Source organism: Tribolium madens, unplaced genomic scaffold (assembly GCF_015345945.1).
Source record: "Tribolium madens isolate multiple individuals breed KSU strain unplaced genomic scaffold, Tmad_KSU_1.1 Scaffold_96;HRSCAF=242;Tcas5.2_LG5, whole genome shotgun sequence".
NCBI classification, from domain to species: domain Eukaryota; kingdom Metazoa; phylum Arthropoda; class Insecta; order Coleoptera; family Tenebrionidae; genus Tribolium; species Tribolium madens.
Genome location: NW_025401068.1, coordinates 8,753,317 through 8,825,405, shown reverse-complemented (window position 1 = coordinate 8,825,405; position 72,089 = coordinate 8,753,317). Strand labels below are relative to the sequence as shown.

Sequence of the window (72,089 nt, the reverse complement as noted above, 5' to 3'; positions counted from 1 at the left end):
TCCTGCACGGAGGATAGTAATAAGTTCGAAGAGGATTTTAGAAGTAGAAGCAAATCGTTAGATGCGGCGACGGGGAGAAGAGTCCTCAGCGATTGTGAAGCCACATATAGGATTTATGAATCTATTTTAAAAGAGGGTACGTTATAACAAAACGAGAAATTTAATTTTGTGTCATCAGAAGAAACTTGAATTTTTAAAGTGATCCTCCTGATTTTGTCTCTGCTTGAATCAGTTATTACGGTCTATTTACGTCCATAATTTTGTTATAGCTATTGTTGTATCAGACCGTGAATAGTTAATACAAATGTGTAAAAGGCTTTGTATGTGGGTCTGACATCTTTATCGTGCATAATGCACGGCACAGTGGTGACAGCTTGACAAATATTAGGGACGGCAGCGTAATGCTGGATATTTTCTTCTCGCAGGTTCTATAAACCAACAATTATTAATTTTTATTGAAATTATGYGCAAAAAATTAGTGAAATTACACGTTGATGCTATAAGGGGAGTTGATAAATGGTATATAATTTTTCTTTTGTACTCAATGTTAAAGAGTGCTTTTATCAACTAATTTCAGTAGATAAAGTAGTCTTTTATCGTCTAGTGAAATAAAGTAATTTTTATCTACTGTTTATATTCAAGAAATTCTGGTAGGTGAGTACAAAATAAAACAAAACATTATACACGGCAATAAAGATTGTTTATCTACTCGTGAAAAAAGTCCACTCGTGACTTCGTCACTCGTAAACTTAACCTTTTCACTCGTAGATAAACAATTTCTTTATCGTCTTGTTTAATAAATAACTATTTATTACATTGATCAATTAGCAGATGTCTGGGTTATTTTTTAAGCCGATTTTTTAATAATTTTGTGGTTGCACGAAGTTTTTAACATTTTTATATAATTTTGAATGTGGTTTCCGATTATAATCAAAAATATTAGTATTTAGAACTTTCCTTTTGTTGAGTGATTGTGTTTTATACATTTAAATAAACTTGTTTATGATTACAAAATGTAATAASAGTTCTATGAGCAACACTTTTTATAAAAGCGAGTGTGGGTAAACCTTTATAAATATCTGTCAAAATTATTAAAAACAATGTAATAATTCATATTAACAGTTAGGTAACACTGTTTATATATGGAGTATTTTTAACGTATTCTAAGTTGATCGTAAATTTCTTCACATAATACCAATCATATTTAACTGAATTTTATGTAAATCTTCAAGAGGAATTATGCGGTTTTATCGTTTTAAACATACTAATGCACTGATTTGAATAAATGCTACATTTAAATTTTTGTACATTTCTCTTAGGAAAACTGTAACTAAGAGTGATCTTGTGTAATTATTCAGATAAGTGCATTGCGATTATGTTTTTGGTGTTTTGACTGAAAGTGACCTCCCGATATTTTTAAAACATTTTTTTGCTGTTATACAACTTCTTAAGTATTTGTCAGTTTTCATAAAAGTGTTGCATTTACTCATTATCAATTATTTAATAACTAATTCACTATTACTCGATGTTATTTATTTTTGGCAATGTAATGTTGGTTGCCTACATGACTTATTGTAATAATTTATAGAAACAGGATGTTTTTGGATCTTAAATAAGTTAATAATTCTTGGCAGATAGTGTACATTTTCAGCAAAACAATAATAATAATAATAATAATAAATAACAAAATAATGAAAAAATGATGCTGTAAGAAATAGCAGGATCTTTATTTTTATTTATTCCGAACTGGATCAATGTCAGAACAATGAGCCTGCCCGCTTATTCCCAGTACTCTATTATATTACAGATACTAATAATAAATTCTAATCCTTTTACATTTGTTAAGCTTAGATTTCTATCGTTTGATGAGTGTTACGGCACAATCACACGTACATCAGTTTGTTGTATTGACTTCATTTTGCCACGAGGCTGTCATCATTCAATACATTATCCACATTTTACAAATACAGATACACACCTCATGAACATTGTATTCTTACCACACACAAAACACAGTTGAAGTTTTTGCATTTTTTTAAGGCCTAARATAAAAGAATTACGACGTCATGTCTGTAATGAAGTTTCTGTAAATTGCAGACATGCTACTCGTATGTGTTTAAATGTCGGAAACGAAASTTTACTACCCACTTTAATGATAGTTAACATTGTCTAAAACAGATAGAGGTTTCAAAGTAGGAACAGTTTGATGAAGATTTTGCAATTTTGTTCATTAGTTTTATAGTCGTTTGTGAATTTGACATTCCTGCTGTCGGAGTAAGGGTAAACATTTTTAATACTGACTATTTGCAGACTCTTGTTTAATTATTATAAACACCTTTTCAATAAGGTGCTGATTGAACGAAATTTATCTTTGAACCAGAACTGAGACCAGTAAAGGTTCCGTTTTGTGACATTGCAAATATTGTTATATCTATTAATTATTATGATGAGAAAATAAATTTGTGATAAATGATATCTTTTATCTGTTTGTTATCAATGTAGTGTTTGATTTACAATTAAACCAGACGTATCGTGAAATTTATCGGTGTGAGTGTGTTTTTCTCATGTAGATGCATTAAGATGAATATTCATCGTGGGTATTACTATCAAGGTACATAGAATCTCTCATTACCGACCCGAGTCTTAAAAATAAAACTCCACAATTTCATCGTTTATTTATTAAACTCATTATGGTTCAGTTACTTTTTCGTTGTTTACGTCTATTATTGCAGAATACGTTGTTTAGACATAATGTATGTATGTAATGCGGCATCATTGAAACTCCCACATCTTTGATAACAAGCTTAACATGTATTATTCATTATGATTGGATTACATTTCTAACACAACTGTTTTGTTTTTAGGGGCGCATTTGAGGCAGAGATCTTTAGATACTGAAAGACGGCGGCAATCTCTCGGAACTATCATTCCTCATAGGGCTTCAGATGCTTTCCTCGACCCTTATCATGCCGCGATTCTTTTCAGAGATGCGAGAGGGGTAAGTTGATTTGGTTTTGTTGTAGGAAAAAAACGATGGCCCGGTTTAAACCCAGATTATCAAAACTTACAGTTTCTAATTCGTACTCTGATACGTGGCGCCCTCTGTGAGTTTCACAGTGATGTAAGTTGCTTATAATATTTGGTTTTGAGATTCCTGTCGGTTTTCGACATAAAAGGGAATCGAAATGTGTTCACTTTCCTTTAAGGATCGCCTGTTAAAGCTCAATGTTTGCCTAGTTTTATGTGCATTTCTACCGGGAATAAMTGAGAGAGAGGTATTTAACTTTCAGCATTTTATGTTTTAAGATGACGGAGTATCTCAGTTAATTCGTTTGCGTATTTTTTATAATTAAAGCGATTTTTTTTTGCGTCAACACGACACATAATTATATTTTTAACACATTTTGTGAAATTTTATGTATTTGTATATTAGATATTTAAGCTTTAGATGCTCTTGGTGCAGACTGAAAAATGTAAACTCGAATGGAAATTCTCATTCATTAACACATTTTTTTATTAAGTTATATTAAGGACATTGCAGAAATGAAAGTATGCTGAATTATTGACTATGAAATGAGTTGCTGCATTTAGGCTTTTATAATGGGGCTGCCTGAAAGGTGATAATTTAACACTTTTATCATCCAGAGACGTTTGAAGGAGCTWTAACGTTTTTAAGTGTCTTTTCAGAAAAATGCTGTAAGCAGACATGATAAAGAAAATTTATTTGCATTTGTTTGATCTGATTTGCATAATAATGGTAAAGATTCATCTTGTACAGGTTATTCAAGTTTCTCATGATAATTTTTTACAACTGATTTTAGTTTAATTTAATTTAATTTGCCTACACAAACAAGCATTTATTTGAAATGTGACATACCGCTTTTTTCAGGGTAAAATATATAATAATTAATTAGTGTATTTTCTAAAAAGGAATATAAAACTGCTGCAACAACTGTGAATATTTAATATGCTTTTAAATGGTTTTCGACTACAACGTAGGTGGTATAAACAAATAAAAATGTGTGTACATATACATATGTTACTAGTAATTAAAGAATACATGTTTTTTGAGTTCTTTATGGCGAGACTTATTTATTTCAATTTCTTTTTACATTAAACTTTATAATTAGTATTTTGCATATTACACGAAATAAATAAAAGTGTTGACATAACATCGGTATTGTTTTTTCAAAGTGATAGTSATTTTTTATCTAATTTAAAGACGACAATGCTTTCGTGGTTTTAAGTCGAAAATTTTTAAAAATATTTTGAAATGTTTTACTAAAATCTTTCTCATTTGTTACCCGAATTATTCGATACATGTAATTTGTCTTCGGTAAATGCAGGCCATATTACAAATTATACCTATTTTTAGGTAGAGGTATATTTATTTCACTGTTTTACAACCGTAATAAATTTTCTTACTACATAAAATTGTTTGTGGCAATATAACGATTTTACCTTTCTTCGAGAAGAAAACAAATCAAACAACCGTCAAGAAATTTTCTTCTCTCACTTCTTAGAAGTATTTTTATGCTTTTACTTCGAAGTTTGTTGTAAGGCTAGTGAAGACAGCCAACCCTCTTATTTTTTCAAGCATCAAACTTCGATACATTGCTAATGAGTTGCTTAAACGAGTRATTTTATCTACACTGACCGGCAAAATCATCGCATCACATGAGAAAAGTAATTTTTTATTGAAATAATGATTAAAAAAAATAAATGTTAAAAAAGTTAAACTAAAATTACGATTTAKACTTCAACAATTAAACTACAATTTAATGATTGTCAAAAGAAAGAAAAAGCGAATTTCGTGCGGATCAGTTCTTTAGCTTAGATAAGCTTTTCTTACATTCGGAGGCAACCATTAATACCTAGTAGTATTGCCTCATCGAGCCTGGAAAGAAGCTCAGTTCTTTATTGTTGTCTCTCGGAAATTAGCAGTGATTTTAATAATTTGACATTTAATTAGTAAACAATGAATCTACTAATTGTTTTTGAAAAATCCATTGTCGACTGAGTTACTTAAAATTCATAGGGCTACTCGACAAACATTCGATTTATTCAAATACTTGTCTGTTATAACAAGAGTTCACTTGTTATAATTCTTACACATAATGCTTTTTAAAAAATTATTGATGACAAAAGCATACATTTTTTTAAGTTGTTTGATTTTTTTGTGATAACGATTTGAAAGCAGTTATACAAAGGGGCATATCGATTTATCTGGGTGAATGCAAATAGGAATTTGTAGTTAGTTTAGTTGTGAAACTGTGAGAATTCATAGAAAGTGCATCAATCAAAGTTGGTGCTGCAACTTTTGTTTGCTCAATTGAAGCGCAGAATATCCGTTTCAGTGAAATACGATAAAGCATTGCTCTGAAATACCTAATGTTTCAGTGTCTAGTGTGAGAAAATCGTGTTCAAAAAAGYCCGTTTTGATTTCTTCTTGCTCCGGAATCATTAGTGGTCGTCCTTGGCAATGATTTAAATGCGGTCGTGTGATGGCCTAGTCATTCCTTTGCATTTAATGCGACAGGACGAAAACAAGRCGGAAAACGTCTTTATTTTCCTCACGTAACTCTCAATCGCGTCTGATTCAGATTCCGGCTCAGTATAAATCGATTCCTTTCGGCCACAAACAAGGACGGAACGGTTTCATGTGAGAGGATCCTACACGTTTTGTGTTCCAATGTTTATCAATTCAATGGTCGACGCAGGCGTGGTGTCGTTGGGTTCTCTTCAATTTTTATTTGTATAATCGGTACTGGTGTACAGATGATTTGTCTTTGTTGTTGATTGTGAAGTGTATAGTCTCTTGGGCGAATTCCGGTTACCGGACGCGTTTTTTCGGAAAAGTTTCGGACGTCCGCTGCGGTGCAACAAGTGATTTGCGTAAGATATTTCGAGGCGGCAGTGTTTGTTATACGGCCTGTTTGAGCTTTTCACTAATTAAGTGAGGGTAAACGAYTGGTGGTTTATGATAAATGGAGAAATTCGATTTTACGCTGACGTAGGGTTTAATTATAGGTATCTGCGTCTTTGGCATATTTGGCTTAGATAACYCCAAAATTTCCGATTGTTTGGCCAATATTGACATAGGCTATCGAATAAAACGCTTTTCGGCTCGGAAAAATTTCCTGTGGGATTGTTATTGTTTGGAAAACGGCCTTGAGTGGAGCACAGTGTATWTGAAAAGTTTTTAAGATGAACGTCGCTGACATAATCATGTTGTTTACGGTTCCTTGAGCAAAGTTTTGGGACAGGTTGGACATCTTGAGTATTGTTATGTTAAGTGGAAAATATTGTGGGCGGTCGAGTTAATCGTATTGGTGTTAGTTGATTATTTGATTAAACTTGTTGTTCTTGTTAAATCCACAATTATTTTATTTTTTAAAGGATGGCGTGGAAGAGTTGGCATTTTTGTACTACATACGAGTATGTAGCAATCTAGATATTAATCTCTTCAACATATGAGTCAGTTTTTTAAAGGATTTAATAGTGGTGTCCATTAAACTCCCACTATTCAATAATTTAAACAGGTTAACGGGAATTGATTTAATGTTTATTTAATTTTTGTAGAGAAATAACTAACACGTGTTCTAAGATCGATAAAAATGGAAATTTTCTAATGATAGTGGTATAAATGCAACTATAAAAAATTATTATGGACATGATCGATTTACATATATGATAAACTCTCGTGTTTTTTTATTGAAGTAAACCAGTTGGTAATAWGTAATTTTGACACATGTCTGACGATACAAACATAATCGTACATTTCTCTTACAAGATAAATATAACTTTTATTGTTTGTCGATGGAAATGTTTTAAATATAATTATTGAATTATTAAAGCATTACAAAAAGTGAACAAGCAAACTAGATATATGAAGTTTGTATTGTTATTATTGCTATTAGCTTTTCAACATTTTCTTGATTACGGGTGATACGTAAACAAGAAACAGGTTATGATAGTTCAGAGGTCACATTAAAAATTTTTTTTTGATAATATAAAACTTATTTTTATATCAGAAACGGCACGATTTTTTTATTGTTAATTAATTGTTGATTTAAAATCAGAAGTGAATATCTTACAAAAAACTAAGACGTTTCTGTTGCAACATTTTTTTAGATAAACCGTATTTAAAAGTTCAGAAGTTGAAAAATCAGGTGTTTTTCTTTTAGGAAATCTCAATAAATATTGCAAACAATGTTTAGGTCTAAATCACTATCGATTTTTGTCGCTAAGTGAAGTGCTTGCTTTTGATTGATTGATGTCTGCTTTACAAAGTTTTGATAAAAAAAAATGTGAATTCTAGGTATTCTAGGTTTTTTTATACGAGATTAAGAATTTTTTCTTTGAGTTACGTATGTAATAAGCAATGTATGTATATCTATAATTTCGTTGCTAAAATGCAAACTCTTCTATTAAAAGTGAATTATTGATACATCACAAACAACGAATCGATGGGTRGAGACCTAGTCGACCTACCCCCATCCATCACTGTGAAACAATCAATCTCTTGGTTCACTTATAAAGTAAATTTAGATTTCAGTTTTTGAAGCATTTTAAGCTAACCACGGCGTTTCTACTTTAAACATTTCACGGTAAATTTATTGCTTTCATTGCTAACTAGTTATTTTAGACTTGACGCAACAAGTACCTTAAAAACCCGCACCGTAACCTATTATTTGTCGGGTTCTCCGCATCAAAAGCTCGAGGCCAAGGTCACACATTGTCACCTTGAAYCGAAAGCTCTCGGAATAAAGGCACACTTTCAGATAGATTCGTGAAATGTATTTGAAAAATTGGATTACTTTCGTATCGGAACCGTAAATTCGTAAGGAATTAACCGGAAGTATGTTCAGAGTAACGAACCAATGGGATTAATCCGGAGGCCACTATGTTCCGGAGGTTTTCTTCGCTTGAAAGTAACGCCAGCGCCAAAATATCACCGACACCTTCACCTCCGCTCACGCCTCCGGTTACCTCCGGAATTTGGAATTGGTATTCCAGGTTTAATAACGCAAAAAGGAAATCGCTTGTGTTGTCGCCAAAAGCGTTCATCAAACGAGCGCTGGTAATAACGAGGATTTTTTTACGCAAAAAAGATTTTGCAAGGAAGTAATGAATTTTCTTTGTTTCAGTTACCTGTCGTTGATCCGTTCCTAGAAAAAGTCAATATATCGGATTTAGGTGAGTTCGGTTTTATTTTATTAATTAATTTTATTCGGCTGTAATTATTTCGTTCTATATTGGTTTTGGCATGTTCTATCTGTCTAATTTGTTTGTGTTGCTGTATAATAAACAGTTTAACTGAAATAATTCAAATGAACTGTTTATTAAAAATGTAGTTTTTGGCACACTGGCGTGTTCATATAATAAACGTGTAATGTATTCCTCTGAGTTGGTCTCTTTGACAGAAAGAAAAGTTGAAAATTTTGACGATTTGTTTGGAACAAAAYTAATTTTAAATCWATTTGAAATTTGAATTTGGTTCRTGGAACGCACTAAAAATGGGAGTCCAAATTAAAGCAGGAAAATCTTTCCAAATTTTATGATTTATTACCTACTATTCTAAATTTAAAATGACATTAAGGTAAGATAATAATAATTTAAGAAAAATGTGAAAACGCGGTAAAATGTTGTTTTGATTTGTGGCTTATTTTTCTTTTCCGTGCCTCATTTATATTCAGCTTGTCTAACAGATTAGCATTTTCATGTCTTTCTTGGGACTAAATGCAATTATTATGTGCAATAACGTGAAATTGAACAAAATAAATCAATGTTATAACTACACTTAAGGATAGTTTACGAAAAACAGAAAAGCTTCAAATTTTTTATAACGAAGCGAGATAACGTCAATATTAAAATCATGATATAAATACAAATTGATGACATAATTGTTATGAAAATATCTTTGAAGAAGAAATCAGTGTTTGTTATTGCAGAGATTGTGATTGTTGATTTGAACGTTTTCAATAGTTTATTATATGTATGTAATCAACCTCATTTTTTATACATTCATTATTTGCAATTGTAATTGGATGAGCGTGATCAAACTGCATCAACTCAAATTTATTTTTTGTGATTAAAAACGTATAAAACTGAATATTTCATTATTATTCCGTTTCCGTGATATATTTTGTTAAAACGTGTTTACCTATTTACACCATTGAAGGCATGTGTTGTATAATTATTTATCGGCATACATAACAAAAATTAAGTAAATTTTTTGTTGTTATTTTTGCGTTATTTCCTTTGAATTTTAATGCACATTCAAGGTTACTTTAAAATTGATTTGTTTATTGTCCATCAACAAGACTTGAATGGAATAAATGACAGTTCCATTAAAACAACCAGTTTTTCATATTTATTCAGGATAATTGAATATTTATTATGAAAAAAATAAATTTTTATTATCGGATATGGAGTGGATGTATTAATAATTTTATGAGCGGATTTCGGCCGCCAGCCAGACCGCTAAGAAGTGGATCGGTTGCGGAAATTTTGCTCCACTTCTGGCAGCTGCATTCTGTTGATGCAATCCATCAGATAATGCAGACGAAGTATTTTTAGTTCACATCGAACTAATTTTAGATCGCTGTTTATTCCAGGTGTGGATTTATTTTAACATTTTTGGTTGGCAGGTTATTGCATTTTTATTTTAATTATGAGTAAGTTATACTTGGCACAGTACTATCAAATTTATGGGAAATGAGACATAAAACGAGGGCAGGAATTTTTATTTTCATCTCTGACACGACAATTAATAAAGCTTACCAGTTYTCGCTTTGTGCACCGTAAATATAGAAARAAAAAGGTTTTCAAAATGCTTGCGAGATTGAAATTCGAAACTTTACAGTGTAATAAACGACAATTAAACAAATTGTTTAAATTCTCATATCTCATATGAAATTGTTGAATTTACAAATTAATTTAATTAAATGTTAAATGCAGGATTAGTAAATACCATAAAACGACTGTTTGATTAAAATTTGATAAACAACTACTATGAATTAATTAAATCAACATCATCAACAAGAAAAAAAATAAAGTTTTGAGTAATAAATGTTAAAAAGTGGATTTTCTCCAGCATTAATAAATTGCATAACATTTTAAAATTTTTCTGAGCACTAGAAAGGAGTTCTAATGGTTTTAATACCCGCATTTCTTTGTTTTAAGCCACCGAAAAGGTGAGTAACAACGTTGAATTCATACATACCAATGAGTTGTTTAATTAGTTTTTATCCTTTAAAACTTGTTGATAAAGTAAGCGCTTTTGGTCGATCTTAAATTAAGTAACATATTGAATACAGAAATAAACTTTACTTTGGTAAAGATAAGTTATCTTGTTGCCATTACCTCACACGTCATTCAGTTTCTGTTGACCCTCTTCAACCTTCGTCTAATTTAACGTCCGATTCGATAATTACCAAAATATCAGAAGAAACTAGGAAAAAAGGATTAGAGCAAACGCGATGTTTAATTGCTAGAAGCCACCTTTTTAACATCACGGTCACAGAGATCAAATATTATGACCCTGTAGAAGGCTGTAATCCAATTACCAAATAAGGAAAGGGAGTTTTTCAACAAACGTGACTATTTTATGTTATTATTTGTGTTAAATGTCAAAAGACTACTTGCAAATACCAAATAACATCATTTTTCGTTAATGATATCGACGACTGGCGACGCTCGTTCAGTATTTTGGCAGCTGGTCTATTCGACGCCAATAATAGCTTGACGTTTATCCAGTCAGTGTTAGACGGGGCTCCTTGCGCGAAAGTTAATTTGAATTTGGTGTATGGATGTGGATGGGCGAACAGTGTTACCCCTTCCAAATAGACACAAAATTTCAGGCATAAAAAAGAAAATTTGAAGCTTAATGCTCTGTTGATATTTTTTGTTACGTTTTACTTGTTGTGATTGTAATTGTTATTATTTTTATTGTTATATAATGTTATTATTGATATTTTGTTCCGTMTGACGCGATTAAATTGGCGAAAGGGGAGATTTTGTTATGTCGAAACATTTTTAATCAACTGACCTCTTGAGCCGTCTCCGATAATCTTCTGTTTTGTATTAAATTAGTGATGTTGGGATTTATTTGTTGTCATATGGACGCGGAAYTTTGGCAGTAGTGTCCGTCTTTTGTTGTTAACCACAATTTTCGGCCATGCGGTGAGCTTTTTGACATTTTTCGGCGTGATTTTGCGGGTGCTTTGTGCGATGTGGGAGCGTGACGGGCATGTTACGTTTGCACATCTTCTCGAATCATGTGCGTTTGTTTTTGCCCACGATCGAAGAGGAGGAAGAATTTTACAGTATCGATCAAATCAAAGAGTTCGAGTATGTCTCGCCGGAATACAAAGAGTGGCTCGCGGACGTCCTCGAGCAAGGTATTTTGAGCGTCTTTGGTTGATGTTTGCGTGGGAGTAATTCGATCATTAATAGATTTAAACTGTTTTGACTTTTCGCCGGCAGTTTTTTTAATTAAAATTGAGAGCCGGTAATTTTGTTTCAGAAGAGGATGAATCTCAAATATTCGTCAAATTCTTCAAATTCCACAAGTGCTATGATCTCATTCCGACGTCCGCCAAGTTGGTCGTCTTTGACACGCAGCTGTTGGTCAAAAAGGCCTTCTTCGCTCTGGTGTACAACGGTAAGGACTCACTTTTTCATTTTTTTAAATATTAACCGTACTTGAACACAACTATAAATATATTCTTTTTCGTTTGTTTACTTCCCGAGCAGTGAACACCTTGAATTTTTGCCAATTATACGTCGGGAAAAATGCAGACTATGTCATGATGGATTTTCCAGGAGTTTTAATGGCAGACATCTTTTTTTTATTATTAAATTTTTCTCGATAGTCGGGGAAAGTTTTTGGCAAAGGAAAACTGCCAAAGAAACGRAAAATTTCGAAATAATGGGGTGAAATGAATGAAGTTTTGCTTTGTAATAAAATTCTTTGCAAAAGAAGGAAAACACTGAAAGTTGCGTTAAACTCCAACTGAACCTGATTCAGTTAGAATTTGGCAGCAAACTACTTTTATATATATATATATGTTTTATGTCTTTTGTCATCTAAATTTATAATGGAAATAATACTTTTAACATTAAATTTTTTTGTGTATTAATTTTCTAAATTTATAAACTGAAACATGCAGTATGTAGTAAAGGTTTTTATAATAATTACAGTAGAGTCTCGATAATTCGTACCTTGCGAAATTTTTTTCGGTCAACCTAGACGAAACGGACCGAGCTTAAAAAAACCTAAGACTATTGCAATAATAAAGTCACATATCGGCACATAACCTGTTTTTCGGAAAGTACTTATTATTCTTTAATGATTTATTAAATGCTTATTTACAGTGATTGTTTTGTGGTAATTAGGTTACCTACTTTGAAATTTATTGTAACAATATTTGCATTTAAGTCTGTCAGTTTTATAAACAGGATGATTATAATATACTCAGGAATAATATGTTATCTGTTGATTTTAGGTGAGTAAATAAATTGGTATTTCAAGTTACGAGTAACTTTTGCGGAAACCAATTAATTTTCAGTTTGTGTTTGCACAAATACTCATATAAACATTTTTTTTTGTATACGCTTCTAAAAATAGCTGTTTTGGGGACTCATTAGAGTCTCTAAAATGAGTCTTTTCGGAACTCAATAAAATAGTAGGTACGTGAAATTTTGGGTACTCAGTCTCCAAAAACAGTTTTTCTTTAGGAAAAAGTCATCAATTTCGTTACTATGGTAGCCAAATTTTTTTAATTAGTTATAGATGTGTATTTGTTTTTTGGGAGCTTTAATTTATATTTATTATTTTAATTTATTTAATTTAATTTTATATTTAATAATTGTATTACGTTAAAAGATGAAACTTTGCAATGAATTCAAATTGTATTTTCTAGGCCGTATGTAAAACTCCGAAAAAACTTAACAAAGTTACAACAAAAAATGCACTTTTGCGTTTAGTTGAACAAGTCTGTGAATTTCACTTAAAAATTGCGGTATTTGCCAAGCGGAAGAGTAAAATGTCAGTGTTTATTTTGAGTGATTTTAACTTTCATTTTGTTATTTTACATAAAAATGAATAAATGTATTTTCTGCTTCTGCCATTTTAAACGAAAACTTTTCCAAATAGACGCGAATGCAGTTGATACGTCTGACAGACTTATTTATTTGGACGGTAGAATAATATTTTACAATTTGCAATATTTTTAGTTTTATATTATTTAWTTTTTTTTTATAAATGAAGCATTTCTTTTTCACATTGTGTCACAACCGCGATGTTTATTATTTTTGAAAGTCTCGGATTTGACCAGTTGTGTACTTGTATCATTTTGATATCACATTTATAATTGTTAAATGTACCTAAAACGTTTAGCGGAACATAATTATGTTACTTCAAAGAAAATACTTTAAAACGTAAGAAAGCAAACATAATTTAAAGCCAGCCACCCAACGTGATAATTGCGTTGTTTAATTTTATACCACTTATTAGATAATGAGTAAAATAAAGATTATAATCTTTATTATCAGTGTAACATAACTAACATAATAAGAATTTTTTATCGCTTGATCTCTTGTAATAATTTTGTTCGGTAYCAATACTGCCTTTATTTTTAAAATTTTAATTCATTTTACAGAAATWATAAGGCACTAAAAGAAGTGTGGATTTATTTTTCTGTTTGTTAAAGGACAAATAGAAAAAAGTTGGTTTATACAGTGGACCAGAAACAACTATCGGAATTTCTAATTTTAAAAAATTGCAAMAGTTTACTTTTTATGTATCAAATTTTTATGGTTGCTCATATGTTTAGGTGTTCGAGCGGCACCGCTATGGGACAGCAACCAGCAAGAGTTCGTCGGTATGTTGACCATCACCGACTTCATAAAAATACTTCGAATGTACTACAAGTCACCGACGGTGGCGATGGACGAGCTTGAGGAGCACAAATTGGACACTTGGCGGCACGTGCTAAAGGATCAGCGCCCTCTTATCTACATCAGTCCTGACGCCTCATTGTACGATGCAATCCGAACTCTTATTCACAACAGAATCCATAGATTACCGGTGATCGATCCCGAAACGGGAAACGTTCTTTATATCCTAACCCACAAGAGGATACTCCGATTTTTGTTCTTATACGTAAGAAGTTTTGATTAAACCCCAATGATTCTATCTAATCACACTGCACTTTGTTATAGATTAACGAACTTCCTAAACCTAGTTATATGAACAAAACTRTGAGAGAAGTGAGYATCGGTAGTTACGAGAATATCGAAACAGCAACAGAAGACACTTCGATTATTTTAGCTTTGAAAAAGTTTGTCGAGAGGCGAGTCTCAGCGCTGCCCATTGTAGATAATGAAGGAAGGCTTGTTGACATCTACGCTAAATTTGACGTTATTGTAAGTTGCTTATGAAATTGGTAATTCACTATTATTTATGAATTTAATTTTGCAGAATTTAGCCGCCGAGAAGACTTATAATGATCTAGACGTTTCATTAAAGAAGGCCAATGAGCATAGGAACGAATGGTTTGAAGGTGTGCATAAATGTAAGCTCGACGAGACGTTGTTTACGATTATGGACAAGATTGTCAAAGCAGAGGTAAAAAAAAAATAGTTTTTTAAGTATAATTTTTTCCACAACGATGTGTTAAATCAAATCCATGATTTCGTTCGAGTTAAATTAACATGTTTATTTTATTTAAAATTTAAAGCAGCGAACACCAAAGGGATTTATTTGCTATGTGGGCGAATAACTTTTGATTGAATGGTTATTAGAACAGAAACTCATTTAATGGGAAAGATTGAAATTTACTTTAATAACAAGAGATTCACTTATATTCAGTCTTCTATCGTAAATATTTTTCTTAATTTTTATAACAGCATATTTACATAATTATCTTATAAACCAAATATTTATTGAATAATCATTTTAGATTCATGTCGGGATTAGAACAGCCTCAACTTGTTATTATTTTATGAAACGAATTTGAAGTTTATTGAAGTAAGGTGTCTCTTTTATCGTCAAGTAACAGTCTTCTTTTATTACAACAAGAAAATGTTTTATGTAGGTTGTAAAAACAGTTAGCAGTAATTTTGTAGCACAATCCTGAATATTTTTACTTTATTTTTTATAAAAACAATTTTATGTTAATAATTTTATTTACGACTGTTAAATAATGCAATTATATGCACATTCACAGACAAATCATTTAGTTCATTAGGCGAATGGCATATAAAGTCATATTTCACGACTCTTTTTTTTTGGCATTTTTATTAATTAATTGTAACGTCAACTTTGTCAATAACAAAAATCGAAAGTATTCATAGTTGTGGATAAGATATAGTTTTCTATTCGCATATCCATAATGCCTATCATTCACTCAGGTGATTGAATAATATACTATACAGGGTGCACCAGAACTCGCGCCCCAGAGAAAATTTTCATGTAAGGTAAGATACCAGGAACATGAAAAAAATGTTTAAAAAATTCTATCTCAAAAAATTTTGACATATTTTTTGACATTCGACATTTTTTTATATCTATTTAATGATACTGATGATCTTGTATATGTTTTTTTACAATTATTTAGTAAAGGGACAAAAATTTTGCCAATAAAAGCCACAAATAACWTTGAACAGAGTTACAATTTAGGATACAGCTTCCTTGTTTCCTCTTTTAATAGCCTATAGCAAAAAAACTTGGGAAATTATTTTTCCAGCAGAAATAAATACGAGTCAAAGTGCAAACTTTAAACCCTCATAACTTCGAAATTTTTATAGATAAAATTTTTTWAACATTTTTTCCTTGTTCCTGGTATCTTACCTTATATGGCATTTTTCTCTGGGGCGCGAGTTCTGGCGCACCCTGTATATCCAACTCTTCTTTATAATTGAACAATACCTATGCCGATTTTAAGTGGATAAAGTATTCTATACGTTACGAGTGAGCCACTCTTGGGTTAGCTTACTAACACTAAACACACTTGTACATAACTGTTGTACTTCTCAAGAAATATAAATTGTTACACATTTTGACGGTTGTTGCCAAAATTTTGTARCTAACACATGTTTAATTTTGCAGGTTCATAGGCTTGTGGTTGTTGACGACGACGACAAAGTCATAGGTATAATATCACTGTCCGATCTTTTCCTATACCTCGTGTTACGACCTTGCGGCGAAGACGGCTCTCCCGACGGCGTAGCCTCGGTCAGGGCGCAAGACATCAAACTCCAGGAAACCATTTCGCAGTTAGAGAGGACGTCTTCGACCGAAGAAGTATCTCAAACAATTCCCGAAGAAGAGGAAGACCCGACCATAGAAAAAAATACTCAAGAAGAAAAATCCGAAAACCATAAAGATGATTCCGATACGAGTCTGCCCGACTCTCCCGTCATCGAAAGTACAACGTTACCAAGTGAGAACAGCATGTTCAGGGAGGTGACGGTGACGGGCGGCGGAGAATAATTTTTTTGTTTTTTTATTTTCTGGGTGATTAGTATTTAAGATATCACGGTTCATATTGGTTTTGAGCCGGTCCTGGATTGTTTCTTTGTTACGGGACGTTGATCGCTTTTTAGTCGACAATGTCTGTTACTTTGTGATCGTGTGTCCTAAATTTACAAGGGACTTTAATATTTTTAAGAAATTTGTACTTAATAAGTTACATACCAAAGACTGCTTTACGTCATGCCGAGTGACGGGTGAAAGAAACAATTCAGATATCAACTAACTCATGGTGTGCTTTATTTATTTGTATAATACACTTATTTTTGTCAGATAATGTTGTAAAAAGAGACAAAATGGTTAACATGTTATTGTTACAACTATATAACTATAACGTAAAATTATTCTATTTAGCTGCACGGAAGGCTTTGATGACATTGAGGATGAAGTTTGGAAAGAATATAAATTGTTTATACTTACATAGTAACAAAAGAAGCCTTATATTTCGTACAATAGAGGATTCTGTGCTTAATGTTGTCAAAGCAGAAAGAACCTCAAATATTCTTTGGAGAATTAACACTTTCTTTTTGTAAATACTTGAAGAATAGTGGATTATATTCTTATCATTACGGATATTTTTTTTATTTCAGAGCAAAAGGAAAGGTATCTTGATGAGATCTACAATTTTTAAATTTTATATATAAAAATTAAGCTAATGTACAGTTCGAAATAAATGATATAAAAGCGAGGTTAACTCAAAGTTGGTATTTGCTAATTTATTGTTAAGGTAGTTTAAGATATACAACGATGTAGTTATTTAGTAGGTAGGCTGATGGCCTATACGATGCTTAGTAAACGTGTATCTACCATAAAATAAAGTGAAGTTTTTTTGACCTCTTAAACTTAAATTCCTTTTCCTATATTTATTATTTAATCAGTTTTAATATTTCTTGAAATGGATTTTCAAGAGACATCCTTGATCTTGTCATTCTTCCTAATCGTTTACATAAAAGTAATCTTTTATTAATAAATTATTCAGGAAATTATCTAAATGTATTTTGTGTATTTGAAATAAGTCATTAATTATTGTTTAAATCAATCTACATTAGTCACATTGCTATTGCTTCGTGATCTTGTTTCAGGGCCAGCAACTTAACTTCAGGTGCTTGATTCTAATTTACAAAAATTATAAGTGCGAAATCCAAGGAATTTCACAGAAAAATCAGCCTCTATCTCATTTGATGTAGTTTTGAATTGGAATTTATTAACTTTTTTTTTATCAGTGACTGCATTACCTCGTGCTCACTATAGTGAAAAATTGAACCGAATTAAAATTTACAATTTCAAATGAATTTTTACCTTTTTATCGGACTACTAATTATCATTTTTCATGCTGATTCTGGCAAAATCTAAATCAGATTTAGGCAAGTTTCTTTTTTTTAATAAATAATATTTTATTAACCAACTTGTTACTAATTATTAATTATAGGATGTTTTATCTTCACACTTCATGTGTTTCTGATAAGAATAGAATACTTTTCAAACACTAAATGAGGGAAGAAATTTTTTGTTCTCTTAATATTTTTATTTCAAAGTTACGTTCGCTAAAGTCCTATTGATTTAGAACTATAAAATTTACGAGGGATAGTAGTAAGAAGGCCCCTTCAACACACTGCCACTTTTTAAGGAAAACATCTCGATTTTTAAGGGTAAACTGAAAAGCAGAAAAAATCGTGAAAACACCCTCGTTTGAAGGTATATCTATTTTAAAATTAACATTTTTTAAGGAAAACACCCCGATTTTCAAGGGTAAACTGAAAAGCAGAAAAAATCGAGAAAACACCCACGTTTTTAAAGCCACCGTAAACCCATTTTTGGAACTCGATAATTAATGAATACAAACCCGGTTCGTTAATAAATACTGTTTTGACATCAATTTTCTTGACGTCCTGTATTAAGGCTTCTGGAAAATCTATCTTTTTAAGAAAAAACAACCTGATTTTCAAGGTAACTCAAAAAGCGTAAAATTTCAAGTTAAACACCCCGATTTTCAAGGGGTAACTAATAAGGTCTTCTAAACACACATCATTTTTTCAAGTGCAAGTTTAACTGATTGTAAATAAAATAATAAAAATAAAATAAATCTGGCAACAATGCACAAAGTTTGCTTTAGAAAATGACAACCTTGCGCCATGCGCAAAACGATGCTACATAGTATATCCACAGATTAGCAACTAATCTGTGGTATAGGTATCAAGTATATCATCAATATGATCATCATTCAATGGCTGTCATTTCTTCGGGTTACTTATGTTAAATAAATTTTTATAATATTGTGTTTTAAACTGTCTATTACAAGAATTGTTTAATATTGGTTAGTCTTGGTGTTTTGTTTTCGTACTTGGTTTTTGTTACATAATAAGGTAGGTATGCGTAAGTCTTAGTTGCTTTTTTTAATATAGGTTATGTTTTATAGCAAGTACAATCTAAAAGATCACCTAAGATATCAGTACTTTTTCTCAGCATGGCGATTGTGCCTTGCCCAAAAACATGGGAGCTACCGCTTGCAACAGGATGCTTTCCAAACGTAGAGGAGATGCATCACCAAGCTCAAGTGCTTTTTTTCCCCACTTATTGCCTGGAATAAGTATAAGACACGTTAAACCAATATATCGAAAGGAACACCCATGTTGCGCATGGGAAATTAGCTGCTACTACCAAGGCCCTGTGAACAATGGATTAGCAAACCATATATATCAGATAGTTCAAAGTAATAAATATATGAATGTTACAATTGGAGATATAAACATTAACAGTTACAATAACTTTTCTGTGATATATAATGTTAACTGTGAATGTAATGCTGCGGATTTTTAATTTGATGTGACGATATCATTATTTATGATGATGAATTATAAACTGACTGTACTGTTGATTGTAACCTAAGTGATAAATAATAGTAATTAAATATTTTTTCTATWTAATATCAACTAGCTCAAATTCAATTTTACCTTTCGTTTTATTAATCATATTATAATTATTTGACTTTAAAGCTTTTGGTAATAAGATATGTGATAAAAGAAGATGCAGTTGATAAAAACAACGTTGTTTTGAAAGTTATCTTGAAGACCTTGTTAATTTCTATGTTTATATTTTTGTTCTTCACAACTTTTTGTAATTAAAAGAATTGTAACTTTTTTATATTTCAAATTCTTCATCAAGAGTAATTTCAAAAGCTTGATCAATTATTGAATTGTGGAGATATAATGTTTTCCATTTACACAGTATAATAATTATCCATTACCTAGTAACAATAAAGAAGGATTATTTATTATTAACGAAATGGATTAATATCCAAATGGTATTGTATCAAAGTTTTTTAGAATAACTCTCTTGTCATAAACAAAACCTTTTGGTTTCTATTTTATTTAAAAGTTCTTTAGTTTTAGTATCTCTGGTAATTCGATTATATTGTGTACTGATTTTGCAGTCTTTGTTCGTTTTTGACTCTGGAGCGGCTCTGCTGGACTTTTCTAAAATATTATTCATGCTATCGGAATTAATCTTTTTGGACGTTTCATAGTTTAACGTAAATCCTTTAATTTTGCAAACAAGTTTACCTGTATTAGCCTTATAACAATAGCTTTTTGGACCTGTTGATATCCAGTCTATTATCCARACGCCTTTACCTAATTCGCCTGTCCAATCTCCCAATAGACAACCTGTTTTAATAGTGTTTTTTCCATAATCTACATATACAATACTATCTGTGTCATAATATGCTACGCTTTTTCCTAATTTATCTAACATTTCGTATAATCTTAGTCTTTGCAGTTGTAAAAGCGGCTATAAATATATTGGTATTGAAATCATTTTCAACATAACAATCTTTTAACTTATAATCAATTTGTAACATATTTTCATTTATATCGTTTATACGTATATTATCAAGTTTCTCGTCTAATAAAATGTCATAAAACCTTTTAACATCTGTAACATATTCTGTTGCACCCATATTTTGTCTTTGCCCCATAAGGAATTTAAGCATATTTTCGCAACAGCCCTCTTTCCAGGATTATTTTCTATTTTACCCAATTCAATACCTAGATTTTCTTTTACAGCTTTTCTATATTCTTCTTCTGATTCAAAATCATCCTGCCAAGGYCTTGTTTCTAATTTAATTTTCATAAACGCTTTCACATATCCTTTAAATAAATTTGATGATTTTTCGTAAAAATGKCAAACCTCATCAATAGTTATTATTTTGTAACCCTTTTCAATTGCTTTTTTTACTTCGTTGGTACACCAGGTTCCTCTGATAATTCTTTGAGATTCCGTATGAGAACATCTTTTTGATTATTTAATTTTGCGCACAATTGACATAATGGAAATGTTAGTTTTTCATCACCAGATTTGGTTTTATTCTTAACAGGTAAAACGAGGTGATACAAACCTTTTGTTGCACATTTTATTAAACCATACCAATCTGAATTATACGTACGAGGTTTGAATATTTTAGTAGGATGTCCAACTGGATAATCATCGTAACATTGTACTGTTGGATATAAACTGCAAATATCTATATATTTCATTTTCTTCCCCTTAACGCGCAATTTTGTTGCATTCGTTCCTCCTCCAAAGAATGCTTTTCTAGGATTAAGTTCTTCCTGTTCCTTAATTTCTTCTTCAATTTGTTTCATTTCTTTCTTATATTCTTTTGACTTCGTCCACTCACATTCCCACATTTCTATTAAGTTATAACCAGCTTTTTTTAATTCCTCGCTTCTTTCTATTGTTTTCTCATAAAGATCTTCCATAGTTGTTTTATTCTTATTATTAATAAAATCTGAACTATAACATTTAGTACAACCATGCCAAAAACACCCGTGATATTGGTAAACAGTATTGGATTTTTTATCAAATCCGTCAACTTTTGATCCACATATTTTCACTTCACCATTGTTTAATGCGTGTTTTATATTTTGATTATGAAAACTATTTAACCATGAAATTGATTGTTGAGAATATTGATCTTTTTTCGGATTATCAACAACAGCTATTGTATCTTTCTTAATATATTTTGATCTATATAAAAACTCTCCCCTTTCTTTTGGTTTCATAGTTTCATAGAATTAACACCATAGTATTTTGTATCAGGTATTTTTCCAATATAGTTCTGATTTTTTGTTGAATTGAAGAAATGTGGAAAATATCCTTTTTTAAGTTCTTTTAGACCGAATGTTTTAGGGAAGTTTTTTAAAGGTCCTTGAACAAAATTACTACTATCAATAATTCTTAAATTAATTGATTTTATTTCCATTAACATAATTTTAGATCCATTATATACGCAGAAAGGTTTAATACCGTTTTCAACGCAATATTTTAGAATAAAGTAAGAATCATAACCTTTAAAATAATGTGCAATAGCTGTGTGTCCTCGATGATCTTTAGAAATTAACCATTTACAGAAATCTTCGTTAGTCTTAAAAGAATTTACATTTCCGCTAAAATCGTGAGATATAACTAAATTAGCGATGTGTTTGCCTGTTTCTTGCATCGCTTCATAATCAAATAATAAATATTTTTCTGTATAAGAGCATTTAGTTGTATCAAATAAACACCCGCATTTATGACACTGAAAGCCGTCTTCGTTCTTTCTTGGTATTTTAACACAATTTTTACAATTTTTACATTGATATATGTGATATTTTACTCTCATGTTTGTTTTACCAGGAACCATTGTTGTACAACCTTTTCTATCACAATTTTTACAACCTTTTACTTTATATATTTTATCACCGTCTTTTATTGTTGTTTGACAGATTCCACCTTTTTGTCGTTTCCATTGCATATAACATTTATGTTTTAATATTTCAATTTCTTTATAACAATTTCGACATTTTTCCCATCCACATCTGTGTTCTTTGCTGCCCTCTTCTATCATTTTGTTACCTTTGTTAATGATTTGAWTACTCTTCTTGTTATTTCCTTCTTCAATCATTTTTGTACCTTCGTCAACCATTTTATCACCTCTTTTGAGTATTTTATTACACTTTAAGCATTTATGAAATCTTTCACAAACTTCTGAATGATTGTRTAAACATTCTTGATTAAAGCAATACCTATTACATTTTTCACAATATATTCTTTTTGAAGAGTCTTCTTTGTGACTAGACTTGAAACACATTACGCATATTTTATCCTTCATTTTGCATTTATGTCCGTCTTTATTTTGATATGGTTTATCACATTTTTRACAATAATAAGACTGACCGTACAAACCTGTCATACTATTGATTGTATCGAAATGATTTCCATTTTTATATAAATAAACTTTTACATCTATTTCAAGTCCTGAATATATTATAGAATTAAAACATTCGGCTGCTACGATTTTTATTTGAATATTTAATAATCTTTCTATATTCGCAATATCATCTAAAGTAAAATAATTTCTATTATATTCCCCAAGTTGATTACATAACTACTTCTGCATAAAATATACAACCGTATATATCTAAATCTTGATTTGAAGTTAAGATACTTTGAATTTTGTTTAATAAATTGTCAATATCAGAAGTTCTTGATGATCCTGTGGAAATAGGATTCCAAAGATCAGGATGATTAACCACTATATTCATTAAATCTCCTTCTTTGAAATTTGTTTTCTGTTTTACTATTTTAATCATTTCATTTAATCCCTCTCTAATYGCAGTAATTTTTTTCATAATTATGTCTGAAAGATCAGACTCGGATGWTTCTTCSTCTTRCAKTAATATAACRTTATAYTAAARTTTYTGTRTCRRCCATTTTTTACTGTATTCAGCTTTTGTTTCTTCTTCTATTATTTTAATTTTAGATTTTTTTGAAAACTCTGTAAAATAACTATCTTCGAAAGCGAARGGTTGGTCGTTAATTTTTTGTAATAATTCTGCCTTCTTCATTTTAGAGTAACCTTTGATATTCTTTTCTTTAGCAATTTTTCTTAATTCTTTTATCGTTGTATTCTGAGTCGATTCGTTTTTTGACATGGTTTCCTCTAATAATTCCTCTAAACTTTGCGACCCAATTTCTTTAAGAATAGTATTTAAATTTTCATTGTTTACATTATCTGAAATTCGATTCACTAGATCTGTTTTTTTACTATTTTGTTTTATCTTTAGGTCTATTTTTTCAGCAATAGATTTTAATTTTTTAATATTGAGTCTACTTAATTTATTAAACCAGTCGCCAGTATCGAGCTCTTCTTTTAGAATTAATTTTATGAGGTCTGATTTAGTCTTCGAGTTGTATTGTGAATAGTTTCTTAAGCCCAGTCTTTTTGCAATGGTTTTTATTTTTTTTTAATTTAGTTTATTTAGGACAATCTCATTATTTGTCCGTGGTGTTAAAAAATATTTATCCATCGAGGACGGCTCATGGTGAGGCTTCGGCTTCGCCTCTGGGCTGGCTTTACCAGGCTTCGCTGAACTCGATAGCGAAGCTAACTCGTGAGTCGAAGACGAACTGTCTTTATTAATTTGTTCAATTATGTCGCCCACTTTTTTTAAATCACCTTGAGTAAGTTTTATAATTTCCTCGAGGCTCATTTTACGAAGCTGATCTTTCGAGAGCCCCATTTATTAGGGAAAAAAATTATTCAAAAAAACATTTATGGATGAAATTCGCTTTGCTCATGAGGACTTTGTCCGAATTATCCTTTTAAGTCGTTAATATATGTTTCTAATTTTTCATGCCATATTTTTTTGAAATGTCTTTTCTTTGAAATGASTTATTTTGAAATTATATTAGTTTCTTAATATAAAAAGACCATAAATCCATTGCTAATTCAAATTTTTTTTCTTTGGTGTTGTTAACTGCTCTAAACGTATTTATACGCGGTAACTGTTTAATGCGTTCTTAGAAACCCATGGGACGGATTCATTTTTTTCATAAAAGAATGTTCAAAAGTTGTGTTCTGCGATATTAGCACGGAAAAATGAGTGATGACTTCTTACAAGCGAAATTATTTTATTGRTTATACAATTTTTTAAGTTTGCTTTTTATTGTTACAGAACAAATGTCTTTTTTGCATCAACAATACAAAACAAATTTTTTACTGATCAAGAGCTAAAGTAAATTTTTGCTAAAAACGGTGACAAAGTATTATTCTGTTCAAGAAATTGATAATTTTGATTATTACGTTTTATGAAAACAATTAGGGAGTATTTAAAAAACTTATGCGATGTAATAAGGTTTCTGTACTCTTAAAATATTGCACTGAATAAAACAAATTACCTTTACTCTAAATTTTACAAATACAGACCTGAAAATTTTTCTAAGAATTTGTGAATTTAGCAGTAAACTGCTCAAAACGTATTTCTACGCAATAAGATTTAACCGCTCTAACCGTATATACCACGCACCACCCAAAATATGTGCGCACACAGCGCAAGGATTATAAAACTAATTTAGCAGTTTAAGGGTTAAATAATTCAAAAATTAAAATATCTTTAGGTGATTTAGAAATATTATTTTTTACTGATTGACAAATTCTGCAAGCTGATATTCTTCTCCAGCGTTTATATTTTGCAATAAATTCTGGTTTTCCAGTAGATTTAGTTTTTGTTTTGCATATTTTACAATAATCCATTTAGTTAGCAATAAACTAAATTCCCTTCGGCTGCGGTGTATTGTGGAGTAATTCGCACGAATTGTCCAACTTGTCGAACACGATTGTTATTTTTAATTAATTAGACGAATTTTAAGAATTTATTCAGATGTTTATGCGCTTCTTCTGGCGGTAATTTTGTAAGCAAAATAACAGTAACCTTTCGTAACAATTCAACTTCTTCATCTCCTGTCAGAGTAAATTCAATTTTTTCACCGTTTACTGTACAACAAACAGTGGAGATACCATTTTCATTTAAATTGATTACTATATTGCTTTCCATTTATATATGTTTATTTTTGTAAATAATTATAAAGAAAACTTGACTAACATATAAAATCTGATTGGAGTTCTCCATCAAAAGTAAACTTAAGCATAGTTATAATCTTTTGATCATATGTTCCCTTTTCAAAATTAATTTTTCCTACAAATTGTAAAAATGAATAATGAGTTTTTTTCATGAATTCAGTTTCCAAGTTAATTAGCCTTTCTCCGTAAATATCTAGTTGTCCTTTATTGACAACATCATATTTATCAACTGCATCAGCAGTTTTAACTAATCTTCTATTACCAATATCGATATATCTTTTTGTAGCGGTTATATTCACCGAATCTAACGATTGCTTAACGGTTTTTAAAACGCTTTCTGAATCATCTTTTTTGATCATGTTATCGTTGACTTTGTCCATAGCAGCATGCAAAGCACTAGTCCATTTTGTGGACGCTGACGCTAAATATTGTAAATTAACAGCATCGCCAGGGTTTTCTGGTTGTTTTACATTAACTAATTTGWGTCCTGCGATATCATAATCGCCGTTTTCTGTTAGATTAAATCCTATACCAGGTGGTCCTCTTGTTGATTTTCCACCTTTTTTTCTATTTTTTCTAWGAGGTTGTTCTATGAAGAGGTATTGATAGAAGAAACAAATTATGTGGATGTTGCTACGCTAATTTCAAATCTGATTGAATTTTCAGGAGCTGTTCCTGATACTTCAGCATTACAATTGTGTTGGTACCCAGACACAGCAGATTCAGCAGATACGTCMCAATACAAATATGATGCGAAAAATAAGGCGGAAAAATTTAAAGATTTAGACGTTGATATAAAAACTATTGTTTCAAAAATCACAAATAATTCTGCATTCAATAAAGGATATTTAGAGAGATGGTTGTTAACAAAAGATAAAAAAACTATCACAATCACTATCTAAAATTTTCCGATTTGTACGAGACTGTAACAAAGTTTGAATGGAAAAATTCGCATTGAATGACGTAAAAATAGGGTGAAAAATATATTACACGCTAAAGTTGATGGAAATTATGATTATGAAATATCTGATAGTAGTTTGTGGATCCCAATAGTAAAACCCTCATAAGAAACTGAAAAAATATTATCTTCATTATTAGTTAGCAAATCTAACTTTCTTTGTGGATGGAATGCGCTTAACTGTTACCGTAGTAATTTGTGGTCTTCTGGAAGTGGAAACTGGCGCGTTGTAAATAATCAAAATAAAATAWCTAGAGTTTTTATAGTTTTTTCTAGAGCTGAACGAAATGATAATTTTACCAAGACAATGATGATTTTTGATAATATGAATTTAGAAAGAATAAATATTAAAATCAATGGTACCCAACATCCTACTTATGAATATCAGGGGTGAATAATGAGGATTTACAACGGTTTGTTTGCCGCATTCCGCTCTTGTAATTAAGAAAAAATATTTGGATGAAGGTACGTGCGTTAGCTATAAAGATTTTTGTAACCTRTATTTAGTTGTTGCTTTTGATGTAACAAAAGAAAATGATGAAAATTTATTTAGTAAAACAAAATCATCTAAACTAGAAGTTAATTGGACATTAAAAGATTATCAAAATGTTAATTACTATATATATGCTGTCGTTGAATCTCAAAGAATTGCAAGCATGAATATCAAAGATGAAAAGATTTATTTGGAAATGAAGTAGACGAGGTTTTACCGAGTTTTTAATTAAATAAATGAATGATTATAAAGTATATTTATCACCCAATCAAATAAAGAAACTCCAAAGTTGTAAAGAAAAAAGAATAGATTGTAATATAAGATTCGATTTAACAGAAAGACCTAATAATACTATTAAATTAAGAGAAAATCAGATTGATGAAATTAAAAAGTGTAAAAAAGAGAAGAAAAAATATTGTGATATCAAATTTTCTCCAACACAGATAGGTGGATTTTTACCTGCTTTAATTCCTGCGGCATTAGCTGTAGCCAAAGCATTGGGATTAGGTGCTGCTGGTTATGCTGGTACTAAATTAGCACAAAAAGGCTTTGGAGATGGTATAAAAAAGGATTAAAAAAAACACAAAAAAGACGAAGACATATGGACAAGGAATAAAATTGATAGGAAATCGGGTTTAAGTAATATAGAAATATCTGATATTATGAAAAATTCGGGTTTACCTCATGAAGCTACGCGAAATTTTCGAGGTGTTTTTGCAATTGACATGTTACCAAAAAAAATTAGAAAAGATGAATCAGGTATAATTAATTTTCAACCCTCTAATTGTTATGGCTCACACTGGGTATGTTACATAAACAAACCATATTTAAGAAATATTTTATATTTTGACAGTTTTGGAATATCTCCACCAGAAAAAATAAAAAAATATTTATTAAGTAGCGGAAAAAATATTTATTAAGTAGCGGAAAAAATATTGCATGGAATAGCACGCAGTTACAAATGAATTCTTCTGTTTTATGTGGTCATTACTGTATATATGTGATAATTAATGTCAACAGAGGCAAAGATTTTTATGATATATTATATTCTTTTAAACAGATACCGTGTAGTTTAAATGAGAAAAGATTCGCCTTTGCACACTCGTGATAATACCTACTATTTCAATATTTGAACGTAATTAAAAAAATATATATTATCTATATGTTATAAATGGAAAAATATTTACAAAAACGCTTGTATGTATACAGAAAAAGTTACATATATTTTTATAAAATTGGAATCGGATTATCTATTAGTAAATTATTATTTAGTGCATCGGGATTATCTTCGTTAGCCCTACCTCCACTAGTTTGTTTATCTCTTGGTGCGGGGGTAATAGAAATCTTAGATAAGAGATTAAAAATATCAGAAAGAATAGAAGAATATAAGTTCATTTATAAATTTTATAGACAGTTATTGCATTTATATAAGGCTGATAAAATAAATGAAAAAGAAGTAAATATACGTGAAGAGGAATTTGGCAGAGAAAAATACCTAGAAAAAGTTCACTTAAACGGTAATTGATGATTTCTTATTGTAATAAATGACTGGTAAGGCCAGCCCAGAGTCGAAGACGATGACAGAACCAAAAGAAATTAAATTATTTGATWTWAAGGTTGATAAGTGCTATGAAATTACTGCTATAAGTAAATCAGATGACGTTGGCCCAACTAATGGGTTATTATTTATTTTAGAGGGAAACTTGAAGTTATATTTATCCGATGTTGACTTATTTTCAGATTCATGAAAAATTAATAAGTTATATAAGTTATATGACGCTATATCGTATTTTCTTGATAAAAAACAAAGAGTGTCTCTGCAAAGAGATAATATGAACTTCAAGTCTAAAGATTATGGAGATTGTTTTTGTAATATTATTATTTTTGAAGATATTTCAATTGTTTAATTTGATATTTACTCTAATAAATGAAATATATTATTCTTTTCTTATTTCTCACTACTGTAAAAAATTCAGATGATATTAATATTACAAGTTATTTAGAACAATTTGGATATTTAGAGAGTAATGGATTATTATTAACAGAAACGTCTTTGACTAGTGCTTCGCATACCAATGAAGCATTAATAAGGTTTCAAGAATTCTATAATTTACCAACTGATGGAACATTAAATCAAGAAACACTTGCACTTATCAGTAAACCTAGATGTGGCGTTAAAGATAATCCAACAGCTTATAGAGTTCATTATCAAAAATGGAATAAAACAAATCTTAAATGGTATTTTTCGTTAGCTACAAACGAGATGAAAGAATTAGCACAAAAAGATTTTGATCAATGGGAATCTGTTTCAAATTTAAAGTTTAATTACAATAGTGTTAAACCGGACATACTTATTTCATTTTCTAATACGCTGTTTCAACATAATCATAATTCACGGTGTCAAAAAGGAATATGTTCTAGCAGTTTTGACGGAAAAGGTAATGTTTTAGCACATGGCTTCTTTCCAAATAATAATGAATGTTTAGGAATTCATTTTGATAAATCAGAAAATTGGTATTTTGGTGAATCACGCAATACACCTGATGATAAAGTTTTGTATATAAACGGCCTTATTTCAGAATTATTTGCTGGAATACCTCCAAATATAAGCAGAGCATTCAGATATAGAAATTTATATTTCTTTAAAGATGAATTTGATGATATTTCGAATACATTAGTTAAATCTGATAAATTTGACTTGACAGTTTTTGGATTTAAATGTGGTCTTATCGATCAAATAATAAAACTAATTAATCGTCTGTGATTCTTATAATCGCGTTTTTTATCCCATAAATTCGAGCAAATAATTTGTAACTTGGTCATTTTTATACCGTTTGGGCATACACCAAATATTCCAACTCATATGATTCTTTTGAATAAATTTTATCTATTTTTGACATAAGTAGTTCTATAATTATCCTAATCCTCTATTATTACCATAACAGAGTAAAATCTTTGAAAAATGTTAATTTTAAAATATACCTTCAAACGAGGGTGTTTTCACGATTTTTTCTGCTTTTCAGTTTACCCTTGAAAATCGGGGTGTTTTTCTTAAAAAATGTTAATTTCAAAATATACCTTCAAACAAGGGTGTTTTCACMATTTTTTGTGCTTTTCAGTTTACCCTTGAAAATCGGGTTGTTTTCCTTAAAAAATGTTAATTTTAAAATATACCTCCCAACGAGGGTGTTTTCACGATTTTTTCTGCTTTTCAGTTTACCCTTGAAAATCGGGGTGTTTTCCTTAAAAAGTGGCAGTGTGTTGAAGGGGCTTTCTTACTACTAGGGATGTTTGCAAAATGTAGGAAATACTTAGTCAAATGAAGTTGATTGCCTTCAGAATGCGTTCGCTGTAGCTCAGAGCTGAATCTTTTAATACATATCATCGCATAAAAACTCGTTGGTATGTACTCACGTCAAGAAATTCGTTTGTTATAATTACATCATTCAGCTCTTTCATATGCTAATTAATTAAATCCTGAATTTGTACTGATAGCTTTTTTTCGTCATTAATTATGATTCAGCGTCAAGTTAATTTTATAATTTTGAATGGAACAGACYTCATTTGAGAAAACATATAAGGAGAGTTATGAAGCTGTATTTTTTACAAAGAATGTCATTTTTAATTCAATTTATTCTTATTCGAATACCTGGGATATAGGTATTTCAGTTTATTAATTAAGAGTATTATATGCGTCAATGACGTACATCAAGTTTTGAAATAATGTTTATTTTTTTAGAGTGAATACCTACTCGGTGTAATTTATAGTAGATTTCATGAATCTTTTTACAGCATAATTATTCGTAATTTGCTGTCAATAACTATTAAATAAAGTGGTCGTTATTTATTAGTGGAAGCCGGTTTAATGTGCAGATTCTGTTTTAATTGCTTGAAAAATGTGTTCTGGAAGTTGGAAAGTACAAAAGAATCTTACTTCATAACTTTTATTAAATCAAATAAAATTGTTACAATATATTTCATATACCTAACAAAAAAAAAGGTAAAAGGCAATGATATGATAAATAAGTAAACTGTAAAAGGGTTAAATACATTATAATGATATATCTAAATCTGTGAAATAATTGTTGTAATAATTGTTCACTTAAGTTTATCATTATTTTTCGATAGAATCAGGTAAAAACTAACACATACGATTACACATAATCTACAGAGCTGTAGAATATAGGATTTGTTGGTAACTATATCTAACATAATTTAAAACTTAAAAAAATCTAATCTAGTCAATACAGCAAGTAAAAACTGGCATTTAATGGCAAGTTTCAATAATAAATTTATAAAACGTAGTTAACAAGTTGTGCTTTTAATTAAAATAGGTGGTAAACCTTTTAAAAAAAGAGAATTAATGCCTAGACCCTGGTAAAAAAGTTGTTTTTGGAAAATAATCCATCGATCGTCGATTAAGTACACATATTTTTTCCAAAACATACAAAACAGATAGAAATAAAGCAGGTACAAAATTCTAGAGATGACGAATATTGCAAGGTTCCCGTTTGCCCGAACCGTATGCTAAAAAAATAGCAATTATATCTCTATATTAGCATCTTATTTACAATAAATTATTTTCTTAAATTCCTTTGAACAAAGCCGTTAGTGCGAAAAGGACATCAACTAAAGCTCTTGTATATTTCTTTAACACTATAATATTATAAGCGGACGGTGTAAGTTTTATAAAGAATAAAGGTGCAGGTTAACACCTAAATATCGACCATTCCATCAGGTAACTCTCTTTTCAGTCCATCCGTTACAATCCAAGGCAGTTGTTGATATGAAATTATAGATATGAAATGGCACGTTTAATTCTTGAAGTCGACTGGTAACTAGCGCAAAATTAGTAAAAACCCCTCAAAAACTAGGAATCAATTCTACAATTTTGGTCAACATTTAAGGGGAAAGCTCTCGACTATTCTTTAGTTTCATATAAAAATACACAAATAAAGCGAATATAAAAATTAAATAGTTGCAGGTAACTCCCGACAGGTAATTTATTACATAACTATTAAAATATAGAATTCTTTTTGTGTAAATAAAATATTTTTTTAAGTATGTACAGTGCCTTGACTAGGTATATCGCATATATTAGTGGTTCCACACGATCTGTGTAGTGGTAACATTGAAAAAAATAATAAAAGCTTACAATATACTACTATAACCCTAATTATACTTTATCACGTAAAATTGTAACATAAGTTTCTGCTCTTTAGAGTATTATCTTCAGGTTCGTTCCTCTTGGTCGCGTATTCAAAATATATTTCGTCACAAATAAAAATTGTGATCATCAGAATCGAGTTCTGAGTATTCAGTGCCCGAGCACTAGAAACAGCAAACATCAATAGGTATAATAATTAAGCCTACGAGAGTAAGCAACAATAATTTTTACAAAAAACGTAAAAAACATCGYTTGTATACAGTGACGTGTTTCTTAAAGTGGAAAAGGTGTCTAGATTACCGTGCACAAGAACTGCAACATCAAAAGTTCTCAACATAATTCGGAATTTGGCGAAACTGCCCGAAATTCGACCAGCCCCATCATCATCGTCCCAAAAAAGCGTCTTTTTTAGGCCATGACCCCAGAATTTTCGGGCAGTTTCCTCACCCTCGGGAAAGACTACACGTAAGTACGACCTATATAACAAATCACATAGAAGAGTTTATCACGTTTCGAAATATATCAACTAAGAATTTAGAAAGGTAGGCTAGCCACGAACATCTTCTCGATGAGGGGAGGGGCCGGGACCAAATCTTCCAGTTTCAGGTAAAAAATCCTTTGCAGTCCTTGCACGCTCAAGGACCTCAATTCCGGCAGTTTGCCTAGTAACCGGCTGAAGTAGTGCGCCTTCCTCTGCGCCTCCGCGTTGTACGTCACATGATCCCTCAACGAGGAAATTATCTTCATTTGAAGTTGCTCCACGCGGTGGGGTTCCTTCAAACCGTGGCGCTCTGCAACAAGGAGTTCCGTGGTAACAACTTGTGATTTCGCAACCGATTTATTTCAAGCATTCAAAATCGGAAATAAAAATTTAAACTTGCACAACGGCTAACACTTGCCAAACTGAATATTTTTAAACGTCCATCTAAAAACACTCCTTCCCCGAAGATCAATTTCGTTACGAAATTTGCGCTCGTATTTTTAACCATAATCCTAAAAACCCGAGAATTTTAAATATTGGGGCCCCAGGGACGCATTGACTAACGTGCACGCTGAGTCAGCAGAATGACGATTTCTCTTATTACATGCTAAATTCTTTAATACAACATGCACAAAATTTGTTGATGAAGTCCAACAACCAATAAATTACGTTTTTTTCACTATTTTTTTTAAAACCAAGTCAATATTTTAATGAGAACTCCTTCAATGCTATTCAAATACATATAATTAATGAATGAAATATTTCCTAATTATAAAAACACGTCGAAATTGGACAAAAATTTGCAAGTTTAGTAGGTTATAAAAAGTGACTAATAAATTTGGCAACAGACTAAAAGAATTAAATCACGATTTTTATGACTACTCCTTCAGCGTTGTTTGTTATAAATTGACTTGTTAAAATATCAGTATTTTGTCTACGTTTTGTATTATATAACGTAAAAAAAGTTATCACGTTCAGGATATTCGATCGCTTAATTTAGCCTTGGCCAGAACGACCGTCTGGTTTAAAAATAGAAATGGTAATTTTGGACAAAAATCTAGTCAAATCCATTAAAAAATGACAATATATTTCGAAAAAACTGTATGAGACTTGAAGATTTAGTGCAAGAATTCCAAATGTTTTGATCGAAAAACATGAAGGATAACGGCCCTACAATTGTTTTACAAAAGTACCTAATTGCTGGGACATTTTTTTTAATCTGTATTAATAACAAAAAATACTTAATCGAATACTGAAGTGGCATTAAAAAATGCAATTCGACAGTCAAATTTACTTTAGCAATGCTCATTGCTCAGATGTGTAAGATTTCTTTATTCATAACTTTATCATAAGTTTCAAAAAATCTTCAAATTTTGATATATTATTCTTTCTGCTAAAAATCGAAATATTAGGTATGTACTATGTTGTCAATTATTATCACAAAAATTGCATAATTATGAAATTGCAATTCCGACTGTGATATGAAACGTTTTGAAGGGAGGAAAAGTAACAATTATTGAATTCACGTAATTTGTCTAATGTGAATAAAAATAAAGAAATAATTACTTGTAACAAGAGTCTATATTGTGTCTTGTTTCTGAAATACCCCACAGGTTTTCTCGCTAATGATTTATTTCTATTATTATTTAACCTTTGGTTTTCTTATAATCTATATCGTCGATATTTCCGACTGCATTCATTCCGTTCTCGGAATACTTATCGAATTTCAAAAATTGCAATCTGTCAATCTGCTGACCCTGGTTTGTCCTCAATCGCTCCATTCTCACTAATAACCGTTTAATAAAAAAATCCAACGTTATTAAACTGTACTTGCGTTTGCGGTGAGCTTAATTTATGTATAAAATCTTGTGTAGTCATGGTCTCTATATCTGAATAAATTATACCTCGGCGAGAGTATTAAATTAAAATCACGCATTTTCCACGACGGCTGTATCGTGATCCAATTCCGAATTCGATTAATTCGAAATATCATCAAGTTTCAATCAACTCGGACACAGCCCTTAAATTATTTATAACGTCCTCACGCAATCACTTACCGGTGATGAGGGTGAGTGCACACAGACAGGCAAACGCCGAAATATCAATCTCCATCGCCATCAAGCTGCTGCAGAATTCCATGATGGCATGCAACCAATCACCGAAAGACCTTTGACACTGCTGCTTATCCAGCACGACGCCGTTGCAGAACGTCAGTTTGGTGTCGTTGGGATGGGTGCGGTAGGCTAGCCTTAAAACGAACAACTCTAGTGAGGCTGACTGGAACAGGAGTTCGCGATCTTCGGGACACAACTCCTGAAAGCCGGGGATCTTGTCGGCGAAGTTTTTGATAACGTCCACCGAGGTGGTCAAAAGGGTGTAAAACTGTTGAATTTTCTCGGCCTCGGAGATGACCGGTTCGATAGGACTGGGTTCTAAGTATTGAGAATAGTCTAAATTAGCGAGATCAGGGGTGGTGTCGACATGTGCTCGAACTAAAGCTGTGATAAGTGAAACTGGAGGACTCGGCGGCGACTCTTGCGGAGATTTCGGTTTTGACGGCAATCTTCCTCTTCTCCCCTTCAGCGAATCCGTCCTGACCACCTCCTTAACCATTCCGACAGCCAGACACTTCTGGAACCGGCAGAACTGGCACCGATTCCTCCTCCGCTTGTCCACGGGACAAGCCTTGTCAGCCAGACAAACATACTTGGAGCCCTTCTGGACGGTACGCTTGAAGAACCCTTTGCAGCCCTCGCAGGTCCTCACGCCGTAGTGCTGACAAGCGGCGGTGTCTCCGCAGACGGCGCAGAGTTGTGATGGGGATGGTGGTGTGGGGCCTTTGGAGGGCGTCTCGGCGATTCCACCGGGAGAACTCGCAGCCGATGAACTGGCCGAAGGCCCCGGCATCCGCAGTTTAGGGCTTTCACTGCTGCTGGTACTCTCGGAGCGTTGCAGTGGCAAGGAAGCTCGCCTTTGGCGGGGGCTCAAAGCTGTGCTGACGTGGAGTTCCGATGTGGCGGTTTGGTACGCTGGGAGGGAATAAGTTTCTTGAGAGATGAGGGTATCGAAGCCGGGACTGCAGGTCTGTGGGGGTGGGTAGTAAGGGCTGGAAGCGGTGTATTGCAACTGTTGATAGTCGTAATGGTGCGGCGCGGAGACGTGGTGCGGGGGGTGGTGATAGGAGACGTTGAAGCATTCTTCGTCCATTTTGAAGGGGGCGTTGTAACGGACTGAGTAGGTCTCCTGAAATAAGGGTTGAAAAGACAAGAGATAAGATTACGGTTACTTGATTTTTAATAAGATGCAGTAATGAATCTTCATGAAGCACAACTTTGAAGAGTAGATCTAGATTTGAAAATAATAATAACAATTTGTGTTTTAATTTTGGGGCTTTTCATAACACTTGTATTAGGTATTTCTTGCAAATAAAACAGTCTCTATAATAAACAATTTCTTTGATAATCCTGAACCAATTTCTTCTAAAAACATATTTCTTTCAACTACACGAGATGCAATTCCTTGATGGACAGAAAGTTGCATGAGTTTTTTTTTTTTTCTAATTTCACATAAGGGTTTTGGTACCTAAGTGTTCAATGCCACACAATAATAATAATAGTATAAATAAATATAAAAACCACGTAATACAAGCTTTGTGTAGGCATCATAAGTAGGTGTGAAGTACCCGTTACGATTAAATACTTTTTTTAATTACACCAAATAGTAATTTTTAATTATTATTAGTATTATTACTGCTATTGAAACAGGAAAGAAATTTCACAGTCTAAGAAAATCGTCGACAATTAGGAACTTAGAATGACATTTCTGGATGATTACTTTATTTTTGATGTCAAAACTGAATCAAATGATAAGGAGTTATTTGTTTTAAAATGTTGCCCATGTGCTGTGTTTTCGTACCTGGAAGCTGGGTAGCGGGGCCGGGGAGGCCGGCTGGGATTGTAGGGCGACGTCCGGAAAGGGGTCGAGGTCTTCAGGGGGCAAGACGCTGCTTGGGTCGTCCGAAAAGGGCGCACTCAGCAGATCCGCGAAACTGCTCGAGCCAAACGGGGTCTGGAACAAAACACACCATAAATAGTGACGAGGAGATCATCTCCGAGGGCTAATTATAAACGCGCGCGCGGTCTTGTTCGACAGGTGATCGGAGACAGATTGGAATTATTGCCGTGTTCTACTTCTCCTAGACAGGGGAAGGCTATGCACGCGGACCATGAAGAGGCGTGGTCGACTGCTACCGTTTCATTGGTAGGATGCCGAACATGCGTCGGCGTTTCTAGAGGGACGCCGCGACGCCCAACATGGCCGACTAGCCCCGCACTAGAATTCGATCAACTACCTCATTAACAATAAATCAAATGCTGCACAAAAATCACCATCTGGTCAATAACACATAACAAGAAAAATAAACGATATTTTCATTGGGTAAAATTTTTGCCTTAAATTGACCTCGAGTGTTGATATATGGGAGGTAACTAAGTGAGTTTTCTTGTGGACAAGGTGATTAAAAATTATTGTTCACGTATCTCCACATATTACATTAAAAACGTCCACTAAATGTCTACCAGATATGATTCATTAATTAAAATGGAAGATGAATGAACATGTCGGATTGACCATTGCATGGGCGTTTGTTTCACTAACCCGAGCAGCAACTAAATCAAGATCACCACTGATCTATTATTATTAATGTAAAAATAAAAATAGCCACAGAATTAAAATCCAATTCGGTTATTTCTGTAWAGGTATTAAAACTCGAGTTTGAAGAACGTTTTAGGACATAATTCTCGTCTTCTTTGACTGAAAAGAGAGCCATTAATTTTATCTTCATTTGTCGTGTCATTCTCCGCTTTCTATATTTATTTCGTTTTCAATCAGCTTTCGTTCTTTTGATTCAATGCCAAACGATTAAACGAAACTTAAATCACATTTAACGTTACAACAATAGTCACAATTTCACTCACAAATTTTCATATTAAATGATCATTACATGTTTGTTGTGTAAGACTTCATTTATTTTAATTGGTTATTTTACTATTTTCAGCCTAGGATAATTGAGTTTTCTAATCTCATATAACCAGTATATTGTCAATTATGGAAATAGCAATCCTGGGTGTAAAAACATATTAACAGTAATTTCAATTAAAGTATAACCAAGCCTGAACAAGTGTTTTCACAAAATCCGTCGACTTTTTTGTTCGTGTTTAATTCACGAACTTTCATTAACTTTACAATTAATTAAGAGGTAAATGTTAAATTCATTTCTTTCTTTCTTAATTGGCCATTTTGAACGGCAGATTCTGTCGGTATTTCTTTATGAAACAACTATTGATTTTTTCAATTTTCTTGATTAACGAAATTAACATCATTTAATTCTGAACCTAGGTTAATGAAAAAGGTTATTTATGATTGTTTTGCCAAAAGTGAGAGACATGAAATGYTATTTAAAAAAGCATGAAATTTCGGATTTTCACAACACAAATAAATTCATATAAGTATAATTTTAATAAGATGGAAATAATGTTAGGTTATTTATTAGTGTTTATTAGATAACTATCGACAAGCAATATTGTATTCCGGATTTTCCATAGGCACACGATTATAATATGAAAACAAGAGACTTTGTTATCTTTCATCATAAAGTGAAGTAATAAGTAATTTGTCATTGTCTGACATCAAACTTTTACATCATTGCGTATTTAAGATTCCTGACAGGTATTTTGTTTACTATTTTTTATATTATTTAAATGAGGTATACACAGCAAAAATTGCTATATTACTGGTTCTTTAACTCGCACTTAGAAGTTGGATGTTTTATTTAAGAATTGAGTCGAGTGCTAATAGGAGTTTTCCGCCAGATTATAATGAATAAGAGTAAATCTTGCTTTGCGATAACTTCACTGAAATTATACCCTCATGTTGAGCTACGTATAATTACACGAAGTTATAAACTGGAATTTAATTGCAATAATTACGGTGTTTGCTTTTTCTCAACATTTTTATCAGGGTTCTTAAAAATCAATTTTTCCATTTTTCCACTCGGGGCGAAAAGTGATACCAATCTTCCGCATAATAAAAGCTCTTTAGAGAAGTATCAGTCTAATCCTTGATTTTACTGTAGAATTTTCTTTGTCGTGCGTGCGCTTTCTATTATGCAGATCCGGATTGGACTTATTTGTCCCGTCGGCCGATGTTGTAAATAATCGTTCGGCAATCGTATAAATAAAGCCTAAGCCGTGCGTCAGATAGCCACAGTATTTATAACGGTAGCACGCAATGATCGTGGATCTGAGCCACGCATCAAGAATCCGAAGGCTGAACCACATACCACAATTGCAAAGTGTTTCCGTCGGCAAGAAACAGCTGATCCCGTTCACATTCACCACCGGATTTTTCTCCATCTCGCACCTACCGCCACCTAATGTGTCCACTCAACTAATTAAAGTCATTTATGTTGATTAGATAGCCATCCAAAGACTAATGACGGCTCATCAATTACTTTCACAACATCAGGCTTGCAAAATCTTTACAAATCTGTTCGTCATTGTTGCATATGGAGCGGTTCTGATTTTTATCGAGGTCTAAATATTTGGCAATGAGTTGTATAGAATWGGTGTTATCTGATTATTTTCAGGATTTAAAGTGACGAGAGCTTCAGGAGGATTTCTGTTGTGTTGCTATTAATGGATTATGCCTTCATTACCGTCAYGTTATGGAATAAAGCTTGTCTAATGATAGTCGAATAATTTGAAGCTTATCTTGGATTTTTTCGTCAAAGTCAACGTCATCAAGATTATAATTAATTAATAATGATCATTAGGAGTTACTCTAAATTGATGATTAAGAAAAACAGGAAGTTAGTGTAAGTACTCTAGACATACTGTAAAAGGTATAACGAGGTCTTCCACTTGGTAAACATCCTTTTATATTAAATATTTTATTTTAATGAGTTTTGGAACAAAAAATTTCGAGTGTAAATTTATTTCTCATCATCGCAATTATCAACAATTTCAGGTTATTTGTCACTTCGCTTTCGAATTATTATTGAAGAATTTAGGTTGCTTCCTTTTTCAGATTTGTGCTAAAAGAAACGCTGCTTGGTGGCAAAAATATTGACATTTGATTCACAATATTAGAGTACATCAAAAAATCATTATTACTACATGTACCTATCTTTTGATGGTCTTCCAATTACGTTTTATGTTCTTAATAAAATAGTGGGATGTTTATGCGACTACTACTAAAAACTTTATTGCTACTGAGTGCATCGGGAACGTAATCATCCCAACATTTGCTCTTTATTGCAGTTGTTTTGAAATTCTGTTTTATTATTTTTCATAATATTGCGATTAGATCAAATTGATGATGACCTTTTACGTCTTTGTGTATTTCCATATTGCAAAATTGTTCGGCGTAAATGGGCATTACACAAAGAAAGCAAGAAAAGAGATTTGGAGAAGGAGAAACAGAGCAAAGTCAAACATGTTTGCTCTAGATTTAGATTAAATTAATTGTTTGGTWGTGACTTCATTATTTGGTCAACAGTTTAGACATACTATCAATAAAACCAAAGATATTAATGTTAAAAATTTAGGAGACATTTGTATTTCACTTATGAAACTAGTATTCTAATAAAAGTAACTTCCAAGAAAAAAATTATTATCTTAATTACTCGTAATAAAAAAATGGCATTTTTTTCCTCAAATTAGGTAGTGGGTATGTGCTTAGCTCCGTAAATATTATTATTTAAACAATAGCAATTGCTTTAAGCCATGCCGAAGTTTTATAAAGAGCTCCTATCGTAGCTTTCCAATTGTAAAAATATGTATTATTTTAAAATTGTCATAGTCTAACAATTTTCCTCTATTATGAAGAAARTAACAAATACTCGTTATCACTTAACAATGTGCTTATTTTTGAAAATCCGTTTTGACCGGATTCTTCCGAATTGTGATTGTGATTTGTTAAAACCCCTCAAACTTAAACGACTGCCCTGGAAATGGTTACTAATCCTTCAGAAATAGTAAAATTTTAGTTTTTACAATTTGCTTTGAAGGTTACAACCATATAAGATGTCCAACAATGTTGCATTCAAGTTCTTTGGAAAAAAATCTGCGTAACTTTTTTCCCCGTGTCGAACATAAATATTTATGTAAACAGTAACGCGATCATTACAATAATTAGCTAATGATTGGCGATAAAAAGTGTCGGCGGTGATTGTGACAGACACGCCAGTAGTTGTATTATGGTGATGCTTGGGCGCCGGCGTGCCGTGAGAACTTATTGTTGTTGGTTGCAATGCGAACGAATAGAGGCASTGCGTTACTACCATACGCATGCCTCTAATTGTTATGGTTGCATGCTCGTTTTTCAACACTGAAATAAACTTTACTATCTAACTYATTCCGAGCAACACGTTTCGCGAAGAAATAACCATCTCGTGGCATCGCCGGGCTTCTTGGGTGCGCTATTGTTATCTATTTTCATGGTGCTTTTTCACGCTATTAGAACCCAGCACGTTACAGTGCGTCCAATTAACAATATCTCTGAGCATCTCCAAAGCTCTTAGTAACAAGATATATCATAAAGCGTTGGTTATTTCCGTCATTGTWGTCAATATGTCGATTTWTTCGTTACATTGCTGTAACTTTTAATTAGTCGTTCCGTCACGGTGTGATCATAAAAGGACACACCATTGGTGCCTTATTAACGGCCGTTACACGTTACTAATACCCAAGTTGTAGGCAATAAGTCACCCGCCTGTCAAGAACACAATGTATAGAAGCGTGATCTCGCGAGATGATAACGGTAATATGATATTTTGTTTTGTTTTGTCTTCACATTATGGCAAGAGAAATGGGTTGAGCATGTCGAGAGGGGACTAAATCACGTACGGTTATGGACACACTTTACCACTTCATTTTGCAAATTATTTAAACATATGTAACGGAATATAAACGTTGCTATGCTGGATGCATAATTTTGAAGATAAATAATAATAATTGTACCATTAATACCTGCAATAAACTTGTATCCGGGTTTGGTGCCGACTGTTTCTACAGCTRATGACGGCAATATCTTATCTAAATTTCATACGTTGATAAATTTTGAAAGACAAAAATTGTAATTTGATCGCTGGACAAAATCTCTTGATCACCATGTCACTTGTTAGATTTTTATTCTGGTTCTGTTATAAATTATTTGTTTGAATAATGACCCCTTTTGAAACGTAAAAATGATTAATATTTTCTTGAAGCGGACACGATGTGTGATCTTATTTCTTTTAAAAGTGGTAAAGTCAGCAGGGGGGAATTGTGTAAGTTCAGAGGTCGTGTTGTAGATCATGCCGGAATGTTAAATAACTGCAGCTTTTTTAATGGATATGTGAGGGCAACAACCTCTTTGCGAAATCCTCAAAAGGAGTTTGCACCTGATTTATTCACGTCGAATTTTATTAATGAGGCAATTATTCCTTAAATAAGGAGCCAGAATAAAGAGGGCGAAATTGATTGGCAACAATAAATTTTGCGATTTTTGTACCTCATTTTTTCATGTTTAGAGCATCAGTTTTGGAGTTGCAAGAAAGAAAAGGTTACTTGGCTTATTTATTTTAAAACACACCAATTTGATTATTTATTAAATTAATTAAAATAGAATTTTTTAACTTAAAGTGAATTGGAGAATAGAATATTAAAGTACAAGTTGCAGAAGGTATCTATATTCAAGTACAAATTTGAAATTCCGAAACGAGCCGCGTAGCGGCGAGTTGAGGAACAAATGGGTGCTTGAAGAATCTTCTGCAACAAGTGCTTTATACTATTTTTTCTATTTTGCCGCTTTACATCATTTTATAAATTAAAAAACGAAAATTTTAGTTATTCTTTTTCTAGAGATTTTGTGACGGTTGGCGACATTTATGTGGAATAATTTTAGGCGGCTGTAAAAAATAAAAAATAATTTTTATTTTCACATTTGGAAATGAATTGTGAAGAAAGTCCGTCACTAAAATTAAATTAACGCCAACGACTTATTCCAGCACTCAAATGACGTCATTTGTGCCGGAATAGACTTATTCTAACACTGAAATAGAAAAAAAAATTTCTCACAATATATTCTGATTTTCGTAAACGAATGTAAATTAAGATTTTTTTAATTTTACGTTTCTTGTATTTCTCAATAACATGTAGAAATCATAACATAACATTTTTGACTATGACATTTAGATATATAATTTGATTATCCTAGGCAGGTAATAAAATTTTAGTGGCGCAAAAAGAGCAATAAAAATATTAGACTAATTTTGTTTAATAAATTCAGTCGTAAACTTAATCCGAATTTGATATAACCGGTAGTTAACAAATTGTAACAGAATATTTGAAAATTTTCTTGAGTTGCCTCAAGCTCTCCGAATTTTCAGCCTTCCATCACTTTAATAATTAAATTACCGTTGCGTTATAAATTTAACGATTATTTCAAAAGTCTTATATAATTCCAATCCGTGTTACATCCAATAAATGTACACATCTTCGAGATAAAATATAAGTTGGTATGTTTTTGGAAAGTTTCATTTATCAATACGTCTGTTATAACTCGTCGAAATTTCCATTTTACGAGTTTTCAGCGACTGAAAATAAACTTTTCATTAACTAATAAAAATAATTTATTTGATCGTAATTATTTTGATCATCTTGTACGAATTGTGCGAAGTGGGTCTCGCGTTTCGGTGGTTTAATGATAAGAAAGCCATACCTGTGTCTGGAGCAGGAGCATACTTGACTGGGGACTAGTTGGGGCGGAAGGCTGCGCGCTCGCCGCCACCAGGGGGGCACCTGAGACTTCGCCCTGTACTAACACTGTACCTGTAAAAGAAAAAATCGGGTTAATGTTATAATCAAGACTGTAGAAACCGTGACTCAGGCATACCTAGCACCTCAAGACAATATTTCACCGCCTTTTACAGAAATAGAAAGCGACAGAAAAACATTATATAATAGTCGAGAGATTTTAATGGGAATCATATTTCATTATCGGACGGCGATGTTTCAAGCGACTACAAAGTGTAGCATGACACAACCTACACAAGCTTTTCGAGAAATTATTAATAATCGCAGCTTTCAACGGAACTCGCTGAAGAACCTTTTAACACTAATTATCTTAAAACGTGATACAAATTCTTAATTGATGATGATGAGATAATAATGCCGGTTGAAAATGGACTAAACTTGTACGCAATTATCCCGGAAAAAAATACACACCATTAGCATTATTAGCGAGCATTATTATACCGCCGTCATCTCGGTTTTATTTCACATGCATTTCAATCGGATGTTCACTTAAGCCACACTTTCGAGGCAGTGGCGTGCCAGAGGGTTGCACGCCTTTATATAAGGCGAGGGGCGGACCGACACCGAAGTCATTTCAGCCCACCGTGATGATCTGCTGGTCTCGAGGGACCAGAATCGCTGATATTTGCAGCCCTCTTGTAATCAGGACAGGCTTGAACGTTATGGTCCGTGACGCGCGCTTTGTATGGAGCGCCGAGGACTGTATTATGTGGGGCTTTATGCCATATTTAAAAAAAACATATTGCCGGCGATTTTATTACATCCCGGTTTATGATTGCCTCGTGATTGCTACACAGGGAAATCGACACGTCTATTATAAAGACGACAACTTGATTAATTTCGCGAACTTCAACCTGTGAGCAATTTCCAAGAGGCAAAAATGGGAAATCGATCCGCGCGTAAAAGAGGGGTTACCTACTTTCCACCGGAAGATATGGAGGTATGTAATTAGAATATTCTTGCATTGTATTTTTTATGGTGTAGTAAAGTTTTTTCTTTTTTTGTAAAAACCATACCAAATAATGCTATTTTTCATGCAGAGCAAAGCATTTTTATAACAATATTTTGGTCTTTCATTTTTTTTTTAGAATTTTTTTCGTGTTTTTTTGCAATATTAAAAAGCCTTACTTATGGCTGGAACAACTATAGTTTTCACTTTTTGATACTAATATAATTTTTGCAACAGGTTCTTCAAAAGTAGTCGAGTAATTAAATTTAATTAAAAAAAATTATATTGTGTTATATTTTACCGGGAACTGGTTTTGCTACAGTAACTTTTCACCGTCTTTTTGCATTATGAAGTGCAATATGTATCTTTATCTCAGAGCGTGCAATCTTTTAATTTAAAATCGTTGCACCGCCACCCATTTAAACAGGGAAGTGAGCTACCTCCTCGGGCGAACTCGAGCAGAAGTACCAAGTTGTAAATGTAACCCATTGTGGGTGTGGATAAATTACCATGCTTCGTGCTTCGAGCTGTTGAAAAAAGTCCGTCTTCTTTGTTACTCTGTAATTAAAAGTAAAATAGAGCAGCGCTCTAGAGAGAATTCTATTAGACCGAATTGGATTTATTGTCCGCTAGACAAACAGTACAAATCATATTGGCAATTCTAATTATAGTCGAAGCTTCTCGTCATATATCTCGGTATGTTGTGTACTAATAAACAACATACCTACGAACTCGGCTAATTGCATTTACAGCTGCGATAAAGCATTTCGCGGCCTGATTGATCGTTGAAATCTCCCGGTTTCGCGTCTGATCCACCACTGGGGTCTCCGCTGGAAACGGCTTTCTATTGGCGTTTTGTTAATTAATGATTTTGCGTTTTGCTGGTGGGTGTCACGAGGGCTTTTCGTCGGGATTGTGTGCAATTTTAATCGCAGCCATCGCGCCTCAGGGGCCACGAAGTAGGCCGGGGCACGTATGGAAAACTTTCTTTCTGATGAGTCTCTACACATCGGTTATTAATTATGACTGTGCGCTCGTTATGTAACGCTGTGATAAACGGGTGCTAACTATGTAGGTAGTAAAACTATTGAGTCAATCTGCAAAAATCGCCGAATGAATATTTAATACTGATTGAAAATGCGGAAAAATCCGTCGAGGTGATCCAAGCTCCGACAGTTAAGGGCATATTGCCTAATGGTAATTATTGTGTTTTCCTCTACCATTTACGTCGCAATAACGCAATTCCCATACTTAAAGTAAATACAAATACTGCACAATAACGGGCTGGATGCATTATTCAGGGAATGTCGCTTGATTGTTTCGAGAGTTTTGATTTTGATTTGTTTGTCTAATGGAGTTTCATTATGCGCAAACAATACGTGAAGAGATCATCACAGTCGTCTTCAAATCGTTGTGTCTGCTTTCACTGGATGACTAGCTCCAGGCTAGAATAAGTCACTGTTCGCTGGTTCAACGATTTTAGTAACACACCAACTCTATTAGACACAGTCTCAAATGTTTACAGGTTAGAAAGGAACACTCTTGTTACCGACCCGCATCGCTAAACAATTCAAAAATTAGGGTAATTTTAAACCGCCTGAAACCGAATATTTTGAGGTTTGTCGCCTAACTCGCCGTTGGAGTCTCCGCATAAACTACCTCTTTTCACCAAATTTATGCACAACTCGGAAACTTGAAACCGATACATAATAAATTGTTCTGAAACCCACGCAATTTCGCAATTTGAAACGAAATTACACTCCCACTTGATGCGAAGAATAATATCATAATAAAATAAGTTTTTACCACTTTACAACGCGTATAACTATTAATACATTGTTTTGACTCGACAGGCTGTTATTCGCCCTATGTCTAACAGCAACAACAATTTAATTGAGTTGAAATCAAATAATTATTGTCAAAATAGCGCCTGTCTTTAATTGAACGATAATTAATATCGGCCGGTTGTCACTTCACCACATAAATCTGGCTTATACGGCGCATACTTTAATGGCCCGATACGTATGTAAATGATGGTAGGCGTGTTCATTGTTGGAGTAATTGTTTAAGTTATTCCGTTAGATTTGCGAGTCGATATATCCTCGAAATGCATCGTGGGAACACTTTCTATCGGARAATCAATTTGTTCTAAGGAGAACGGGACAGAATCTGGTACACTGCTCATCGGCTGCCGCTCATTACATCGTAATTCTGGCTTAATTTATTATTTATATGGTCATCAATCAGGTATTTTTAAGTAATCGTCTTCAGTTACCACGATAAATTGAAACGCCAAGTTTGGGCTAACTAACGAGCTACCCAACGTTTTAATCCCAATCTACGACTCAATCGTGCCGAAACGGCCGCGGACGCTTATTATTTAAAAAATCCAATTTTGAAATTTTGACGTGATGCAAAAATCACCAAAAATTACATCAGTTCAAAATGAACCTGATCTAAATTGGGTCGAGCGATAATCTCGTCATATGTGAATAATTATAGAGCAGAAGTGTCGCTTAATTGTCGATGAAAGTAGCAATGATTATATTAACAACAAAAATGGTAATTAGATTTTTTCTCACACGCATACCAGAGGTAAATTTGCATCGTCCCAAGCGTCGATAGCTTAACGGTCAATCATGATTTTTATGAGATAATTTTTCTCCGCTCTTCATAAATTACACAACTTATTATGTAAACCATTTCAATAACGCAATTAAATTATTTAAACTGGAACGAAGAAGCTGATTTTGACACATTTTCCTAAAAAAACTGACGCAAGTGGGCGTCAAGTGCAACCATTCTGAAATCGCTTGTTATGAATGTAAATTAATTACATGTGTTTCAGTTTTTCAGCGTTGCCGATGCGTGAAGCAGGAGTCGTTTGAAATTTCCAAGTCTAAAAATAATGTCATTTAGCATGCAATTATCCATTTAAATGAGATCGCACTGGGCATATAATGCAAAGCTATGATCATCTTATGTCCACATTTTATTACCCGTTAACACGTAGATAAGTACATTAGATGTAATTGCTTGATAAATTCAGTGTTGCGTGTCTATCAACTTTCGTCTAGTGTAAAAATTTCAAGTTTATTGTGTGCGTGATGACTCTTGTAAACGATTAAAGAGTGCCAAGCTCGTATTTCAGCAGGAAATATCTGGGAGTTTTAATGCCCGATAAATCACTCCAGGTTTGAATTTTTTCATCCACTCACAATATAAATTTCTAATCGACTTTTATTGTTATTATTAACAGCATGTGTCCCGTCAAGTGTCGTCTAAGACAGTGATAAACGAATCGAGATTAACATTTTATATTAAATAATTAATGGTCGTTTTTCTAGAGTAAGGTTTTCTTTATCATTTGGAATATTTTTGTCGCGACAGTAAACCGAGCCATATATCAATTAAATTAATAATTACAGTTGAATTAATTTGTATCGTACGTGAAAATAAATAACAACTGTTTCACCCAGCAGATAAAATACGTTTATTTGTTGTGTTCTCCACGCTAAGATGTGAATAGTATCAAATAACCATAAAACAATGTAAATCATTGAACACCTGTTAATTATGATAACTAAAAAATTACAGTTAATAAATCGCACAATTTTATAGCTTCATTAAATAAAATATTTAAATGCGCAATCATTTCAGAATTTGTTTTAAAGAAGAATGAAAACACGTTATGTCATAACGCGTATAAATCAGTCTTACTACATGTTTCCACACACATCTTCGAAAGAATTAATATTCCACCCTGCAACCAATTAATCTAATTTAAACAAGATATGCGAGGCCTTTGCCTATGAATCATCGGATTAACGGAAAACATAAGAAAATAAAATTAATGCAACACCAGTAAAAATCCTTGGCGCTATGCAAATTTCTCCAAAAGACTCCGAGCCCGCGGCTGTGATTAATATTGATCATGATGTCCTGAAATTCGGACTCGGGGAGAATTTTTCATTATTCACTTGGGTTGGGCAATTCTAATATAAAGCCGCTTTGGTTTACACACGATCGTGTTCATTAGGTGGTGCAACCCGGAGCCAACCAACCGAGACATCAGCAAAACTTTACTCAAACTAGCAATAAACAAAGGAGTGTGTTGATACAGTCAAGTGAGTTATTTCAGCGAGTGAAGTTTTTCAGACGTGAAGATATTTATTTCCGCACACACCTGCCGAGATTCAGCGCTTTTACTTTCAGTCTAGACGATTTTCAGCTGATTCCGGCAAATTGTAACAAGTCCGGTTTCCTTTTGGGGTCCGTGAATTGCGACAGCAATTATTTAAATGTAAACAATGATTGCTTGTTTCAGTTCCACAAAGAAATAGAAAGTCACGCTTGGATAAATGCGGGACTTCATGAAAGATGCATGTAAATAAATTGTTTGTTTTATTCGATTTAGTCTCAATGGATGGTCCATTTTTAATCAGGTGGTGGGGTAAAGAAAGCTTGCGTAAGTGCTGACAGAAGAATAATGGAGGACCAAAAACGAATCGCGGATCAGTGAGCGAATTCGTGGAACGTCATCGAGAAGATGTTTCAATAGACTCCAATCAATGGCGCACAAAGAACTTCTTTGTGGCCATATTCCAGCTTAATGTCAAGTAATATAAATAAAATGAGAGGCTGACACCCGCCCATTACAATCGATAAAGAATCGGGGGAATATTTTATAGAGACATTTATTTGACAATTTAAAACTTCTTATTACAACAGGAAAAATTCTTCTTGGCATGTAGGAGGTCCGATTGAAACGAATGATCGCAGTCTGCAATCTGTCAGGTCGAGATAAACTATCAATCATCGGGTTACGTGAAATTCCCATCGAATAAAAAATTATACCTGTTATGGGTATTGAATATCAGAGAATCCGGAAAAAATACTTTTCTTAGGAGTGTCACTCCAAATGCATCATTTGTCATTGTTCTTGACCATGGCCGTCTGGAAAACTTGTAAAATAAGAGGCTTTCCGGATGTCGGAAGTTTTCAAATCAAGGTTTACCATCGGAGAAATTCGGAAGAAATTCTAAGCCCTGCTAGGAAAACCACTTTTGGGAGGCTGAGGCCCAAGGTTCCAGTCATTCAAGGAAATTTTATTGATTTTCAGTTATGTAAACAAAATAATAATGATTGCATAAAGCGAATACCATAACGTAGAAAAACAAGTATGCAAAAATATGATGTAGAAAAGTATGATCATAGTGGCCGTCAGGGATATCACAAGAAGCAAGCAAAAGCCAATTAAGTAATTTTATTGGTAATATGTATCGTAAAAAATAAACAACATGGCGCAACTTTTATGGGCTATGAGTAATCCTGGAAGATAAAAGGCCAATATTTCAGTCTTTCAGCAAATACTTGCATATTAAGACTTGTTTATGCAAATTTAGTAAAACTCATCCTGTACGGCGGATCTCTGGAAAAATTTACTCACGAAAAAATTACTTTCCAACAACAGATTATCTCATCAATCTTCAGTTATCTGAATTCGTGTTACGTAAGGCAAAGTGTTAAAACATAGGTGATTTTGTCGGTGTTGCGCAATCACTGCAATTTGCAATTTTACGTTCTGTCTTTTTCTAAGCGGTAAAGCACGTTACTGGGTGAAGGAAACATTTTAGAAACTGAAAGTGTTGAACACTGATCGCGTTGGTGTATTTTGCCTCCCAGCTAAAGAGGCGAGTTGCCCGAATAGGACCGGTTCTCTAATATTATAATCAATCTAATGGATTTTATTATCAGTCCCCCTTCCTGACCGCGGTGTCACGAAGGACTGTCCTCTACTTTATGCAAATCACCATCTTACCAACACCGAAAGTGAAACATTTTGCCCACGGAAAAATCCACAAGACGTCTCTGTTAATTGGTAATAATAATATAATAATAAAAGTAGAAAGTTGCGTCAAAAAGAATTGAGATGTGTATCATTGCGTTGTCTCTCGGAGTTGATTTCCTTAGCTTCAGTTAGGAAAAAAGTCGAAATTTCAATAACGCGTCAAGGCAGCGCGTACGCAATTAAAATAATTTCTCCTGTTATTGAACCGCAAAATCCAATATTGATATAATAATTAGCTAATCAAAACTGAGATTGTTCACCATATCGAGAATAATTTATTCGTCGGTGAGAATTAGTTAAGAACGAGTTTTCAAATCCATTTTACATCAAGGTCACTCGAACTGGACGCAGAGACATGCAAAAACCGAAAGCTATTCGCATTTCTTTATCTGCAGCTAAATAATTGCCGCCAAGCTTTCAAAGCTCTTTGCCGCGCTATCGACGTCTCATCGATTTGTTTAATTACCCGCCGAACGTCATGAATCGACGAAAGGAGCAATTGATCAAAAATGTTTCAAGACAACACGGGTGCAATTAAACGACGAAGTAGGACAAGTCAGTCTTCCTTCGATCGATAAAGTGGTCGACCTCGCATGTAAAACRTGTGATTTTGGCAACACTGATTGATTCGGGATTGTTTATTGCACCGTTAAGGAGGTTAACACGACATATTCATTTAGATGGAGCGATACGGACGGGTTTTGTTGACCAATGACTGCAACCGCGGTTACTGAATCAACGGAAACTGAAACAGCTTTTTGACCACTTGTCATTAAGAGAGCTTTCACAACCACTTGTTGGCACCACACATTAGGAATTTTCGACACCTAATGCAGGAAAAACCGATCATCTAATATCGTTAAAAAAATGTGGTAAAACTATTGCAAAATTCGGCCTTTAAAATTGAAAGATTTACATTTGATTTTTTTGTAAGAATTTAATATTTGGAATGGTAGGCAAACTAGTGATGAAAGCATCAGTTTCTCATACCTACCTCTCAGGATATATTTTATTTGTATTTATTTTTTATGAATAATTGCTGCCGATCTTATTCGTTGTACAGGATACATTAATTAGCGTCTAATAACTAGTTTCCTTTGTAATTATTGAACTCAAATAAAATAAATGCACCACATCGTGGTTGCAATCGCAGTATAACAGAGTTCTCATTAAATTTGCAGCAACCTTCAATTTTGGAACACTGTGACCACTCTATTTTTTGCATTAAATCATTAATAAGACTACTAGAATAATTTGCGATTTCTCTTGGTGAAGTGCAACCATCTGTTAGTTTTCGCTTTTTTAAAATTTCCCCCAAAACTTCCAAAGGCGATTTTTGTGATTGCTGTGCGTCTATTGTAATTCGGGGCATGCATTACGTTGTCATTTCTTGTGTCATCGTGAAACGGAAGAATCTTCACCATTACGCAAAATCTATTTTTTGCTAGATTCATTTCCTCATTCTGATATAATCGCCATTCGAGGTCAAATGCAATTCTAGTCGCAAATCTTGGATGCGTCTGGAATTAATTAGAGCGTCCTTCGATCGCAGAATTTCCCTAAGGATCGTTTATTAACAACTTCGAACTCTGTTATTAGTAATTATAAATGCTTAAGGTAATAGACTGATTAGCAGAATATTATTAGATCGTAGATAAGTCTGACACGTTTGACACGTTGTGGTTAAAAAAGACTGGCCTTCCTGCATTTTGGCTAGAGGCAAGAAAAATTCGAAATTTATTTTTTTTGAAAAATCAGTCGTGACACTGCGGAATCGGATTAATTGAAGGTATTTTAATTAATAAGTACAGCGCCATTTTGAAAGTCCCGTGTACTGGCATAAATGTACTTATAATAATAAACGAGTATATTTCAGATCAGTTATTTATTATTTATGTGCTTCGCAGATAAGTGGAATGATTTTATGAGAAATGTTTAAAAACTCTTATTTATAAGTTATTTATTCAAACTGATATTTGTTATAAATATTTATGTCTTCTGATCATTATGAATAATTCAAAATGTACTAACGGCATAATTAGCGGCCTTAATTATTTACCAAACATTACACAGTGCGATTCTGCTACTTGGTAATGAAATGCTTTTGGTGGGCGGCCTGCCTCACCAACCCAATTACAAGTCTTCTAACGATCATTCAYTAATTGCACCATGAACCGATCTTTAATAGTAATTGACCCATCATCGACCAGGATACACGTCATTCCTGCTATCCCTCATCAACACACTCGATTTCACACTGTGCATAAGCGTCACTATGCATAAATGTATTTCCAACCAAAAAAATCGCACATAAATATTCAAATCGTCTGTATTACTGCAACCGTAATTCATAATTAATTACTCGGAGATGTGGCGGCAATAAAACGCGAAATACTAATTGGGCACTTTTTACAGCCAATTTTATTTCCTAACACCGATTCCAATCAAGATTCTCAATGGCGCAACACATGAACGGCGCAAGAAAGATTAATAGATAGCATGATCTTTCATCTGCAATTTTTTAACACGTTGCTAAATTTTATCCACCTAATAGCCATCACACAGCTTTACTATTTCTACTCCAAACCGGTTCTGTTGTCGACTTTAGATAGATTATAAAATTCCTCCACTGTCAAATACGCAATTTTAAGAACAAAATGAAAAATGAAAAAGCACTAAGTATTTCGAAAAAATCCGATTTTTATTCATTAAGTTTTTACATAAAACCATAGAAAATAAGGCTAAAATTTTATCACAGAAGGTTTGTGATTATTTTTTGGTACCGTTATTGTAAAACCGAATTGAAATCATAATCCGGATTTGAATCTTTGAAATTCAGTTTGGTACAAAATTTGTTGCAGCTACTATCCGATGATATTCGGTTTAATTTTTTAGTGTTAGATCTTGACAGTAAGTTCAAACTTTTAAAGTAAACATTTTCGGATAGCTTTAACCGGAAAAATTCGTCCCAGATCAAATATTTGCTGTTCTCATGTCTCTCAATGATTAATGTTTGTATCAACTAAAAAACAATTGAGTTTAGTAGATAATTTTACGCAAGAGGCGCCGTGGAAACTATTTGTAACTGCCTACTGTTAAATGGGTTCCAATATTTGTATTATTGACGATAAGATTTGTGCCTCCGGTTAGTACGTTTACGTTATCTATTATTAATTATGACCAAGTGGATTTTTGTGTTTGGAAGTTTAATAACTTCATCAATAATAGCTTTTCGTCTAACTTAGCGGTCCTGGGGGGCCGCCCCCCTTGGACCCGCGTTATGCTACTGCACCGATCACATCTTTTTAATTGCATCTTTAAGTCGTGCTGTTCTGGCAGAATTTATAAGGCCGCAAATCACGGCATATCATGTATTAATAAACAGGGGAATTTTATGCCTCGTTAATTAACATTTAGAAGCATGGGGTCCGCGACTATGTTTCTTTCTTGTATAAGCCGGTCGTGGACATTGGTCGCTGAAGTAATTACCTGTGCAATTGTCTAGTAGATTAGAGTTTACGATCTTTAGTAACGAGACAGGTAGCACGCCGCGGAGACTCTTGTTTCTTGTCCCAGCGGCCGCGGAGTTACTTTATGACCACATCTTCAACAGGCTGCGAGTAGTAAATACGACCCCAGGGACGACTTGTGACTTATCACCGTGGAAAACGGCATTTGTTGGTCTACTAGGGGAAATGAGCGATTATGTTTTAGCGGAGAGCCCACAGATGGCGGCGATACTCTCTAATTTAGAGCCGCTTTATTTATAGGCGCTTGAATCAATTCTTGCACACACCATTGTTCGATACTTTCTTTCTAGACGCAAATAGCTTGAAAGAAAAGATTCAGAAAAATACAAGTTGCGACACTTTAATCAAAGCAGTAATCGATTAAATAATAGTTACAAGCGAAGTGGAATGAATGAAGAACTTGAAATGTGATTCAGAGGAAGTTATATTTTACAAGCTCACTGACATACGGTCAGAAGAGATCGTTTGGTATGCGATGGATTTTTTTCTACTGATGAATATGAGTTTGCGTTCTTTCGCAAGCGATGCAGCTATTTCCTGATCAGATGCGTTTTGACATCAATGAATCGAGACAATTGCTTAATAATAATAATTTGGACAATTCCACGGATAATTTATTCAAATACCATCGATAACAAGCAAAAACGGTGTTAAGAATAAATAACATGGCGGAAACACTAGACAAAACTATAAATCAGATTCTAAAATGATGAAAGTGTTTAAATTCATTTCGGAGAATTGTTCCAAAGTAGTTGTAACGATTTCTAAAAAATTCCGCTTTTTAAACCCAAAAGAATCATGTGACATTATTGCATTTCCGGTGGGGGTCCGAAAGAATTTTTCGATGCCTTACTTACAACGTAACACTTTTGAGATTACAAATCTCAAATATTCTCCGTTCAAATATCGTACAGATGTGTTACAATTCCTTGTTGCTACCGGCCGTGCTTTTTGCTTGTTTCAGGTGTGTTGCCCTATCGACCTGGAATATTCTCTAAATCGCGATAATCTATAAACGCGTTCGCATCACGCAAGTATAAAAATGTGAAGGCGTTCTATCTAATCGATCAGGTAACAGCTGACATGCCCTGTATGGACCTACACCGTCACGAAGGACCACCACGTCATTAAATCACCACCGGTGACGCACCTAATCAATAACTCAACACTCAGATCCAAATCATATGATAGCTTTCAAAAGTATTTGCGGATGTTTGAATTTCTAATTCGGACTGTTTGCAGTATTACAGTAGTCGGTAGTAAACTGTGTTTGCAAATGTTGAATAAGAGGAGAAGCCGCAGGTGAAAATTTCTATTTCGTTTAGGTAAATGCGGTTTTGGAAAATTAGTAAAATTTGGATCCGGGTCAGTTTGGCACCCTTCTCGCCTTGAACCCTCAAGGTTTCTAATTTGTGCGAAATTTGCAAGTTTTTGTAATTAATTAATATTCAGAATCTGTAAAGTCTATAAATATAAAGTAAAAGTTTCAGGTGTTTTAGATGACCCCTGACCCAGTATCGGCAAGTAGCAATCGGTCCTCGATGACAAGCGTGGGTCGCACTTTTCCTTCACCTCTTCATTAGGCCAAAGATCTATCATAATCTTGGCCTTATCAGGTTTTTGTGCCACCGTAATGCATTTAATCGGCTTATGGGACACTTATCGCCTTACCCTACGCTAAACTCCAATCTATGGCGTTTATTTCAGTGTTGTCAAATAAGAGCCCACACAAATACCGCAACGATACTCTATTAGATTAACAAATAATGTCTGATCTCAGCGTTAACTAACCGTCTGAGTTAGTCAACTGTCCTCCCACACGGAGTCTAAGAAGTAGCCAAGCCTCCGACCGGCGGCACTCTTGCGAAAAATTTGAGTAATCTACCAACAATGACAAAAAAAGTACATACCGGCAACTGAAGCTTTCAGCCCTTGAGCTGAAAAACTCCGGAAAATCTGCTGATGTCGGAAAAGCGTCTGCTCGAAAGTGGAGCAAGTAAGGAACTACCACAAAACTTTCTCCGTGACCTCGGCGCTGCGCAACACCCGAGAGAGACAGTACGAGCGTCGCGACGCTTCCGAGCGAGACGGAGGCGCAGTGACGTTACCGATCGATGCTTTCTCTGTGACGTCATACCGCAGATGGGTGAGAGACAATGACGTCAGAGTGACGTCGAGGGTCATTATTACGAGTGCGTCGCGACGCTCATCCTATTAATATCGAAAGCTTTGCGTCACGCGCACTTTCTTCCGTACACAGAGGCCTAATCCCGAGTTCGGCAACTGTCACAAATCGCGGCCGCAAATTTATGAAATGGCTTCGATTTGTAATTCAAATGAAGAGAATAAAATCCGAGACGGATATAAAAATCCATCGCAATAAATTGCACGGTTGCCCACTCAAAACGCCTCAAAATACGGACTCTCGTGACTGAAATTTGGCTGGGATTGACGCTAATAATAATATTCTCGTGAGTGGCATTCTTTACGCAGCACGTGAATTTAAATGAGCTTTTATTTACTACGAACTGTCAATAACTAGCGAAAGTGGGCACGAGAAATTTTTTGGCACAGAGTTCAGACGCATCACATGGATCTAAATCGATGAATCATGGAAAGTGTCGACGAGGAAGTGACATTTTTGGCCCGGTAATCTCATCAAGTGCTAACAAGACAACAGTTTAATTAAAATATAATCCAAGGTTAATTAAAAAACGGACCATAAACAGAACGGTTGTGTCCAAGGACGGTGTTCGGCGACAATTCGAGAGATTTATTCGAGTTCACTTCTCATTGCTACCAACACTATAAAACGGGAACTTAATGGTCAAGCATTGCTTTAGATATCTTTTAATGCTCGAAAAACGAGAATTCACTGTCAATTAAATATTATTTAATGCAAGGGATTGCTGTACACCTGTAGGAAGTTTTCAATAAATTAGCGGATGCTTTTATTACGGATTTTGTCGCAAAGGAAGCTCCAAGCACCTATGTAATAAATGTTAGCTTATTATACAATTTAACTCTGAAGAACAGTTTCATATTATTAACTTGATACCACATGTTTGCAGTTTATGTTTTTTTTTGCTTGCTGCTTTGCGACATCTCTTGCTTATTCGACACTTTTCAATAACTGAATTTACATCTTTAAGCTTAAAAAGATTTTGCTTTGCTTAAAACTACTAACTTCATGATAAATAAGAACAAAACAATTCCAAAGCAAGTGGTGGGTATTTTCTCAAATGTTAAGAAAACAATATATCAACCTACGTAAAACTTTTCCTCTGATCAAAGAAGCTTTCGTATAAAAATATAATATTAACTCGGGTATTTGTGGATTAGAATTTTTAGAGACTCGTTGCTTTGCTTCTCTTATTTGCTCCCTTATTCGCTGACGTCAACGGTTACTACGAAGACCTGGACAAGACAGTTTTTTTATTTTTTCATAAAATACCCACGGATTTGCCTTACGCAGAATATTAAACGCTAATTGCAAACKCGATATAAAAGGCTATTTTAAGATGTAATGATTATGTTTTAAATTCAACATTTAATCAGAAACTTTTTAAAAACACGTCTTCCAAAATAAATAAGAGTAGGAGGATTTCCTTTTTTCCTTAATTTTCTCAAGAAATTATTTTTTACGTTAATCGGTCTAATAACAACAAATAATCTTAAATGTCATCGTGAAATCTCGGATGTTTAAAAAATTCTTACAAAAGGTCAATGAAAAAAAATAAATACTATTGCAGATAGGGATTTTACCACAAATCCCTAATTGTTATTTTTTCATTTATGTTTTCGATTCGATCGTAACGTAACTGTCACAAGCTAAACCCTCCAGTTATTCGAGTACTAATTACTGCCTACATGTTCTATGTTTAGTTATTAGTTAACCCTGTAATATTAAACTGCGAAAATGTTAGAGCATTACGCTGACATAATAATAATTGCAGCTAACTCCAGTAGCTTAAAAGCAATCAAAACTTGGTTTTATTACCAACAAGATTTATAAATTTTAACACCGATATAAAGTTGCTAATTAGATTAATGTGAATTAATAATAATCATAAATTATTCTAGCGGGACCACAACTTATTGCTTAAATCATGATTAAATGTAAGAGAAACAATTCTGTTTTTAGACATAATCCACGTAAAAAGGAGTATATTTCTGAAATATATGGGAAGATATTTTAGGGATTCCCCAACAAAGGAAAAACCTTATAAAATTGGAACATCGGAAGTTTCCACGTTGCGGTCTAAATGTGGTCAAGTATTTTTATCACAGAATCTATTTTGGGATAACCCGTTATTTAATATTTGTTATTGTCGGGGGAAAGTACTTTCATAGCATTACTAACAAAAAGCGCAAGAATTTAGTTTTAAATATTTTTGAACCATTGATATTTCAGACATCATAATGGAGCATTTTTACCATTAATAAAAAAATACTCAATCATAAATTTAGCCACAATTCTACTTATTATAACTTTTCAGATTCACGTTCACCACATTTTCTGTAGATAATCAATAACGTAAATATTTTATTAAAAACGACGACGAAGGAACGAAAATTTAGTTGAAAGAAACTTTGTGCATTCTATAAAAAGTGAATAATTTTAAATAAAGATTATGTGATTTTTCAAGAGAAAGGTGACTGTCATGTCAAGAAGGAAATAATAGTTATCATGAAATTAAAAACCAAAAGCGTGAAATTCTCCATCTTTTCATATTTAATCAGATTAATGTATCACTTGTTTCAACCGGTTTGCTCCAAAAGCTCTTACAGGATTTTTATGGAAATATAAAACTATTGCACAGTATTTCATTCTTATTTTTCTAATTTTTTTAAATTTGTTTATAAAAAATATTGTCATTTGTATTATTTTCTTTTTCTTCTATTTCTTTCAAAAAATCTCTCTTGCAATTTTGAAAAGCTTTTCCTGCAAAACTACTTACATATAACCTGAAACGTTTTGACACAATTTCTGTTAAAACCGTCTCAGATAATTCAAAATTACAATTTTATACAGATTTTATAAGAAATTATTATAAACCCAATAATTTTTTTGTATAAATTAAAGTAATAAAATTGTATATTTAGACCTTTCGCAGTTGATCGTCTTCTTTTCAGTCTTTCATTCATTATTCTGAAGTTGAACTTTGAGAGAACTGGGTTGAGAAAAACAGCTGTGAAAATATAGGTCAGAGTTGTGTAGGGGTAAATCCGGCAACGCAGTCATCAATGAAATAAAAATTCCCCGAAGCGAGTCGTATGTTTGATGTTAGTAAAAAATCGAAGCGTTAGAGTAAATTTGTGCAAATGTGTTGTACATACACTTGTTCTGAAGATGGAAGTTATATGCGGGCGAGTTGTTGTTGGAGTCAGTGTGCGTCTGTTGCGGCGCGTTAAAGTGTTGCTGAAGCCTGAAGTGCTGCCGTAGAGTCGGAGGACCTGAGCGCATCTCGTAACGGTTGCATCGCAATCCTCTAAACTAGTCTCTAGTCCACATGCATAAACAACGAAAAATGACGAAACATCGATATGGAAAACACAGACGGACAAAAGTGAGCAACAACCAACATCCAAGAAATCACCTGGCGACTCCCGGAGCGGCGACTCCGGTGAATTGGTAGAAGAGCGCGCGCCTTCCTTCTTTTCAGGCGAATCCACTGCGAACAGTATTTTCAGAAAACCATACTAACGGCAAGCATCACACCACCACAAAGCTCACTGAAACCGCGTCGCGCTGAAAACAACTTCAGTCCACGATGCACTTCTTGCACTTTGCGAGATGTTGCGGTCCAACTTCTTGCGAGATACGCACGCGACTGTGTCCGAGAGCGGCCGCCGTCACTCTATATCCCTGCCACTCTCAATCGGCCCATTATAAAACTGCTGTTCGCGCTCCCACTGACGTCATTACCGCAATGATGTCATCGCGATCGATCCCGCTAGCGTTGCCGTTGCGCCGTCCCTGCTCGCCGCGCCGGCAACGGTTACGTCATTGTTATGCCGTCACGGTTATGACGTCAGATGCGACGGTAGGCGCCGACGAGCGCCGGCTTTCTCCCACATCGATTTTCGTCGGCGCACCGGCTGACCAAACCGGAAAGATGGGATTTATTTGCGTATGCGGCGATGAGGGTTGCGGTCGGGATTGGATTTTACCCATAATACGAAAGAGACGTTCCAGCTGATTCAAGTGCTCTAATCTGCGGGGATTCTGACGACGACCGGAATGATAAATATACAGAGTCTGAGAGATCCGGCTGTGAAATACTGTACCGGATATTTTATTAAGAATTTTTCCAGTGAGGAAAGGTAGCATTACGATTTAGTGAACTAATGAGGGAAACCCACGTTAACAATCGCCGAAAATATTTTAAAGTCATTTTATTTATTAGCAGTTTTAATGAACTTCCAACTACCGGAAGAATTCAATTAAAATGCTGTTAAAACAAGTAAATGAAAGATTTGTTTACAGATCTTAGTAGAGTCTAGTGTCTCCAGGTACTATCCTGATAAACGATACTTAGCATCTAAGGCATTCGACTTTTTTTTTTAATTAAAGTAACTGCAGTCGATATGGCAATGCTAAACTTTTTATTGTTTCAAAGATCTTAAAGAATTTAATTAATTTGTACCCAAAAACACTCCATAGAACACAGTTTTATGCAAATTTAAACTGAAAAAAAGAAAACTTTGCGTTGCCAAAAACTTTTAAGTGGTTAATATAAAACTCACACGTTTTAAGTATTTGTTAGCTAAATTAACGCTACAATAGATATTTTTTATACCAATACAGTATTTGTGGACGAATCGTTGCTGATGGGTCCGAAAAAAGGTTTTAGGTACGTCTAACAAACAACATTTTTTTGTTAAAGTTCCCAAAAACGAATTTGCAGCTACCATTAATTTTAAAAAATTTCGCAACCATAGTAAGTAAATTGACTTTTTCATCCGGAAAAGACCTAAAATAATCATTTTACATACCATTCTATTGAGTCCTGAAAAGACTCATTTTAAGGACACAAATGAGTTTTTAAAACAGCTATTTTTGGGAGCGTATAAAATTGATTAACTGTAAGTTGCACAACTGTACAACTAGAACATGGAAAAAGTCGAAACTTGTCGTAGACACAAAGCTTGCAGGAATTACTGAACCCAATAATAAGCTTCTTCATGGATTACAATACCATGGATTCTAAGAAAGAACAATTCTGCCAAGACCATATTGCAAACATAGATGTTGGCCATATTGCTATGTAATAATTGTTATATTATTAATTAAATAAATAATAGCTATGTATGTCTTTGMAATACCATTATATAGGTATTTTAATTTAAAAATATTTGTTTGGACCAGAAACCAAACACATTGTTAGTAACMTTTATAACACATTGTTTATTGTTGAGAAGTAAACAACAAAATAAGCCAAACATAACGTAACAATTGTGATACAGTAGTTAGAGAACACACTTGGCTGCCGGAAAAATATTTTTTAAATTTGTTTGACTTCTGCCCTACGCTTCGATACATACTCCTACCATATTACCAAMATGTGCATTTATAAAACCCAATTTTTTAATAATATATTATAGCGAAGGTTAATTTTTAAAAGCTTTTTGGTGTCGTTATTCTAAACTTTTTGTAATAAGCTAGAAAATTCTTTGTTGAACATGTTTTAAACACTTATACTTTGTCTAAATTTGTTTTACTTCTAAATATGTAGTGAGATGGTGGGACGATGCGTTGTACTTGACAATAATATTGTCAAAGCTTGCATCAAGCGTAGGCGTTGATACCGTAGGAAGGATGTGATGAAATAAAATTGTACAATTATTTTTGTAAAGAGAGCTTTCCGGAGTTAATTAAAATACATTCTACTTTTTTGTATCCGTTGAGGTACGCTGAACGCAACTTTTGCGTTTAGTTGTTCTTTCAACCTACACATTTTATTCAAATAATCGATTTTTGAAATGGGAAGCATCTGTACCTACTGCAGTGGAGTTACGATGAATTAAAGCAATTTTAAATAGAATGAGCAAATTTAAACTGTTCTAACTACTGTTGAAAATTTATACCAAGTGTATATTTTTGTCTTCTCGAGTCTTAAATGATTCATTGATAATTACGATGATTGATTTATGATGAGTCAATATAGAGCTGTTGTTTCACACATAAACAAGATGTTATTAAATTTAGTGTTTATTATTTATAAGGCTTGCTCTTGAGATTAACATAATACAATGCGAAAATTTGAAGGCTTTGCTTATTGTTAAATATAAAMATGAAACTATCGAAGATTATCAAAAAAAATGAACGCTACAATTTTAATAGATTAAAATGATTTTAGCGACACATAATCTAAATGAACTTATTTCTTCATTAGAGTTTATGTAAGATGTCACCGTTTTATTCGTAACGATTTGTAACTCAAGATATTATTGCGTAAAAATCACATTTTTGGTTTCCCTTATCCGTGACCTAACAATATATTTTGTTCCTGCCCACGTTCCCTATTTAATTAGTAACTTACGGCAAGGTTCTAGTTACAGTTTCGGTGATATCCAAAAGTTTGTAATGTTCGATCAACAGGAATTAATTAAATTCGACGTAAATTGTATTTTCAGCCATTGATACAGAGACTGACGCCATCAGTGATTTGTTTTTACAAATCTACCTCCACAATCATTTTGCTGATGTGTGGGTGGCGGAAAATAAACTCAGACGGAGGGTAGAAAACAACATTCTTAACTGATATTGTACAAATCCTTTGACTGTGGTCAGAGGAAATTTCTATTTTCACACTTCATTTATTTATGATCATGATTCATTTGACGTTTTTTCCATTTTCTTGGGTGTTTCTGATCCGGACTTTGTTGGTATTTACTTGTAATCATTTTTTTTAAAGTGACATTAAGGCATTTTGCATAACGTTGACGCCATTGTTTGATAAGAAATGTTATAAGATTTTAGTGTAGCATTTTGCAGAAGACACGCTTTTATGTAATTATCGCTTACGGTGACGTCGGAGATGTGACGCATAATTCAGTTCAAAAAATTCGCTGATAGGCTATGTAAATGAGTATAAATAGAACCTCTGGGGAGTTGGTATCGGTTCCGGTGTGTGGAGCAAGACACAGCGCGTGTGTGTATTAATAGGAATTTTCCACGTGGATCCCGGATCGACAAGGTGTTTTCCGGGAGAGTTCTGGCTGCGTGGGCGCCTTAGAACAATCCTCGATACACCACGCACTCACATCAAAAATAATCCCTCGAGGAACGAGGTTAAGGACGCAACGGCAGCTATTACTATTGCTTGTACAGATCGTTACGTGATTAATAATCGATGGACCAACACAAATAAAGCAGAGCTTTCATTGATCCTATGTTGATGTTCAGGCAAAGGATGACGTACGCCGCGTGGGAGTCCTCCGGTTAGGCTAGTGCAGGATTCCCGGAGCAGAAGTTCTAATTTGGACAAAATCCAGGTTACCCAGGTGATGTGTATACACATGTAGGCGGCTGACATGTGATGATGTAAATAAATCCGGGGATGCTTTATATTTAGCTTTGTATCATTTTTTCCTATAAATAAGAACTTCTTTACGGGTTAAGACGTTTATTTTAATGTGAGATGGAAAACACTGAATTTTCTTTTAGTGGAGATTCGACTTGCGTCAGCATTTATTTTCTTCAGGAGGCACTGAAGCGACTAATAACATCGAATGATTGGAAATTTATTATTGCTAAAAATACTGAAAAATGATTGACTGAGATGAAAATGTGTAGGTTTAATTTTTTTTCCAAAGGTTGATTTTATATAATTTGTTTTTATTTGCTTTTACTAAATTAGAAAATAATTCACGAAAGCTTTTTTCGTAACACGAGGAATTATCTGTTGTAATGTGAGCAATTTACAAAAATTGCTAGGGTAAAAGTAGTAAATATAGACTCTTCGTAAAAATAGAAACAGTTGTTTGTAAACAATTCTAATTGTCATCTAAGATAATAAAGATAATTGAATAAGTTTTGTTTTATTTTTGGATTACACACAGCCAACATTTTCTAATGTGAATTAACTACTAATAATAATTAATAATAATAATTTAAAATTATATGTTCTTGAAATAGAAATTAAAAATCTGTAGAGACACGTTTGTCTCTAAATGTCAAAATAATTATATATTTTTGAGTACTTTTTAATCGAATTATAAAGGAGAGAAAACTGTTTCGATGTAATGAATAATTAAGAAAATTGTAAAATATTCTTGTTGTGAGACGCATTGTAGCCGCATTTTTAATATTTAATGATTTTGTTACTAATAAAATATTGACGTTAATGTTAATTACATATTACAAACCGAACATACGTAAATATTCATGAATAAAATAAAACAATTATGATTTAATAATTTTTTCGAATTATATATGACAGATTATAGAGATCTTAATTTTTGTTTTGAACATTATCTAAATAGGTGTGTTTTTTATGTTATTACATCTTAAATTATTTAAAGTTGTTTATATAATATAAAAATCTTTTATATAAAAAAGGGGAAAGCAGAGCTTTTTTAGTGAATAGGTCAAGTTTAAAAATCGGATTTTTGTTTATTTTAAAAATCTTCAGTGGCTAATAAATAATTTTCTGAAATCTTAAGATTAATATTACCAAATCTTTAAGTTTAACTCTTCTATTGTTTTATTAGTAGAAAGTCAAAGGTGTTGAATTTGTCGCTTTTAACTTTAGATTAGAGATAAATTGTTTGCATATTAGAGTTACATCACTATTGCGGTTTTCAAACAAAAAATTATGGGTGGTATATTTAAAAATTAAATTTTTTGGCTGCTGACTTAAGAAAAATTGTTGTATAAGTGGCTCTCCACCTAATAAGCTAGAAGTGCTTTTTCTTTCCTTAGTATTTTATGAAAATTTAAAAAAAAATATTTGTTTATTAAATATTTTAAGTGTTTAATTGAAACGTTATTAATTAAAAATGCCAACTATAATTTTTTTTATTAAATATTATACTAAGAAAATAATATGTTTTAGAGTTTTTAAAGTTATAGTACCTAATATGTATTTCTAGGGTTTTTAGTTCTCAAGTAGGTAGTAATTGCTTAAAAACCGTTTAATTTTTTTACTAAATTACTGAAAACTAAAACTTTTACACTGCACTAGGAGAATGCAAAATGACTACCTTTTTGTCAATTAAATCATATTTCTGCCACTGCCACTGCAAATCGAAGAAATTGTTTTAATATTTTTTTTGTTTAAATTGTGTGTGTTGTCCTCAATAATCCTCTCATTAATTTGACAGTTTGATTACGTAATGCTTTGCATATGTTGCAAGTAAATATTTCAAATATAACATTTTGTTGATTAAGACGACTTAATCATATAAATTGCAATTTTTTTTTACTTTTAATACCACATCATCCACTCAAAATTCGTGAAATATAAATTTTGCAAACGGTGCATCTCAGCATTTCAGATTGACAGGAAAATTGCTTTTGCAATAAAAAGGAACGTTCGTAAAGGTGAACGTATGAAAATTTTAAAACAATACTCGAAACTCGTTCCGTGTTTTATAAATCGCGAACGATTCCTCATAAATCCGGCGACTTTATCTGTACCATTCATGTGCAATCTTCCGGGTTGAAACGTGAAATGAGCGTAAATGAAGAAACCAAGCGCACAAAGAAACTTTGTTATAGAGTAACAGCATCGATTTGCGGTAATTTTACACAAAATAGTTGTAACCTCTGAACCTCGCAATCTTTAAATTGTATCTTGACTCCGGGAACACATCGTGTACTAAGATTTATAAACACATTGTGAGAAATAAATTTGCCGTGTTGCAATTGTATCCCTGCAGAAAATATTGGTTTACGTGAAGCAACAAACTGAAAAATTCGACGATTGTTTTGTTGGATCGCTTTATCTAGATGCGGGATCCTCGCCGCATTTTCAATCATTTTTTCATTGAATAACGGTTATTAAATAAAAACGACGCCGTCATTAAACGCGCATGTCCAATAAATTATTCACGACCGTGTAATTACGTTGATATTTAGCGAATGATAATAATTTGAATATAAAATGAATATCTCACATTGTGAATGTACTTCTTTACTCTCGCCTATTTTTAAATTTAATAATGGATTTTTAGTCGATTTATAACCCCTTGTAAATACATTAATTTCACGTACTCTTTTCTTATTTATATGTATATCGTGGCTTGCTGTAAAAACCGATGCACGATCTTATTATTACGAAGTAATTATTGTAATTCCTGGGGCGTTGTATAAATTGTATGTCTGATGTGTTATTGCGACAGCCGTTTACAAAAATAAAAATCCAGGGAAAAATTAATAATGATTTCTATTCTGTAACTTTGAGAGCGCCACTTGTCGGACCGTGTTCTGTTATCGCACTGGGGTGAACAGAGCCATCTATTAAACAACACCCCAAACACGCATCACAATTTTTGAGCTTTTTTTAAAAATACACTCGCTATTCTAACTATAAATAAAATCAAAACAATAATAACAATGTTGAGACGCAACCTTCAATCTAAAAACTACAATAATTAATAAGTGTACAGAAACTGTTCTCCAAATTATTATTTAGGTTGGTGTTAAATAACTCGTATTTTTATAAAAATTGTATTCTGGAGCCAGTTTTTAAATTGCAAGTCTGATAACATAATTTCGTTGCGGTTTCTCTTTTTCGTTTTATTTTTATGAATCAATAAAAATAACAGTTTGCACATACTTAAAACTTATCTACCGAAATTGCAATTAAAAGTTGAATTTACAACGAGTTTCAAACCTTGTCCCAAATCATGCGCTGGTGTAAGTAAAAGCATTCTTACCTCATTCTTATAAATATTTTGCATTTTTACGTTGCATTTTGGTCTGGTGTAATAAATTAATAAATAAGAATTCAGCGACCTTGTTCAGACGTATAAATTTACGTTTGTCAGAAGACTAGACCAAACGTGTGGGTACTTTGGCCCACTACCAATTTGATCTATCGATTTCTAAAGCTATTATTATCTCTTAGGTGTGTTTGTGTATAAAATATGACCAAACGCTTCTTGTAATTTCCTTTAATAAACTGTTCGGAAAAATTAACTTGCCATAAATAAGTCTCTTTGCCATTTAAGTCCGATCGGATATTTCACGATTCGATTTGAAATGCGTAAAATTTGTCAACTTATTTATGCATTCCGGGTTTGATTGTATTTGTCTAAAATTGATTTCGTGTTATTGAATAACATTCGCCCAGCGACTGCCAAGGAAATCTGAATAATACACACATTTAAAAGAAAAATTTACTTAAGAAATCGTTTAAGAAAATGGAAATTTTATTTGTTTGACTTTGAATAACTTGGACACCTGTAACTTGAGTACACATTGTAGAAAATTTGAGAATTTATAATAAACATAAAATAGCGATTAGGTACGTTGTCATTAAAAAAGTGAGAGTTTTATATTGGTCTCTAAAAGAATTTTTTTAAATAAGTAGGTATCATTTTTTAACTCCACGATTTGATGTTTAAGAAATTCAATGTTGTTAAGCTCTATTTACTTCTAATTACGAATATTCGGAGTAAACCTCTGGAATGTATTTAATTACAAGCCATTAAACATAATTATCTTTACTTTTTACAAATTAACGTAAATATTTAAATGAACATAATTTTAAATTGCATTGTAAAGTAGAAGACAATAAATTGCAAAATAATATTGCTGGAATCTTGTAAAATTAAAAATAATAATCCAAAATTTTGAAGAATAGAATAAGAAATATAAAATTACCATTTTTAAAGATTAGACAGTAAAAATCTATTTTAAATAAAGAAGTTATTAAAATGAATCTATAAAAATCAAAATTATTTGATTTACTAAATCAATAGGTATCATAAATAAAATAAAACTGGTTTTGCTTGCGATGTATTTATTTAAGCATTAGTCAAAAAAATGTAAGTTTTATTTGCGTAAACGAATCGACTCTAGCCACTGAAACTGATCTATCTCTAGGTGGTCCAATTATTATGTATTTGCTAACAGATTCATTTGTGTAGAAAAGGCCACAGGAACATACTTTATTGTTAAACCGGTTTATAAACTTAAATCGTTTAGTCTGGTTTCTAAGCAATACGATCTTTACTGTTATCATTTATTTAGTTTTCTACTTACCCATTTTTTTAAATCTTATTTATTTTTATTAATTGTTACTCCAAATGTATTTTGAAGACCTTGCTTCCAGCCGTTACTCAATCGTCGGTTATATTTTGTTGATTCGGTCGTAAAACGAGTTGTGCAACAAATTTCAGCATCTTTGATCAAACATATATTTTTGTGAATTAATGAGGAAACCTTACCTATGGTAACATTAAATTTATTACAAATTGGGGACCACGCCTGATCGCTTGCACAATCCGAAAAGAGCTTCACGAAGGACCAAAACAATCTGATGTCGTCCAACTGGTTCCTGTGGGTGTTTGGCGAGTGGTCGCAAGGAAGAGTCGTTGCCCTTTTGGCCCACTTCGCTGTTTATCCTCCTGACATCATTTGCCCAAACGCTGGAATCCTTCGGGGGAATTCCGGAGCTTTGCTTCTCGCATTTCGGTCTAAATGGGTGTGAATGGCGGCAAGGTCGCAAAGATGCGATTGTTACCGTGATAGTCTTCATTATCATAATTTTAATGGGGTATACGTCAAAAAATTTGTTGGAAAAGTCCAATCGATCAATAAAACTTTTTATCAGACTTTGCCATCTCTTAACGAGATTTTATCGCCGATTTGAAGGTTCACGTTTATAACAAACACTTTTAATTATAGGACTGAATTTAATAATAATCTACTACCGTTTTAATGATCCTGTCTAGATACGTCCTTAATTATAGAATATAGACGATTTTTTCACGGTTAATTTCAGACTAATCCAGTTCATAAATTTCCGTCGCTGAATAAACAACAATTAGATTCATTTTTAATCTCCTCAACGTGTGCTATTAACACATGCCAATTAAAATTGTTAGACCAATTTCGTAACAGTCAGTTCTAATTTCTCAACAAGTTTAATAAATCAAAAACTAGATTTTTTTGGAGGAAATTTAAAATCTTGTAATGGTGGTGTCGCCTATAATTTATTGTTTTTTGCATTTCTGGTCACGTTCTAAAGAAGACGGTAATTATTATAATTCGCTTATCCGACGCTTTTGCTAACAATTATCATGTAAATATCTGTGTTTAACGTTTGGGTAATTGTAAGGTTGTCTATGCATAACTAAATGTGAAATATAACTTTATTTAAAGAGGACTGTAACTTATTTATGGGTACTTAAAATGTTAAAATATTGTTTATATGAAACTTGAGAATAAACCAGTTGTAAATATTTTGGTACATAAAAATTAATAAAACTGCATAAACTAGTCCAACTTTTTCTAAAATTTTAGCACAAGAATTTTAATTGATGTTGCACTATCTAAACTACACTAAGAACATAAATTTACATAAAACTATAAAAGCAATTTGCTAAAACTCGAAATTATCATAAAATTAGAGTTTAATTAAAATTAAAATGGATTTTTTGGGATCTTATCCCTATTTTTGGTTTTTGTACTTTTCACTTTTTTGTAAATAAATCAAAAATTTAGGCAAACGTTTTAGTGATATTTTTTTATGTACTTTTTGTGTCGAATATTTTTTTTCAAAAAATTTCTCACATTTTACGTAAAACATGTAAATGACATGCAACAGGAAATGCCTGTTGAAACGTTTTTTATGAGGTATATTTATTTTTCTAATATAATGTTTTCGAATTAATTAATTAATTGGTGTGTTTTTGAATCCTTTTTGTAAATTTACAGACTTTTCATATCTTGTTTTAATTTACTGAAAATTACTTTCAACAGTATAATTACTACCTCCCAGTTAAAATAATTAATTACATCTTTTCGTAATGTAGCAGTAATGCCGAGGAATTTCTGTGTACCAATTTATCAAATACTGCAAATTGATACCTGTAATAAATTAATTTGTTAGGGGAAAAAGCTTTGCAAGATTCTTATTACGGAGTGTATGAGCTAAAAAGCCTTAATTAAAATTGTTTTCTGCCAGGCATTTACTGAAATGAAATAGAGCTAAAATGCGATGTTCTAGGAGGAAGCAAATAAATAAGTTGTACAAGAATTTTAATTATTTCTGTGTTCAGAGGTGAATCGTTAATGAAGCCATTTGAAGAAATTTTGGCACAAATATTAGCATTGTAAAAACGCACAACTTTCGCTTTGGTAGTTTCTTTTTAGTTATGATTTATTTCGTTCTAGATATGGACCTGTGAAAAAAATTGATTGGTAATAAGGATGTTGAGTGCATAGTGCAAACATTAACAAGTGGGAGCGTTTCCGTGCGGCAGTTTTCGGTTTCACCACACACGAAGTCCCATTGTGTACCATAATGTCCGACTCACGAACTGTTTAATTCCATCTCGGCTGCGTCTAATGTCTGTTTAATGCACTATATTAGGACTTGCAGTTCCCATACCGCCGCTACGCAATAAAATACCATCGATTGTGTGTGACGACTTTATCGATTCGATTTTTCTCACAATTTCTGAACCATTATGGGATCAATAAAACCACGAAGCGGAAAAATGCGATGTAATCGACGATTTTTTTCAAATAAGTGCATTTTTATTCACCAAAGGTCTGTCGGAGTTTTATTTACACTTAGCTATTTTAATTGCCGACAATTAATGAAAACAGTGTTTTTTATTATTAAGATTATATGCATTAAATCCGGGAAATTATGAATATTGAATAATAAATTTATGGCATAATGGCCGAGTTGTTATACTATTTTAATAAGAATAGATAAATGTTCTCATATTAATTGAAATTTACTCCATTGACGATAAACAGTTCTATAAAATTTATGATAAATGTTCTAAAAAACCGATTAAGGTTGATGATTTGTATGCAGATTAATCTTAAACTCACTTTTGCAAAAAATTTTAAATTTTTATCTTTATTGTACACCAGCTGCGTGGGAGTTAATGAAAACATAAATGGTTACAGATTCTTAGATAGAATTAGTGAACTGGAAAGTTATATCTTCATTTAGGTACAGTTTATTTCCTTTCATGCAATACGATGTTTTAAGAAGGGTTTGAATTCCTTGAGATAGAGTTCAACAACTGAGGTAAAAAAATAATAACAAAAGATTGAATAATTACCAAAAAAATTGTGTTTTTTAAAGAAATAAACAAACTTTAGAAATTTTGATTTAAAATTTACAAATATTCTAAATAATAGCTGCAATCTGTAATACAATAAAATGACAATAAAATCCTCATAAGAATAATCCCAAAAACAAACACAAAGCCTATTAAGTCAATATTAGCCTGTTGGCTACTGTGAGGTGGTAAAATATTTGAAAACGGATTGTTTAACAGGCTTAAATAAAGTACATAAAACTATTTTTTCAAAATAAATAGCACGGAACCAGTTATAACTGTGAAATTTACCAACACAACCGGGTCCACTGCATAAACCCATCATTAACATATCGAAATTATATAAAGTCTTAACCTGCTGCAACATATCCTAACTTTTTTATTACATTCAGTCGTGTGGGCGACGACATGCACGTAAAGGCGGCTAAATTCTACACAGAAGTTTACTTTTTAAGTGGAAAGTGTCGTTTGATATTGTCGCTTTTTTAAAGATTCTCAAGTAAAATATTGGGAAAGTTGCTTTCTCTATGCCATAACCTGGTCAGGATGGTGCATGAATATGCATGTAAATCCACATTATAGTACAAACTTTATTCAATTAGGAATCATTGAGACAAATCTGCATGGCGAATAATCAACTCAATTAATTTTGGAAAAAAATTGCAAGATTTGTAACATATTTTGGCGGCCATTATGCAATTATTTCGGTTATTGTTCTAATAGGAAAATTAATAAAGGTCACTTAACCGACTGGTAAATTATTTGGGCTAACAATATTCCGTCGCGCGTCAAAAACTCTCACTTAAAAATAATCTTGTCCCAGATTAAAATTACGTTATTATTTTGTAGTTGGAAAAAATTTTTAATAAGCGTACCACGATTATATTTTAGTTATGCCAAGGAGGCGATATTTTGAAAGTCCAGCACTTAAGTCGATTACTGATCCTTAACAACCACGGATTAGCAGATAAATCTTAAGCAAACAAAAGCACAAATCAGTCTAGATCCGAACCTCAAGTGCGAACTAATCAAGCCTTGGGGCGCTTTAGATCGCTAATTGAATAAATTTACGACAAGAAGAAGTGATAAACAAATATTTGGAG

At 32.8% G+C, this 72,089-nt stretch overlaps 2 protein-coding genes and 1 long non-coding RNA gene across 8 annotated transcripts in view; 2 read left to right on the top strand and 1 right to left on the bottom strand.

Moving 5' to 3' along the window:
• LOC123013724 (5'-AMP-activated protein kinase subunit gamma-2) overlaps positions 1-17,358 on the top strand; it is a 45,248-nt gene extending 27,890 nt beyond the window's left edge. For 3 of the 5 annotated variants that reach the window (XM_044412452.1, XM_044412456.1, XM_044412457.1), the window contains 7 exons: positions 2,865-2,998; positions 8,151-8,199; positions 11,531-11,668; positions 13,842-14,170; positions 14,230-14,433; positions 14,489-14,635; positions 16,118-17,358. In XM_044412452.1, coding sequence (XP_044268387.1) covers positions 2,865-2,998; positions 8,151-8,199; positions 11,531-11,668; positions 13,842-14,170; positions 14,230-14,433; positions 14,489-14,635; positions 16,118-16,501 — 1,385 coding nt within the window. In that variant the 3' untranslated portion in view covers positions 16,502-17,358. The remainder of the gene's footprint in view (positions 1-2,864; positions 2,999-8,150; positions 8,200-11,530; positions 11,669-13,841; positions 14,171-14,229; positions 14,434-14,488; positions 14,636-16,117) is intronic. The other 2 variants (XM_044412455.1, XM_044412453.1) reach the window with 2 other exon arrangements.
• A 1,367-nt stretch (positions 17,359-18,725) lies between these two features.
• LOC123013278 lies at positions 18,726-19,470 on the top strand. Its single transcript, XR_006413258.1, has 2 exons — positions 18,726-18,903; positions 18,957-19,470. It is a non-coding gene; the product is annotated as an uncharacterized LOC123013278 (long non-coding RNA).
• An 11,348-nt stretch (positions 19,471-30,818) lies between these two features.
• On the bottom strand, positions 30,819-59,574 carry LOC123013057 (probable nuclear hormone receptor HR38). Of its 2 annotated transcripts, none has more exons than XM_044411368.1 (5): positions 59,065-59,574; positions 43,300-43,409; positions 36,454-36,606; positions 34,596-35,781; positions 30,819-32,848 (listed from the first exon to the last, which is right to left on the bottom strand). In XM_044411368.1, the coding sequence occupies exons 1-5, from the start codon at positions 59,189-59,191 to the stop codon at positions 32,592-32,594; spliced, it is 1,833 nt and encodes a 610-aa protein (XP_044267303.1). In that variant the 5' UTR covers positions 59,192-59,574; the 3' UTR covers positions 30,819-32,591. The 2 variants fall into 2 exon arrangements, with proteins under 2 accessions (XP_044267303.1, XP_044267304.1); XM_044411369.1 differs by having other exon boundaries at positions 59,325-59,574.
• Between the last annotated feature and the right edge of the window lie 12,515 nt (positions 59,575-72,089).

Coding starts and splice junctions, on each gene's coding strand:
- LOC123013057 (XM_044411368.1), bottom strand. CDS start 59,191: ATGCGCTCAGGTCCTCCGACTCTACGGCAGCACTTCAGGCTTCAGCAA. Junction 35,782..36,453: donor CCCCGCTACCCAGCTTCCAG/GTACGAAAACAC, acceptor CCCTTATTTCAG/GAGACCTACTCAGTCCGTTA. Junction 32,849..34,595: donor TGCACTCACCCTCATCACCG/GTAAGTGATTGC, acceptor TCCTTGTTGCAG/AGCGCCACGGTTTGAAGGAA.